The sequence below is a fragment of the Natrix helvetica genome (genome assembly GCF_964273705.1).
Source record: "Natrix helvetica genome assembly, chromosome: 1".
Taxonomy (NCBI): Eukaryota; Metazoa; Chordata; class Lepidosauria; order Squamata; family Natricidae; genus Natrix; species Natrix helvetica.
Window position 1 is genome coordinate 32334112 of NC_138548.1, and position 71856 is coordinate 32405967.

At 37.8% G+C, this 71856-nt stretch overlaps 2 protein-coding genes across 3 annotated transcripts; one reads left to right on the forward strand and one right to left on the reverse strand.

Annotated features, from left to right (window-relative positions):
• Positions 1-14190: 14190 nt before the first annotated feature.
• On the reverse strand, positions 14191-44817 carry LOC309385649 (protein SIX6OS1; the record flags this gene model as incomplete). The annotated part of the gene is made up of 12 exons (XM_081940281.1): positions 44713-44817; positions 32808-32864; positions 30018-30074; positions 29441-29567; positions 27459-27548; positions 26487-26674; positions 25505-25547; positions 24207-24327; positions 18127-18203; positions 16214-16352; positions 14675-14732; positions 14191-14381 (listed from the first exon to the last, which is right to left on the reverse strand). The coding sequence occupies exons 2-12, from the start codon at positions 32854-32856 to the stop codon at positions 14191-14193; spliced, it is 1140 nt and encodes a 379-aa protein (XP_081796407.1). The 5' UTR covers positions 32857-32864; positions 44713-44817.
• Positions 44818-46239: 1422 nt separating this feature from the next.
• Positions 46240-56207, forward strand: SIX6 (SIX homeobox 6; the record flags this gene model as incomplete). 2 transcript variants are annotated; one of them, XM_081968925.1, is made up of 2 exons in its annotated part: positions 46240-46815; positions 55691-56207. In XM_081968925.1, 2 exons carry the CDS (start codon positions 46240-46242, stop codon positions 55859-55861), a joined length of 747 nt encoding a protein of 248 aa, XP_081825051.1. In that variant the 3' UTR covers positions 55862-56207. The 2 variants fall into 2 exon arrangements, with proteins under 2 accessions (XP_081825051.1, XP_081825050.1); XM_081968924.1 differs by having other exon boundaries at positions 46240-46811; positions 55684-56207.
• Positions 56208-71856: the final 15649 nt, after the last annotated feature.

Here is a 71856-nt window from a genome sequence, read left to right on the forward strand (position 1 = left end):
ATGACTGTGTCTTGATTAATCACAACTTTATCACACAAAAGGTATGGCTTTTCTTTTCAGCTGATGACATAATCTTTTTAATTGGTGTCAGGAAGCCTACTTATGAGAGAGCCATGGAAAAACTCCTATAGGTTATAATTTTACTTGGCTGCATTCACAGGGGAGTGAATGAAACAAGCTTTAAGAATGTACTAGAGTCTCATTACATCTCACTTAGTTGTCAACACAAAAGCCCTCGCTCCTCAAGACAGAGGATTAGCAATGGGAAATTCTGTTTGCTATAACTTCACTCCTTGAACTATTAACCTTTTTAGCAAAACTGGCGAAAAATGAATGTCAGCTAAATCTCCCTTGCAGAGACCTAGTTGGGATCAAGAAAGAAGTCATATTTAAGAAGCCATGGTTTATTTATTTATTTTAATTTAAGGAGATCCAGAATGCCAGCAGTCTCTCTAGCTGGGGAATCTATATAGCTATAGTGAATAAATTGTATTTGGAAGACTTGTGTTTGAACAAGCATCTCAATAGCGTTTTTTTGTGTTAATAGAAAAACTATTAAAATATTTTATATATATATATATATATATATATATATATATATATATATATATATATATATATATATATATATATATATATATATATATATATATATATATATATATATATATATATATATATATATATATATATATATATATATATATATATATATATATTCATACCAGGGGTTGTAACACAAATACATACATATATATATATATAGTTTTTCTAGGGCAGTTTATTACTAAAACCTAAAGCTGTGGGTGGGGGGATGGGTTCCAAATAAATACAACAGTGATGAAAGAAAATGAACCCCAAGCATGAAAATAAAGCTATTATTAAAAAAATAGAAAACAAGATAACTAAGAGAAAAGCTGAAAGGCATTTTGATTTGGAATAGTTGTTGGCCCTTTAATGCCTGGGTAAATAGACATGACTTCAACTATGTTCTGGAAGAAGATATAGTAGGATCAGCCCATTCTACAGTTCCCAGGAATTTCTATAACTGGGTCACTGTCTCTAAGAGGCCCTATTTCTGGCCACTGTGTTGTGAACCAAATCCACAAGTGGGATGAGGAATGAGGTTTTCTCAACAGATTTGAATGCATTGGGGGAGAGATTTTAAAGTGCCCAAACCCTGAGTTGTTAAGGAAGTCATAAGCAAATGGCACACTGTAAATTTGTCTTAGTAGGATGAAGGTGCAGCACTTCCAGGAAAGGGTATTATGTGATTCCACTTAGCTGTCCTTTTCATTGAATTGTATTGTACCACTTGTGGCTTACACACCAACTTCAAGGCTATCTCTATGTAAAATGCATTACAGCTATCCAATCAAGGGGACATTAGGACATGGATCACTGAGTTTCAACTTTTCCCAATGAACTTGAACATAGCCCTTGTCATTGAAGTGTCTTTGATGATACATTGACTTCAACCTATACACCTATTCCTTTAGAAAAAGTGCTTTCCCATTCAATCCAGACTAGTTTCCACATTTTCCATGATTGAGAACTTTCCTTCCTTAGTATATCTATTTATATACATTTAGCTTCAGTATGTTGACCTTCATCCAATTCATCATAGTCTCAAGTTGCCTATCTAGCACCTGTACAGACTTCCCTGATTCAGATAGAAAAGAAAGAGAACTCATTGCATCAGCATACTGGTGATATTGCACACCAATGATCTTGATGACAACTTCACTGCTTCATGCTGACACTGAATAGTAGAAAAGGAAGGATAGGTCCACATGTGATTCCATAACACAACTCCATAGAGCCAAACAGAAATTTCCTAATTGTTATTTTTGATAATGATGCTACACAGAGGAATAGAACTATTGGAACACAATGCCTCCTCTTCCTATCCCACTGGACCCTTCCAGCATGATTGCTGCTGAGAAAAGCAGGTGAGTCAATGAAATAGGATGTCTTATGTGTCTCTCCTGTTGAAAGCCTTCATAGGAGGTTAACCATGACTGCTGTCACTGTCCTGTTTGAAGGCTAGGCTCCATTAACTTATTCATAAATTAGTGAAAACAGTAGCTAAGAAAGTCAAGAAAGAGCTAACAGAGAGTCAGAGGGTTGTAAATTAGGCAGTTAATAATTGTAATTGTTTAATTTTTGCAAGCCATAAAATATAATGGTTGAAGAAGGGCAAAACAAAAACACTTGTAGTCTTGAGCTGATGAAGTCCAGAAAAACTAGTCCCAGGGAAAGTCAAAGAGCAGAGTGTAAAATAAGGAGTTGGGAGAATGAAAGAATGTGAAACCAAAACAACACAATAATTTTTGTCTAAGCCAGGAGCAAGGTCTGGCGGATGCTGCTAGCTTTGACCAATTAGAGGAGTTTAAAGCCTTTTCTCTGAGAGGACATACAGATCTCCACTGTCCAATTTTTTAATTGCCATTGTATTTGTGGGCTTGACTTCCACTCAAGGTTAGTATCTGGTAGAATCCGAGTCAACATCCATCTGTTTCAAGTCTAGATCATTAGTCCCAGGAACTGCCTGAATTCCCAATTACGGTCTGATCATCCATTAGATACTTGTCTCCAGCCTTAGAGGAATCTATAACTCTATCCAGGCACGAAGCTAATAGGAAATGGGTCTATATAATTGTCTTCTTCCTTGTGTGTTTATAGCTGGATAACCACTACACTTTCCAGCACCTTGTCAGAAGCTAAATATTTGCAAACTGGGTGGTAGATGTCAAGTATTGATTCTTTGTTGCTTAATGAAGACAAAAATAGAAACTCAAGCAAAGATCTATTGAATTAACTGCTGGTTAGTTTCCACTTGGAAAGCAAAGAAAGGGAAGTTAAATCAGATTTCTGAGGGTTAAGTATTACAACACTAGGTCCTAACCCAGGGGTGGGATTCTATTGGTTTGGACTGGTTCAGATGAACCGGTAGCTCCGACAATCAGCTGGGAGTGAACCAGTTCACGCCGATGATCAGATCCCTCATCCGTGCTATTTTCCTACCTTTATCTTCTCAGCTATTAGGGCAGCAAAGCAGATAGCCATGCGAATCAGCTATGTTACTCCTCCAAAGAAACCTGGAAGTGAAGATTTCTTCATACTGTGTACGCGCATGCAAATCACATGATCACCGAACCAGTTATTAAACTGAGAGGATCCCACCACTGCCCTAACCCCAATATAACCCACCTTGAATTTATGACGAGGGCAGGATGTTCCATTTCCCTTTGAACATTTCTCTATTTGAAGGTGTCCTCAAATTGAACTTTGCTTAAAATTAAAGAAATGTAAGAAGATAGAGTGCAAAGTGCCCTTAAAGTTGAGTATCATCAGGGTAACTAACTAAACAGGAGCACAATTCATCTATTAAATCTTCTCCGGTATTTGTATTTCTATTTTAGAGCAACATTTGCCTGATTTCCCACTATTCAGATACAGTTTAAGTAAATCTTTGTTTTCCTTTGTGGTACCATTTCAAAGATACCTAAGCAGTCCTTTAAGTACTCAAATAAATTAAAGCCAATTGTGTATAGCCTAAAAATGTCCTTAAACTTTTCTCACAGGCATTCTATTTCTTAGAAAGTGTTTATTAAGGGACTTGATTGGACTAGGACATCTGGATTTCAGAGTTCAGTTAAAAGAAGAGCCAGTGAGGGGCTGGCAACTATTTCTACTTCTCTAGCCAAAGTAGCTTGCTCATCTTAGACAGTTCCACTTGTATAAGATCTGGGATACAATCTGTTTCCCTAAGGGAGCAGAATAGTTCAAGTCCTAAGGCTATTATATTCCAGGCTATTGCATTCACACTTAACTTACAACTTAACTTACTTAATATAGCCCTCCAATTTTGAAGCTAATATTTGGGGGTGGGGGAAAGAGGGAACTCATTTTTGTTTCAGAGAAAGGCATTTATAGTGGAAGGGAACAGGGAACATTTTGTTCAACCTAGTATTTATGAAGCTACAGAAGGAACAGCAAATATTCACAGGAGCTGCTTCTCTCAACAGCAACATGAACCAAGACGGCAAGGTCTTTGAAAGAATGAAAAGACAAAGATGGCCACTTGAAGACAGTGGCAAAAGCATGAAGAGGAGGGAAACATGAGTTAGTGTTTTTCAATCCTGGCAACTTTTAAGGTGCATGGGTCAGTGTGACAATTTGAAGTCCGCACATCTTAAAATTGCAAAGCCTGCAAAACGCTACTGCCCAAGGAACTCTGGGAGTTGAAGTCCACCTTTCTTAAAGTTATTAAAGTTGAAAAGCCCTGCCTTGAGCTGTCTTCCAGCCAGTCTCATTGGTACCCAGTCAATAGCCAGCTGAAATGTATTTCTTGGAGGCTCCTGATTCAATAGCGGCAGCAACTGACCAGGGACTCTCTGAACCTTGGTGAAAGGCAAATAAATGGAAAGATGTCCTCTGAGCAGAGTTAATTATGGGTGCCGACTGAAAGGCAAGGTCACAGGAGTCCGCAATCACAAGGATAAAAGAAGAACCAACCTCCGGCTTCGTTGCGGTAGAGGGACATGCAGCAGTCGCCAGTCACCTAGCAACAAGTCTCCTTCCCCTGCTGCGCTGTTTAATTCCTAGATCTCCTCCTCCGGATGTTGGCCTCTTTCCCTGACACAATGCATTATGTTGCTGGCTTGCAGGAAACAGAAATCCACTGTACGTGGCCCTCCCCTCCTATTGACCGCTTGCTCCTTTTCTTTGGAAACCACAAAAGAGCCTCGCACGAAGCTCTGAAAGGGGGAAAGAAAAGCACGCCAGAGAAAACATTTCTTTCTAATTGAGATTGAATGAAAAGGATGTTCTTTTTAAAATTTTGCCTTATTGAGGCCACATTCTCTCCCCTCCTCTCAGCACGCATCGCCCCACACTGAAGCATGTTAAACACTGGAAACACAACTGGACATTTTCACTGCCCATTGCAACATATAACCGCTTACATGTACACACACACACACACACACACGCATACACACATCTTTGCACTCATGCTCTTTTCATTATAGCAGAACTACAGCTGCCTCTACAGCTATTTAAAAACTCTTCTGTGTTTCAAAATATACCTAGGTCATTTGTGGCAGGTTTAAATATAGTCTTGATGTCACTTCAAGTTTTCTCAACCTTTGAACCCAACTCCTCCGGTCCACAGGGCCAAGTAAGCATCCAAGAGTAGCATAAATGTCTCTCAGCTTTCAATGATCTTGCGGACCACATGGAGACTTCTGGGAGGGGCACTCTGGGCAGGGCCAACCAGGGGTGGGATTTGGAGGTTCTCCGAACCGACATTAACATTCTCCCAAATCCAGGCGAACCTGTAGCAGTCTACCTCTGCCCCCTCTTATGACAAATATCCACATGAGCATTCTAACAGGAAATGAACTATTAAATGTATACGAAAAAGTTATTTAACTTGTCTAGGTTTTTAGCAGCCATCCAAGTGAAAATGACCATGATTGGGAATGAACAAGAACATTGGGCATTATCTAACAAATGAAATTCAATGGTGAAAAAAGCAAGGTTCTACATTTAGGCAAGAAAAACAAAAAGCACAGGTACAGTATAGATGGTACTTTGCTCAATAGTAGTAACTGTGAGAGGGATCTCGGAGTCCTAGTGGAGAACCATTTAAATATGAGCCAGCAGTGTGCAGCAGATGCCAAAAAAGCCAACACAGTTCTAGGCTGCATAAATAGAGGGATAGAATCAATACACCAAAGTGTTAATACCATTTTATAATGCCTTGGTAAGGCCACACTTGGCATACTGCATCCAATTTTAGTCGCCATGATGTAAGAGAGATGTAGAGACTCTAGAAAGAGTGCAGAGAAGAGCAACAAAGATGATTAGGGGACTGGAAGCTAAAACATATGAAGAACAGTTGCAGGAACTGGGTATGTCTAGTTTAATGAAAAGAAGGACTAGGGGAGATATGATAGCAGTGTTCCAATATCTCAGGGGTTGCCACAAAGAAAAGGGAGTCAAACTATTTTCCAAGGCACCTGAGGGTAGGTGAAGCAATGGTTGGAAACTAATCAAGTAGTTGAGAAGGAGAAATTTCCTGACAGTTAGAACAATTCGTAATGTAATTTCCTTCAGAAGTTGTGAATGCTCCAACACTGGAAGTTTTTAAGACGATGTTGGATATCCATTTGTCTGAAGTGGTGTAGGGTTTCCTTCCTAAGCAGGGGTTTGGACTAGAAGACCTTCAAGGTCCCTTCCAACTCTGTTATTCTATTCTATTCTATTCTATCTTCATTACCAAGCAATTGTTGCTATACCTGTTGTTATTAGGTTGATCTCCATTATATTTAAACTTAGTCACATATTTTCCCTGCATTCCTTAAACTTCGTTCATTAGAGGTTGCAAATCATGTACATACTTAGTCATCAGAATATTATAACTTAAAGCAGATCATTGATATGTTTCTTCTAATTGTATTATGTATTTATCTGTCTAGCAGAAAGCTGATTATTAAGAGATATACAGTACATGAGGAGACAAAAGCCTCATTTCTGTCTAAATTACATATTGAAGGCCAGAGAGAGCAGGAACAGAGATGCATTTAACTATGTAAAAAAGAGACTAGGTAGCAAACAAAGAGAACAGCTTTAATGGTTAAAGCAGCTCATAGGACCACAGAGGCAAAGTAATTCTCAACAATATATGATGCTAAACATTGCCAACAAGAACCCTCATATCCATGAAACATGATCCATTCAGGTAACCAAATGGTGCTAAAAGGCCTTCTGTTGTGTGTGTTTTTTAAAACTAAATCACAGCTGCTCAAAATTCTATAGCAGTGATGGGGAACCTTTTCGGCACCGAGTGCCCAAACTGGAATGCGTGTGTGTGTATATGCATGCAGGCACCAGAGTGCTGGAAACCCAAAGACCGGCTGACCAGTGCGCATGCGTGTGCTGGCCACCTGGTCTTTAGGTTTCCAGGTGCACACATGTACGCCAGCCAGCTGGTCTTTGCACGCGCTGGAGCACTGAAAACCCGAAGATCAGCTGGCCAGTGTGCGTGTCCACAGAGAGGGCTCTGTATGCCACCTCTGGCATGTGTTCCATAGGTTCACCATCAAGGTTCTATAGCCTCTAACTAACTATCATGTTTCCCCAAAATTATGACATGTCCTGATAATAAGACCATGCCATATTTTTCCTGTGGGCAAAAATATACGCCCTCCCCCAATAATAAGCCCCTAGACAACCCCCCCTCCAGCCAGGCAGAGCGCCACTCACCAACGTAGCGATATCCCGAAGGCGCAAAGCTGCAGGAGCGGGGGGAGGGGGCAAAGGCGCTCACATTGTTTGATGCCTTTGAGATACCACTAGGTTGGTGGGTGGCCCTGTGCCCAGCTGGAGTGGTAGGTTGCCGTGTTGCTGCTCTCACGGCTACACCCCTTTCCAGCCAGACAGAGTGCCACTCACCGACCCAGTAATATCCCAAAAGCACTAAGCCGTGTGGCGCTCTGCCCGGCTGGAAAGAGAGGTTGCACGAGCACTTGTTCTGCCTCCAGCTCGTGTGCCTCCCTGCCTCACCATGCCCAACTCTCCCTACAGGGCTGGGCCGGGCTGCCGCCATTGCCCCACTGCCACCGCCATGCTCCAAGCCTAACTGGCTCCAAACTCTGGAGATCCACTGCCGAGTCTGTGGCAGCGGGGTGGCAGCGGCAGTGGGGCAATCCAGCCCTGTAGGGAGAGTTGGGCATGGTGAGGCAGGGAGGCATGCGAGCTGAAGGCGGAACAGGTGCTCGCGCAACCTCTCTTTCCAGCCAGGCAGAGCGCCACGTGGCTTAGCCTTTGGGATATTACTGGGTTGGTGAGTGGCGCTCTGCCCGGCTGGAAAGGGGTGTTGCCAGGCAGCTGCTCATGAGTATGGTCACCTCATGGCGGCTTTGTTGCACTGCTGCAACAGCGCAACACAGCCGTTTGCCCCTGAGGCTGTGCCCGGCTCTTCGGGCGCCCGCTTGCAAGAGAGCAGCCACCCGGCAACCCCAAACCAATAAGCCCCCATCCCGATAATAAGGCCCAAGCAAAATTTGAGGGGGTCAAAAGAAAATAAGACCCTGTCATTTTCGGGGAAACACAATATTATACCTAAATCATACATAAATTCCACAACACATGGAGAAAGTGAACTTAATGCAAACTTGTAAGAATTATACAGGCAGTAGTACATCTTTCGCTTCTGCTGAAAAGTGTTGAAGATGCTTTTAAAGTATACATCCTAATGGCCTGACATCACCAGCCACATGATGTGTTATATTCAATGAAATACATACTGTAGGTGTTCTGTCCAATCATATTTATATTCTAATTTGCACAGGTCTATAAAGAGAGATTATAATTCCACTTTTCTTTGCCTCCAGCGCTATCTATAAAGCAATATGTAATTCAGTATAAGATGTCCTGATCTTTGTTTTGAAAGGGGCCCCTAAAATATTCTTATACACCAATATTTGAGGAAAAGGCCATCACAGCATGGAAGAAATTCTCTTGTTATCTCTTGCTCTTATAAAATATGTTTGATTGGCCATGGTTTTTGTCAGAGTGGTAAAATAGGAAACACCATTGATTGAAATATGCTCCATGGGTTTCTTCTGAAAGCTGCAAGGCACAGCTATTCTCTGATTGCACTTTCATTTCTTTGGTTTAAGGTTAATGGTAAGGTTAAAAAGAAACTAAAGATCCCAGCAGATAGATCACTGGGGCATAAGAAGGTGGCTAATCACTAAGAATCACCTAGAATGATGAAGGGGAGGGAGTTCTGCCAATGTGTCTGCAAGAAGGTTTCTGCTTCACCCTGCACAGTGATTGCCAGCCAATTTTGGTTTAAAAACAAGAATGTCAGTCTTTTAAAACATAAATATTATCATGAAAATAAATAAAACTGACCTGTGAATTGAGAAAGTGCATGAGGACAGATCAAAATAGTTCCCTTCTGTTTATTTTACTTATTTGTTCTGCCTGGTGTTAACCAGGAGACAGAAAGTGGGAGAGGTAATGTGTGTGTATGTCCACATAGATATACATGCAACCCTTGACTTACAACCATTGTTTAGTGACTATTCAAAGTTACAACAGGACTGAAAAAGTGACATGACTATTTTTCATGCTTATGACCATTGTAGCATTCCCATAGTCGCAAGATCAGTTTGGATGCTTGACAACTGGTTCATATTTATGATGGTTGCAGTGTCTTGGGGTTGTGTGATCACCTTTTGCGACCTTCTGACAAGCAAGTCAATGGGGAAGCCAGATTCACTTTACAACTGTGTTACCAACCTAAAAATTGCAGTGATTCACTTAACAATTCTTAAGTCAGCCCTACCTCCTGCCAAGCGTTATTCCACTGAAAAGTTAGTGGGGAAGAGGAAGGGTGTGAGACAATATTGTAAGGAGCTCTGCCAATGGATTTGGCAAAATAACAGGGATGGAACTAACCTCACTTCGAAGAATGGGAAGAATGTTCCATGAGGCAGGATCAATGGCAAAGAAGGCCCATCTCCTGGGTCCTGTCAAGTGTAGATCCTTAGCATGCCTTCTCTACAAGATCTGATGGGATGGGCAGATATAATCAAGGAGAACTTGAAGGGCTTCAAAAGTTAAAACCAGAACCTTGAATTTGGGCCAGGAAGCAAAGTGGCAACCAATGCAACTCATGGAGCAGAGGTGTAACATGTGCTGTTCTAGAAGCATAAATAACTGCTCCTGCATTCTTCATCAATCACCCTCATTGGAACTGATCCTGGAAAAGGAGGCAAACCAACATCAAATCCAATCCTCTAAGCCAACCCAGAAGGATATCATGTTTGATGGTACTGAAAGCTGCAAAGAGGGCAAGTGGGATAAGGATGGATGCAGAAGCCCATCCAAAAGTGAACCCATACCCGGGCCTGAATTCCAAATGAAAGGAATCCAGATAATCTACTTCTTCCAAAGTCTTCTGATGCTGCTTTTCAATCCCCTTCTCAACCATTTTCCCTGAAAGGGGAAGGTTAGATACTGGATGAAAAATGTCCAGTATACTGAAGTTCAGCAATGATTTCTTGAGGAGATAAGGGAATGACCTCGCCCTCAAGCAAGAATTAACCACTTCTAGAACCCATTTCATTTGTTTGATTTACTTTTGTTGAAGGCAAACATCTCCACTCTGATTACTGTGTATACTATCAAAGGAATGCTCCCAGGTTGTGGTTGTAGCCCTCTGAAGCCATTTCGAAGCCTGCCATACTTTCTATTATTCTAGTACGCATTTTCTATTGTGGGAAAATGGGAGGGGAGAATGTACAGAGTTAGATGCTATGTAGCCATAACAAAATTATTTCTAGAAAGCCAAGGTCATCTTTTGTCTCTGTACCTGACCAGAACTGGATAGGTGGAAGCTGCCAGCATGGCAGTGGAAGATTGGACCATGTGATGGATTTGTGGGTGTGGGGGCAAGATCTTGAACTTTCAACTGGGTGGGAAAACCGGGAAGCCTTCAGATTCAGGTTTTCCCAGATGTGCCAACATGGCTCTCTTAATAAATTGTAACTTTGAGGATTCCTTTGCCTCAGACTCTGATTTAATTTTGGATGCTATTTGGAACCCTGACATTGGTATTAACACTTCACATGACCTTGATTCTATAAGGCTTAAAAATTCTTCAGAAATTAAGCCCTTTTGTAAAGGGCAAAGTATATTTGAGGAAGTAAAAATGATATAAACAATAAAAAATTACCTTTCCAAAGGTGAATTGTTGGGAATACTTAAAAAAGAGCATCAACTTCATACTAAATCAACAAAGATAATCGGAGTATTATGCCAAAAGCCATTTCCTGGCAAAATGCTAATGTAAGAATACAGAGTGATATGTCTGGAAGCAGAACTGCTCTCTGAAGACAACCTGGGTGTGAGTCAGAGAACATTAGACTGAATGCTATTCACCAGGAACAGAGATTTGATAACATGTGACTTGTGTCAACTCTGGAGATGTCAAGAGATATACCCTAAAAGAAGCTAAGATGGGGAAAAAAACCTAAATGAGCCATTCAGCCTTGAAGGCAAGCAGCTGGCAACATCTTTAAAAAAAGGAAATCCAGGTGTGCCCTCTGAAGTTCCATCTTTACTAATATCAAAAGAGAGGAAAATATGAATGCACATCAACACATAGATGGTATCTGTAAAGTTATAACTAGGTCCCCCTCATTATCCATGAGGCCTGGCTGTTATTTGCTGATGATTAGTGGAAGTATGTGGATGGATGAGCTGACAGAATATTGATTTTGTGTCAGAAATAATACCTGTGATGAGAGTGGAGAAGCAATTGAACCAACTGCACAGCCAGATTTTAGATTTCTGGGTATAAATTTTAGAGACCATATTCTACTGTGATAGTCATGTTCAGACAAGGTTATCTATTTGACATCATAATAAATAATAAACTGTAAAGCCTTATTTATTTATTTTCTTTCCACTGCTTTTTTTCTTTAAGTGGCTCTCATGCTAATTAAAATTTGGTAGAAAATCTAGAGTCATTGTTAGTGGCACTATCAAACTGGATTTCAGCAGATTCCAAAAGGTCAGGAAGAACTACAACTCTGTAACCAGAATGCATTCTTTGCTAGTAGAAAAAGTGAAAAGAATTCATCTAAGATTGATTATATATTTGAAATAAACAGAAATTTTAATAGAAGTTGTAATTTCAATGTTCATTCATGGAGTTTTGACATTTGTGGTAGTCTTCTAAATAAAATACATTGTGAATGCATATTTGTACTTTTTATAGCAACAGTATAGAAGGGGTTGTTTTTGCTTTCATGATTTACAGCTCTTTTATTTCCTGGATGTCTTTCATTCAAGTTCTAAACAATCTTGATGCGGCTTCAGTTTCCAACTCCAGATAAGGTCACACTGGGGCTGTCACTTACTCAGTGTAGTCTCACAGATTTGGTTTATATATACTTTACTCTGTCACATATTGAATATCTAGAAATATGAAAGTGGAAATCCCTGAGAAAGCTTTTTTCCCTTAGGGATGTGAAAAATATTTTGACCTAGAAATGGCCCTTTTCCTGTGGCTTGCGATAGGGATTTTTTTCAAACTGGTGGGAGTGGAATATTGAAAGGAAAGAAGAAATTATAAGCACAGGACTAAACGAAGAAAACTGATAGCAGATGCTTAAATACCAAATCTTCCTGACAAGTCTTTTTTTTAAATCTTCACTATGGGGAACATAGAGTTTACATGGCTGGATGAGTGGGTTACTTGTGTCTTTTGCTGTGCTTTGCAGACTGGCAATGGAAACACATTGCTAATGCTGTTGAACGTGTAATCCTGTAAAGATTACTGCTACAATGTTGGGTTGCTTAGGTTATTAAGATTTGGTTGCAAATGCACTTTGCACAGTATTATGTCTAGTTAATGCTTATCTTTCAGCAGCATTTAAAAATCAAAATTGTGGATGGTTTCTAGAGCTTTGCTGTCTACCTGATTTTGGGAAGCAAGTGGTCAGAAAAAATTGGTCCAGAAGATTTTTTGTAAAGTTAAATCATTAAGAAAACATAATAGGAATGAAAGTATGATTTGTGTTTGTCACTTTGGTATGAAATTGCAGCCAGTTATTTATCTTCAGACAACCATTAGGAACTAATGCCAGTGCTAAAAGTTAGGAGCAGACATTAAATACGTCATCAAAAAAGCACAACAAAGAATGTTCTTCCTGCGCCAACTCAGAAAGCTCAAACTGCCCAAGGAGCTGCTGATTTAGTTCTACAGAGGAATTATTGAGTCTGTCATCTGCACCTCTATAACTGTCTGATTTGGCTCTGCAACCAAACAAGACAGACCCAGACTTCAACAGATAATTAGAAGTACAGAAAAAACAATTGCTACAAACCTGCCTTCCATCGAGGACCTGTACACTGTACGAGTCAAAGAGAGGGCTGTGAAAATATTTACAGATTCCTCACATCCTGGACATAAATTGTTTCAAATTGTACCCTCAAAATGACGCCATAGGACACTGTACATCAGGACCACTAGACGCAAGGACAGTTTTTCCCACATATCATCACTCTGCTAAACAACTAATTCCCACAACACCGTCAAACTATCTAAAAAGGCAGTATTACCATCATTATTCTCATCTTCCCTATTTCCTATCTCCTTATGACTATAACTTTGTTGCTTATCACTATTATTGTATGTACCTCAAGAGCTTACACACCGGAAACAAATTCCTTATGTGTCTAGTCACACTTGGCCAATAAAGAATTCTATTCTATTCTATTCTATTCTATTCTATTCTATCCTAATCACAATGACCCCAAAATCTGAAAATGTCATTATGGTATATAAGCACAACGCATTTTCACATCACCCATTTTCACTAGCATTGTAAAATTACATGCCAGTGCATAAGGGGCAGAGTTTTTATTGCAATATTCCAATACGGATTTTGTGTTTTATTTCGCCTCTCCCTCTAACACCTTTGTTTGGAAGATAAGCTAATTAAAATAAATGAAGTATTAAAGAAATATGTTTATTTCTTTATTCAGTAATCTGTTGGCTAATTGGATCATATTTTGTTGTCTTGAAAATAGACCAGTTCATAGAAGTGATTTTAATGCCCTTTCTTTCGGATGTAAAGAAATGTGAAGTTTTAATATGGTGATGTAAACTTTATTTCAACTTAAATTGTTTTATACTATAACATTTTCTAAGAATTCATGTTTTAAAATGTTGAAAACAATATTTTGCTTGTATGTAAAATATATAACAATGTGACAATATAATCTCATATATAGCAATAGAAGAAAGGGAAACAACTTTGCCATTATTAACTATAAAAACTTTACCAAAACTGCTTTTATATTTCTGGTGTCATTACAGAAACAAACAGTACATTATTTTGTCAACATCAGCAAACCTGTTGAAAAGGCTAGTGTATAAATTTAGATTAGAAGCTTGCCTAGTATGCCATACAATAAAATGCATTACACACTTAAACAAATAGAATACATCCCTTTAACTTTTAACAAAGAGCTATTTAAAAACTGAAAAGTAATCTAACGAATAGAGGTCACCATAGATAAAAATATTTACATTCTCTTTTTTCTATTATTTTTTCTTGTTTTATGTAGAACATTACAACACAGCTAAGGATAAATTCAGAAAAGTGAAAATGGCTTTCTGTTTTCTGAGGCAGATTGAAAACCTTTTAGAGTGGATTGCTCAGATGATCCAAAAGCAAAGGGAAAATTAAAGCCTTCTTTCCCATCTTGAAAAACCTGAGCAGAAGGAAGTGTTGGAAATGCAAATGTAAATGAATCTTCATTATCCATTTTCCCAAAGAAATCTCCTTGAACAGAATAATACTCTGAATTAACATTTGATACAGTATATATCAATAACATATTAATATTGATTATAAGCCATTATTAAAACAAAAAGCAAAAGAGTATTCCAATTACAATACATTAGACTCTCCAGAAATATTATAAATTGGGGGGAGATGGCATTAGCTCCTGGATGGAGCTCTTTTTAAAATATTTTTGTTTAAAAGGTATAGTCTGGCTCTCAATATAAATGCTTTTCAGTAATTTATGAATAAACAATAGGTAATCACAATATATTTCTACCATGAAAACTTACCAATATCTTTGTGTGGAGAAATTGGATTTATATTTCCAGCAGAACAGCTTTCACCTGGCTAAAAGACCAAGTGAATTCATTAGAAAATGGCACATTAGATATATGTCTGACAAATAGGATAAGAAATGAGATAAGAGCATAGTCAGTGCTAAACTTGCCATTGGTGCTCTCAATAATACCAAAGAAGAACTCATTAGCTTTATTCATCGGGGGGGGGGGGGACGACGATGCATGGGGGAGGGTCACAGCATCAGTCAGAGAATCTCTGTAACAGAACTTATCATTTTTAAACGTGTTTAATACCTCTCTAACAAATTAAAGACAATCAGCACAGCTTGTGGAAGCAAATCCGTAGTTAATTATGTGGGGTTATTTTGTCTGACCTGAATTATTCAGCTTAATTAGTGGCCCCATACTCTAATTTCTTTCTAAGCATGTTCTATGCACCAGGAATAATTATTTACATTTCCATCCTATCCCTTGTTTTCTTATGTTTTTCCTAAACTATTGATTGCTTGCTTGCTTGATCAATCAATTCCATCAAATTACTGTTGACTCTTAATAACCACATATATAGACTTTCTCCATGACAAACTGCCCCTCACCTGATCCTGATCAATAGTGCACTCTAGAGAAGGCTATTCAGATGTTTTAGGGATTTTTGACTTCTTTACCAGGACTCCAGATCACAAAAGTGGCATTCAAATACCAGAGCCAGGTTGCTTCTTCCCCATAGAAACTCCCTCATTTTGCTCATAAAATTCATTGTTATATTGTAGGTAGCTGGACATGAGGCGATGATGGAGGTTTTTAGTGGTATCTTCAGGAAATATTCTCTTAACATGTAGCAGTGTCTTCTTGAATTCTGCTGATAAATTGATTAGTTTTGATGTATTCTCCTTGATTTTTGGTGAAGAATGAGACCACATCAAAACCAATTAATCTATCATCAGAACTGAGTTTACAGAGTTTCACAACAAAGTGAGTTGAATCCTTGCAACTGCACATTGAACAGAACAGAATAACAGGATATAAATAAAGTCAAATGAAAGACATAAACATAGCATAAAACGATAATGCTAACTAATCAAATATAAAAATGATAATGTACCATCCAATAAGGAGCATTGTAAAATGGTGACCTTAACTGGGGCAGGAGGGAACTGCAGTGGCAAGAGCGAAGCCAGGTCATGGTCTGTGTGCATCAACCAGGCCTTTTGCTCTCGTTTCCTTGGCACAGGGCTGTCAAACTCGTGGCCGGTAGGCAGGACACTTCACGCGCTGGCCATGCTCATGCCCAGTTTAGTGAAAGGGAATAAAGTCCCGATACATCATGCGATGCCAACGTGACACCGCAAGTTTGACACCCCTGCTTTAGCACCTCTTTGTTGGCTTTCTTCCATATAATTCTAGGTGTTGATCATGATTATTCTTCTTTCTTTTATACAAGAAATTGGGATTTCAATCTGAATCCTGTCAATTCTAGTCGAAAACTTTAACCAAAACACCAGTGAATAGGTTAATCACCCTAAAAAATACCTGATCTAATGAGCTCTCACTTCCAAATGCAGAAAAATCAAAAAAATTAAATCCAGGTGACTGTGCCTTTGAGTTAAACCCAGCAAGAAAAGAAAAAGCAGGTGACTTGGACAGCAATCCTTCACTTTCTGGTGGAAATCTAGTACAATGAAAAAGAAGAAGATATGAATATTAAGTGGAAGTTAACAATCAGAAAGATCCTGAAGAAAGGCAAAGCTTGATGCAGTAATAAACTTTGAATTAACAATGCTTACAGTTCAAATGAAGTTCTCATCTCACAAGAGTCAGGGGTTTTTGGAAAAATGTTAGTGTCTGGAGTTATTAGCCCTGGAGCTGATACAGCATCTGCATCTCTTGTTGAAGAATAACATCCAGATTTAGTAGAAATTTCTGTCTGAAAGTTGAAAGATTTAAATTTATTTATTTATTTTATAAATGTATGTATTCAATTTATATGCCGCCCATCTCACCATCCAAAGCTTATCCAAATTTGTAAAATTAGTACATAAATGATCGAATAAGAACTAAAGTGCTTCTTCAGAGAGAAATCTACATAGATTTAAAGCTGTTAGTCTCCTGTGCAGGTATGTTACATGAAGATCATTTTTCTCAACCAACTGCTTTCCAAAAAAGTACAATGCAAGGAATTTAAAGTAGCAAACATCAAATCAATTAACATTAGCATATATCTGGTTTTCAAAATTATTGAAAATCATTTAATAGAATAATGTAACAAAAAGTTAAACTAACTTGAGCTATAACTGCAGAATCCACTGATATTTTTTCATTTTGTTTGTAGTCAGCCTTTTTTCCTACCACATAAAATTATATTTTATAAAAATCAAGATGGTGTAACATTGGTGATTATACTGGTACATTATTGAAGAAGAGAAACATTTGCTGCTATATTCCAGTCATATAAATGTACATCAGATTTTAGCATCAATGTCAGAAAGATTGTAAGACATAGGGAGCAGAATACCAAACACTCAATCGCTAGATTTATTTCCCTGAAATTGTGGACCCATTTGGCACCTAGAAAGGGTTTCCCAAACAGACAATAAAAAATGAATGTATGAACTGAGAGGGTGAGAGGTGAAATACTTCAATGGCCAACTTAAGATGTTGGGGATCTGATGTAGGGTATAACAAGGTGAAGAGCCAAGCATTGTAGAATTGAGAAGGAAAAAAAAGAAGACCTCACTTTACTCAAAGAAGCCATTCATACTTAATTCATTTCTTGCCTCACTCCAATATGTGCAGTGTCACAACTCACCAATGCAGTATAATGGTAAAGATGCTGGATTGGAGTCACTATGATTCAGGCTCATTTTATCATGGCATTAAGTGGGTAACTCTGTGCCAATCAATCTCTCAATCCAATCTCTCATGAAAGGTTGTTAAGGTAATTAAATGAAGGGTGATCCCTAAGTATGTTACCTAATAGCTAAACAATCTAGATATCTGGCCATAGGCTTAGCCACTCTTGTAAGTGCTCTTAGATAATTTAATTTTATTCATAATTTTACTGATCATTCATATTATGCATTTTTAGAATGATTCACCATTCTGCTTTTGTATTTTGAAACACATTTTATATCCTTAAAAAAAATTGCATTAATGCCGTATTAAGATTAAATAACAGCTATAATGAGTCTCCCAATCTTTCTAAATGGTATGGAATGAAAACTATTTTGTCTCTTATCAAATAGTAAATGGCAATATATATAATGCATATTTTAGTAAATTTTTACCTTTTGTATTTTCAAAGTTAAAGCACTGTTTAGTAAGTGTGTTCTTCTGATTAGCTAATAATCTGAAACAATTCAGAAAATAATTAATTTACATAAGCAAAATTATATATTTTCATAAACTATATATTATTAATGAAGATAGGATGACTGAAAAATTACCTATTTGATATTTCCTTGGGATCATTTGTTATAGATGAATCTGTTCCTACAATATTGGTTTCTGAATTATCATATTTCTAAAACAAAACAATATGTATTTCAAATTAAGAGTATAAAAGTCTGATAGAAGACCCATTTATTCTCCTACAGCACTAAAAATAATACTCAGGTAACTCTTATTCCTCCCTACTACTACATTCCTTACCTTTTTGTTGAAGGGAAAATTGTTGTAGTTAAATCCCTGTATTTTTAATTGTTTGCTTTTATTTATTTTATTTTTAGCATGTCTTAAAGAATTGAACCTTGGGTACTTGGACCCAACATATCTTTTAAGTAAGTTTCCTGTTTTTCTTTTAAATTTGTGTACCATACTGTACCGTACTTAAAAGGAAACAAAATGCATTCGATCTAAAGGATCTCATACAGTAGATAGCTCTGCCCATACTGACCTTGTGTCAACTTAGACAAAAAGAATCCCAATAGAAGGAAAACAGAATTATTTTTTCAAAATTAACTTTAGATGCACCACATTATTTTTAAATACATTTTATTGTGCTGAATTAATAAATAATAATAATAATAAATTTGGATTTATTAGCCGCTCCCTTTCCGGGCAGGACTCGGGGCGGCGTACACTAAGACATATATAAACATACATATATACACAAACATACATGCACGGAGGAGTTAATAGATTAAAACATTTAGACAAATTAAAACCCTTAACATGCCCCGTTTAATAAAAACCCAATATACAATAAAAATGTAAAATTTAAAAAAGACAGTCAGGAGGAATATGAAAAAATTACGGTTGAGCCAGGCCGGATAGTTGAAAGAGGTGGGTCTTCAACTGTACACGGAAGGAGCGGAGATCGGAAATAATCCTGATGTCACGGGGGAGGTCATTCCACAGGGCTGGGCCCATCACAGAGAAGGCTCTGCTCCTGGATGTCGCCCCCCGACACTGTTTGGCGGACGGCACCCGGAGAAGTCCCTCTCTGTGTGAGCGAATTGGTCGTAGGGATGTGTGGGGCAGGATGCGATCCTGCATGTAACTAGGTCCTATGCCATGAAGTGCTTTAAAGATCATAATCAAGACCTTGAAACGCACTCGGTAATGGATGCATATTACTCATTTTGCTTTTTGTTTGCATACCTGATTGCATACCTGATTTTCATTTTCCATATGGTTGAAATATATACTAGTCACTGTTGAATGTCCTGCCAGATCCTCTTTCTTTTCTGCACCTATATTATATAAGATTATGAGTTCTATATTATTAAGTTGATTCTCACGTAGGAATAATATAAAATTGACATCAAAAGGGTAATTATATAGTAGCAGTCAACTTATAGTAAAAAAAAGATTACAATATTTGAGTAAAGGTTTTTGCTATTTGCACCCACCATAACACAAAATTGTTCTGGCAACACCTTTTTGGCCATATTTTGGTGGGTTTTTTTTAGCTGAAGCAATATTAACATGGTGTTTTCCCCTTATTCCAACATGGCTCAACAAACCTGTTAACATGTTAGGAGAGAAGGTGTCTGCAATGACTCAAGGCAGAGGCTGGAGCAGTAGGACATCAATCAATCAACAAGCAGAATAGAGCTGGAAGTTTTCTAGTCCAGTCCTTTGCTCAAGCAGGAGACCCTATACTATTTCAGACAAATGACTGTCCAGTCACTTCTTAAAAACCTCCAGTGATGAAGCACCCACAACTTCTGAAGACAAGCTGTTCCACTGGTTAATTGTCTTCACTGTTAGGAAGTTTCTCCATAATTCCAGGTTGCTTTCTCCTTGATTAGTTTCCATCCATTGTTTCTTATCCTGCCCTGTGGTGCTTTGGAAAATAAATTGACCCCCTCCTCTTTGTGGCAGCCTCTCAAGTACTGGAATACTGCTATCATGTCCCCCCCCAGTCCTTCTTTTCTCTAGACTAAATCCTGCAACCAATTCTCCAAACCCAAGTTCTGCAACCATTCTTCATATGTTTTAGTCTCCAGGTCTTTAATCATATTAGTTGCTCTTTTTGCACCTTTTCCTAACTCTCCACATTTTGTGTAATGTGACCAAAACTGGATGCAGTATTCCAAATGTGGTCTTACTAAGGCTTTACAAAGTGGTGCTAATACTTCATGTGATTTTGATTCTATGCCTCTTTATACAACCAAGGATTGTATTAGCTTTTTTGACTGCTGCTGCACACTGCTGACTCATGCTTAGGTGATCACCCACTAGGACTAAAAAATCCGCTCTCACAGTTACTATTTATGAGCCAGGTTTTGCCTAATCTGCACTTGTACCCTTTGGTTTTTCCTGCCCAGGTGTAAAACCTTGACTTTCTCCACATTAAATTTTATTTTGTGGGATAGGGCCCATTGTTCAAGTCTGTCAAGAACTTTTTGGATCATGAGCTTGTCTTCTGGGGTTTTGGCTATTCCTGCCAGCTTAGTGTCATCTGTAAATTTGACGAGATCCCCTTCTATTCCATCATCTAAATCATTTATGAAGATATTGAAGAGTACTGGGCGTAAGATGGAACCCCATTGTGGTACCCCACTTCCCTCCAAGTAGATGTAGTACCATTAAGGACTACTTGTTGTATACGGTTTGTCAGCCAATGAATCAGCTATAGGGATTACAAACGTTGTGCTGTTACACATTTGTGCTGACCTTCTGCAAACATCCAGCTAGTATAGGTACTAGAAAAAGAGAGCACTAAGGGTAGTTCAATGTTGCCCAGAACAACAGAACAATATGGACATAATCTGGACAGCATTCTACTAGAATTATTCAGATGAAAGAAATCAGGGCATGAACAGGCAGCTATGCAATCTCAGCAATGAAGAACAGATGGATTCTATGAATATTCATCAAATAAAAATTACAAATGTTGATGGCTATACTGATAAAATATTTTAAGAAACATTTTGTATCAATTTAGATTTTGGAAGTACAACCATCTTGTCCATGTTCAGTTTGAGATGGTGATGACATATCAGTTTAAAAACCTATGCCAGGCTCTTGGAAAGGTATGCCCACAAAGGATGTGACATTTATTTCTCATAAGAGGAGAAATTGGGCAAAACAGAGCTCTATGTGCTCAGAGCACGGCTTTATCTCTCTCCCTTGAAGAGGAACGATGACACATTACCATAGGAAACAGAATCAGTTGTATTTGACTAACTAGTTCCAGTATGACTGATATAGAAACATCTATACTTCCTGCAAGAAATATATCAATTATGGAGGGAAATACCTTAATATATTCTATAATATTCATATATATATATATAAATATTTAAAGACCCAGGTAAGTGATATCACAGGTTGTATATATGCTGTGGGGAAAATGGTACATATATAGCAATATCCAGCACTATCCATAGATGGAATATCCAACATTCTATCTATGTTGGTATATGCATTTACTTCCCAGAGTCCCAGAGACTGTAAAAGTAGACCTTGACTTACAACCGTTCATTTAGTAACGGTTCAGAGTTACAATGGCACTGAAAAAGTGACTTAATCATTTTCACACTTATGACCATTGCAGCATCCTCATGATCATGTGATCAAAATTTGGGCACTTGGTAACCAACATGTATTTGTGACAGTTGCACTGTCTCGGGTCAGAAGCCTTGAAACTTTCCCATCTGGCTTCTGACAAGCGAAGACAAAGGGAGAAACCACACTTCACTTAATGACTGCATGATTCACCTACAACTGCAGTGCTTCATTTAACAACTGTGGTTAAAAGGTCACAAAAATGGGACAAACTCACTATACAATTGCCTTGCTTAGCAATGGAAATTTTGAGCTCAACTGTAGTAGTAAGTCTAGGACTACCTGTACTGTTTCTTGTTCTGATGCTGCTTTTAGAAATCAATTGAAATATACTGCAAGTACTTTATCAATGCTTTTTTGGCAAAAGGTTTTGTTTCCTTCTATAATTTTTTTTCGTATTTGATACTATTTTAAGGTAGTTTCCCCAACTATACTTAGCACGATTATTTTCTATAAAACTCTGTTTGTAGACAGCTGAGTATGCAGATACAGATTATGAATTGGAGAAGTACATCAGTAGCATATTTCTTTTCATTCATCTCAAAATCTTAGAGCTAAATCTCTTAATATTTTGTTACCTGTGTCTGTGATCTGAGATAGTGGTTTCACAGTTGGCACACTTTGAACTAATTTCTGAAAAATGCTAGATAGATTAAATGGTTTATATGTTTGTTCTTTCCTGTTCAATAAATGTTGACTCTCTTTGAACAAGCTGAAAGAAAAATTTAAATCAATGAAAGAAACATGGAATACCTGAGACACATATTTTATTTTACTTTACTTTGAAATAAATGCTAAGGACATACAAAAATGCTCAATCTTATCTAATCTCCTCACTGGATAATGTCTATTGAGCTTGCTTAATAGAAATATGAAAAGCATGGGAAAATACCAAATTGTTACAAAATTATTGACCTACCTTTGATTAAAACTGTTAACACAAAATTTTCTTTTTGAAAACAAGTACATTATTATAGAATATAATTGGTTTTAATTTAGTATTAATATCTCTGTGAGGCAGATGGGCAGTTTCTAAATTTGACTCATAAATAAATAAAAGATAAACAATGTACCACAACATTTGTTCTGTCTTCACAATTTTTTTCTTTTTCATTTGGTTTTATTTTTGGCTTGTTGTTCTTTTTAGCTTTAGTTTGTTGAAGTTTTTCCTCTAATTCTTTTTTTTTTTTTTTTGTTCAATGAAATGGCAAAATTATACATAAATGTAATGTTTTATAGCTAAATAATATTAAGATGCTATTATTTGAAGGATTATTTGTTTACTTTTAACAGTTTTTCTTCAAGTATTATCTACTTTTTTCCAATGCTTTAAAGTGGGAACAGAAGAGGGAACATAAAATATACATTAGAGATACTAGATAAAATACTAGTGTGGAAATGTCCTTTGACTATTGGAGAAAACATATGGAAAACCACATTGCTTCTTTGAGGATTCATGTTACTTACTTTTGGTTCCTAGAGTGAATTCATGTTATCTAGGAGCTGGATTTGCTTTTTAAATTGAGGTATTTTCTTGTCTAGAGAGATTCTATAGTTACTTAGACTATATAAGGAATCATTCTTCATTTCCCCCAAATTGATCTAGAAGCCAACACCAACTTCTTAGAAAAGTCACATCTTTTACTAGGATCACACAATTGTCCTATTATATTTTTAGGCAATGTAAGATGATTCCATTCCAACTCTAAGGTAATCACTGCAAGGGAATCTTCAGATTAGGAAAGTATAGTATAAACCTTTCTGCACTAGCCAGCTTATGTGTAAATATTATATTGAAAATCTGCATTTAAATCTGTTAGAACAGAAATCGCTCTGTAAAATAGTAAGTAAAGCAGATACAATTTGTAATACTCTATGAATTTGTAAGGGGGAAAACTTCTGGACAAGAAAGGTTTCAGGATTCAGTAACCTCTTTATGACTCATGTTTCAGTGTGATATATTTGATTTTAAAATGCCACCTTCCATCAAAGCCCTTCTTTCTTTCTTGATTTTTTGCTTTTTCTTCTATCATATTAGAATCCTCTTCCATCTGTTCAGTATCCTTTTGATCTTCTGTAACATTGTCTAGATGCTAAAAGACAAAATTCATTTTTTGTACAAATTTTTAATGTGTGTATTTTTTATCCCATCTTTATTATGTTTACAAATAACTTAAGATAGCAAACATAATCTTCCACCTCCTATTTTCCTCAAAAAACAACCTTCTGGGGTGAGTCACCCAACTAATCTGAAGTCATTTATTTCTGTCTAACTTTCCATGCATACATGCACAAACCACATAATCTTTGACTTTTCTGCTAGTAGAATGTATTTCTTATAAATAAATTTCTTTTCTCTTATAGTTATAAATATAGTTATTCATTAATCACTGCTTAGATTAGATTCCCAGTTTCAGAAATACTTCATACACTGCAATCTCTAATAATACTTTCCCACTGTGATCTGATGTAGTGACATGTTCACATAGACTGCAACATAAATACTTACCTCTTTGAAGTAGTTGATTTTCTTTTCTAGCTCTTTTGCAGTTTTGACAAGTTCTGCTGATTGCTGTTTGAGAATTGTTGCATGAGTAAGAGTTTCCTTTGTGTTCTGCCGCAGAGAAGCACTTTCATATGTTAAGGAATCAATCGAACACACAATTTAACATTCAAATAAAAAGCTAAAAAGGACCACAATTCTGCTCATAGTTATGAAGAGCTCATTTTCATTTAAATATCTGAAATCAATGAATTGATTCTCCATAATTTGAATAATTTTATTCTCCATCCAAATTTACCCAGTTTGTTATTAACATGTTGATGAATCATTTATTAGCCTCCCAAAAGTATACAATATAAGTACACATTCAAATCTATATTTAAAAAATGGCTAACTTGTAACTTACATGAAACAGCATGTTAATTTCATATAGCATTTTAATTATGTGAAGTTGACTTCTAACAATTGGTCCTAGTATTTTAAATTAAATTGAGAATTAGGCTACAGTGCAGTCTAGTGGCCATGCTATAATTTGTATATTAAATGATCAAAAGTTTAGAAAACATTGCATAAACATTTGAAAAGATGAAGCTCTACTAGCTTCTATAAATCTGGGACCAAGGTAATGATGTTAATGGGAATGTTAATTCCATTTCAAATAAAACACTAAAGAAGATTGCATTAATGTACTGAATGAATTTACACTGGTATTATATTGATAGAATGGTATCCAGGAATAAAGCAAATTTTTCTACTTTTGTGTAATCCCTCTTCAAATCTCCAAATTGGTTCACTGGACTAGGGGAGCTATTGAAACAAAACTAGGCAGATATATAGGGGGAGAGATAAAGAAGAGTGAGGGTATACGTCCATTTTTAGAGATAGGCTCTGTCTCTAAAGGGGTAGAGGCTCTATCTCTAAAGGGGTAGCCAAATTTCCATTACATGCTATCCTCAAAATTTAAGATGCACTATGATGTATGGAAGGATAACAATTTACATTTAGTAGTTCTAAAAATATTATATAACTAATTCTTGTGATAGTCTTCTATTTAACTAAGAACAGTCATTTTAAACCAATTTTAAACTAGCATTTCCTATTTCCCTATATGGTATCTTGATTACAATTTACGTATCCTGAATATATGAGCATTATCCATAATTTCTTCTTGTCATTCTAATTTAGTTAGCTTCTTAAATTGCAAAATACATTATTGCTACATGTGCTTTTCAATTGATGTAACAGCTAAATTCTATCATGATAGAATCAATAGGGGGCGGGGGTGGGAAGAGTTGAATGGATACATATGTGTTGCCCATGAAGAAAGTGATTGGAAAGGACCAGGTCCTGGAAAAAAGGTGGTAATCAATTAATCTCTTAACTGTTCTGCAACTTATTAAACAGAAAAGAAGGAAAACAGTCCAAGTGGTTTGATTCTATTGTTGTAGTACAAAACATTATTATTATTAATAGTAATAGTAGTAGTAGTAGTTAATATACCCGTTTATTATTTTGCTCACATAGCAATGAGTGGGTGAGGGTTATTGCTATTGCTATTAGGAGCCACAATTCCTTCCTACTACAAATCATTCAGAATGTTACCACCACTAATCTACTTTCTATGAATTTGTGTCATAATAGTAACACAATATTCATGATATTCAGGTATACATCTTTTCAATCACTGTTGTCCCATCTTCTCTTATTAAGATAATCTTTTCTTTGAACACATTCAGTATATGAATTTTGCTAATTCCTTCCAACAGACATTAAACCTAGATTTTATGGTCTCAGAACAATTCTACCTCATACCAATCTTGTCCAGTTTATGGATATCCTCTTTCCTTTTTTTGGCATATTAGTTTTGGGAGATGTGCATAGATACATTTATACATACTTACAAACCTCATGATAATTTTGGGAAAATGTTCAAAAACATTAGAAACCCGAATCAACAGTTCTAGAAAATTGTTTATGAACTGAATATATAGAAATAAAGTATATGAGAAATTAATTATTCCATGTATGAAATACAGTATTAATCTAAATAAGAAGTACTGCATTCTAGTTAAAAAAAAGCAAACAAATACATTAACCATAATATGACAGATTTCAGGATAATGTAATCTTTATCAATAGCTTCTAATTTCAGGGGGAAATGCCAATTTCAATACACCTATAAGGGGAAAATATTCTGAAACAATAATTATACTTTTACGTTTATTTTAACTCATAATTTAAAGACTCTGCATAAATGAAATTAAAATTATTAAAAGTATATTTTACTGTGAAGATCTATCAGTTCAGCTTCTTTCTGCTTAAATAATTTAGAATGTTGTTGAACTTGATCTTGAATTTCTTCATATTCTTTTTTTTCACGATAATATTCTTGGGCAATTGTAGTTTCTAAATATTTTGCTTGGTGCTGCCTGAAAACTTCTTGATATTGATTCATATAATCCTGGTACATTTTTCTTTTAAAACAAGAAAATAGTCATTTTTCATTGGTGAATAATTATATTTTGAAAAGATTATCATATTTTACAATATACACTCTACTCAACTGATGTTTGCAACCATATTTACACCATATGCTATTATTTAATTGACTGTGAATATTTCTGACAATTTGTATTTATTACTAATATATATTATCACTATTAATCATACGTGACATCCTAATTGTAACTGCCCATGAAAATATAATTTATATTTTTCTCAACTGCAATTTTCACTTCTATTTAGTAATGAATAGAATTAATAAAAGTATCAATATTTCATCAAATTATTCATAATATAACCATCTCTAAGCATTTAACAAAATATGGCTGGCAAGCTGGATATAAAATAGATCAAGTTTAAATGCTTAAATATGTGGACATTGCTCTTCAGCACTCATATTCTGAAAAGGCAGATTATGTATCATGAATACAGTCTGCCAAAAGACTGTATTCCTATTGCCAAAAGATGTAAGTCTATAATTTCAATGTTCTTTTTCCATAATGTGGGTTTGTAAATCCCTTTCCTTCTTAAAATAATATTTTAATTCTGTCATTCATTGGTTCAGTCTTACATATTCAGTCTTTCAACACTGTAGTGTTGTACATATATTTAATTAATTTTATTTGTCTTAATTTAATAAAAATATGTTTCCATCTGAGTTTTGTAAATTTGATTTCAAAACCCTATACTATTCTGGTTAATGAACATAACACAGATATTTAAGTCGTAGTATGAAAAGTTCACGTCTTTGCATACTTGTCTTTTTCTGTTGCTTCTTGATGATTCTGAAGTTCTTTCTGTAAATATTCTTCATGTTTTTTCAAAATAACATACGTTGGTTTCCAGCTAGATCAGTAAGTTTAAAATAACAACAATTATCTATTTGTTGAGTCAGCATAATTTAAGAATTGTCCAAAGTAACAAAGCTATAATATAATTATGTCTGAACTATTTCTAGTGTCTTAACATCTTTTTTATACTTGGTCACCGCAATATAAAAAAGATGTTGAGATTCTGGAACCAGTGCAGTGAAGAGTAACAAGGATGATTAGTGGCTGGAGGTTAAAACATATGAAGTATGGTTGCAGGAATTGAGTATGTCTAGTCCAGTGAAAAGAAAGAATAGACTAGCAGTGTTCCAAATGTTTAAGGGGCTGCCACAGAGAAGGGAGCAATCTATTTTCCAAAGCACCAGAAGGCAAGACAAGAAACAATGAATGGAAAGTAATCAAACAAAGAAGCAAACTAGGACTAAGGAGAAATTTCTTAATGGTAAGGTGACCAACCGTCCTCCTTTAGGGAGGACAGTCCTTCTTTTGTAAGTTCTGTCCTCCCTCGAAAAGTGTCCTCCTACATGTCCTCCTTTTTGATATTTGAAGGCTAATCTGTTGCGTGTTATGTGACGTATTTTATTAAACAGTTTTTAATGGTGTTTTTTTTACTTCATCACAAGTATATTGAACAGATATTGAATCTTGTGTTGAATTTTTATCTAAAGAAATGCTAGACATTAAAATAGACGACAATTGTCTCTGAAGAAATTAGAAGACTGAATGTATATTTAAATTCTGAAAAATTAATACAATGGGAAAATCAACATGTTGAAATTGATAAAAGATGGGTGGATATTGTCAGCCATTTAAAAAATGAACATATTCCATGTGAACATTTATTTATACTTGTTCAATCTACGTTGTGCTGCCCTGGAACTAATGCAGCAGTTGAAAGAGTTTTTTTCAATTGCCAATGGTTTTTGGACAAGTGAGAAATCGAGATTGAATGTTGATACTCTAGCTGCAGCACTTGCCGTAAAATTCAATATGAAGGATATTTCTTGTTCAGATATTTCCAATATATTGTTAGAAGATGATACATTGACAAAAAATATTAATTCAATGGAAAAGTACTCATTTAAATAATAATTAACAGGCATGTAAGCATAATTACAATATAAAATGTTACAAATGTTTTTATTATGCATATATCATATTTTAGTGTATTATTATTGCAATGAATAAAATATTTCTTTTATTTACGATATGTTTTTTCCAATTTATTTGTCCTCCTTTTCATTGTAAAAAAGTTGGTCACCTTATTAATGGTGAGAACAATTAACCAGTAGAATGCTTTGCCTTCAGAAGTTGTGGGTGCCCCATTGTGGAGGCTTTTAAGAAGAGACTGGGCAGACACTTGTCTGAAATAGTATAGGGTCTCCTGATCAAGCAGGGAGTTGGACTAGATGACCTCCAAGGTCCCTTCCAATTCTTTTATTCTATATTCTAGTGTGATGCATCTTTGAATGATGTTAAATGTTATCAGTTTACTATTTTCCCTTTATAGTTTTAACTGCTGGTGTCCTAATTATGCCTCCAATATTACAAACATCCTTCAAAGGAAAATTGTTCAAGCCCTTTGATGATTTGAGTTACATTACTCTGCATATTTTCAGCTCCTGTGCAATCTGGAAGCAATTTTAAGGAGTGCAAAAAATACGACATCATTACATAAATGTCATGACTTACCTATTTGTAACATATGCTGTGACATAATAGCATAATTGCATTATTTTGTGATGAAGTCATTGATCACATGGTATCATTTTGACATCCTGTGTTATTATAGAATTCTTATTATTATTTTTAGTAATTTTGAGAATTCTTCCAGTGAAGAGAAGAATAAAGTAAAAAGGGGTAAAAAAGGTTTATAAAAATAAATATAAGTATATGCAATATACTTACATGTTACAGTTCTCTTTATTGGTCTTATTTTGTCTGCATAAGCTAAGAATTGCTTCTTCACTTTTATTTATTTCTTCACGTAGGTGGCAGATTTCACTTTTTTCCCCCAAAATGTTTGCAGTATATACTGAAAATAAATTTTTGTATGTCTCTATGTCAATTTAAGATTGAAAGAAAAACTTCATGGATAGCATAGACATAACCATCTGTTCCTAACCACAGTGACACCAAAATGTCAAAATTTAAAGATAAAATATCTCTACTGTTTCATATTTGTATTATGATATCAAATGCAGATGTTTAAGGGAGAAAATTGTAAAGGAGAAAATAAATAAAGTGATACTATATCTAAGATATTGGGGGGGGGGGCAGAAATAAAACTGATATGGAAAAAATAGTAAGAATATGAAATATTCTATAATATGAAATATGTACTACCGGTACTCATAAATATGAAATATTCAAAATGATACTCAATCTGCAAAAGTAAAAGTAAAAATAAATCCTTGAATTGAACCATGTGCTTTTTTTACTATAATATTACATCCTTTTTTATATATTCATAAAATATACTCACGCTGTATCTGTTGTTTTTCATATTCCTTGGAGTAAGATGCTTGTTCAAGCTGAAAAACTGAACAAGATATATGCATGTTTTGTATTGATATAAATCAAATTTAAATGTAAAAAAGAAATATGCATTTTCAATCATAGTTGCCCCCGAGGATTTGGACCCGTGGGCGACTGCGAGCCACCTCATGTTTACTGGACCCGTGTCCCTCCTGGCTTGTACTGGCATCCTGGGAGGTTACACGAGGCTGGCTCCTGGGTCTGGTGAACGCTTCACTTGAGGAGGGGTCCTTGCCGGCCGCCTTGAAAGAGGCGGTGGTGAGGCCCCTGCTCAAGAGGCCTTCCCTGGATCCGGAGGAGCTGGCTAATTACCGTCCTGTCTCCAACCTTCCCTTTTTAGCGAAGGTTGTAGAGAGTGTGGTGGCGCAACAGTTCCCACGTCACCTGGAGGAAGCAGACTATCTAGACCCGCGCCAGTCCGGCTTTCGACCCGGTCACAGCACGGAGACGGCCTTGGTCGTGTTGGTAGATGATCTCTGGAGGGCCAGAGATAGGGGTTGTTCCTCTATCCTGGTCCTATTAGATCTATCAGCGGCTTTCGATACCATCGACCATGGTATCTTATTGCGCCGGCTGGAAGAGGTGGGCGTAGGGGGCACCGTTTTGCGGTGGTTCCGCTCCTACCTCTCCGACCGGATGCAGTGTGTGTTGGCAGGGGAGCAGAGATCGACCCTGAGGCCACTCACCTGTGGGGTGCCGCAGGGTTCGGTCCTCTCGCCCCTCCTGTTCAACACATACATGAAGCCGCTGGGTGAGATCATCCGTGGTTTTGGGGTTGGATACCATCTGTACGCTGATGACACGCAGCTGTACATTTCCACCCCAAACCACCCCAACGAGGCCGTCGAAATGTTGTCCCGGTGTTTGGAAGCCATCCGGGCCTGGATGGGGGACAATAGACTTAAACTCAACCCCTCCAAGACTGAGTGGCTGTGGCTACCGGCGCCCCGGTTCAACCAGTGGATGCCATCGCTGGCCATAGGGGGCGAATTACTGCCCCCCGTGGAACGGGCGCGCAATTTGGGCGTCCTCCTTGATGCCCAGCTGTCGATGGATGACCATGTGACAGCCATGGCGAGGGGGGCGTTCCAGCAGGTTCGCCTGGTGCGCCAATTGCGCCCCCTATTGGATCGGGACGCCCTACGCACAGTCACTCATGCGCTGGTGACGTCTCGCCTGGACTACTGCAATGCTCTCTACATGGGGCTCCCCTTGAGATGCACCCGAAGACTACAGCTAGTTCAGAATGCGGCCGCGCGGGCTATCATGGGAGGAACAAGATACTCCCATATAACACCACTCCTGCGCGAGCTGCACTGGCTGCCTGTGGTTTTTCGGGTGCGTTTCAAGGTGTTGGTTACTATCTTTAAAGTGCTCCATGGCATGGGACCTAGTTACCTGCGGGATCGCATCTCACCTCACACATCTCTACGACCTATCCGCTCTCACAGGGAGGGACTCCTCCAGGTGCCATCCGCCAAGCAGTGCCAACGGGTAGCGCCTAGGAGTAGAGCCTTCTCTGTGATGGGCCCAACCCTCTGGAATGACCTCCCCCCCCCCGATATTAGAACTATTAACGACCTCCGCTCCTTCCGACAGAAGCTTAAGACCCACCTGTTCCAATTAGCTGGCTTAGCCGATTTATAGCTCCATCTTCCACCTCCTGGCAAACATTTTATTGTGGAATTTTTAAGGGAATTTTAATCTTATTTGTATTTTAATTAAATATGGTACAGTATATTTTCTACCTCCTCTGTCTATGTCTATGTCTATGTTTATGTATATGTATTCTATTTTGATATGTATATGGTTTTTAATAATGACTGTACACCGCCCCGAGTCCTGCTTAGGAAAGGGCGCGGTTTAGAAATAAAAGCTTGATTGATTGATTGAGTTGGTCAATTTTATTGCTATTCTACATGAATTTAAGTAGTTGAACCATAGTATGCAATGTTCCCTATTTATTCCAGCTCTAATTCTGTATTTCCAAGTTACTTTTACTATTACAGTTTACAATTGTTTTTCTTGTTTTTAGTGCCTCCTTGTAACTATTCATTTAAATAACCCAGAAGGTAAAATAAAAGAAATGGGAATAGGAAAGCAAAATGAAAATGAGAAGTAATAGAAGAGTTCAGGTTGTCCCAAAGGTCCTTTTTGTCAAGAGGAACTGGACTTTCTAGTTTTTCTTTGAAGACATTTCGCTTCTCATCAAAGAAGCTGAAGTTACTGCAGCTAAAGTGGATGCCCCAGCTAAAGAGTCTTGGAGAAGCAGAGAAATTAAATAAAATTACATAATCTAAAACTGAAGAAGCTTTTTGGATGAGAAGTGAAATGTGTTCAAAGAAAATCCAGAAAGTCCCGTTGCTTCTTGAAAAAAGCATCTTTGGGACAACCATGACCTGGATGACTGAGAATTTCCATAGACAGAAGAGTTCAGGGCTAACAGATCTGACCTGCAAATATCTAAATGATCTTTAGTTATAACTCTGTTCTGCTCTAAACAACCTCACTTCATATATAATTTCTTAAACCATTGTCTGTACCAATAAATACTTTAATGAGACTAACTAGTCTATCTAGTTAGAAATATCTAACTAGAAATATCCTCTCATAAAGAGATTTCTATAAGAGCCATCTGTGAAATTAATTCAGATAATCCAAAATTTTTGACTAACTGAAATAAAAAGTTAGGAATTTCTTTTAGTGACTAGTTTTAGGATGAAACTTTCTAACATACCAAGTTGTAGCAGCAGTTTGTCCAGATTGCTTAAGAGACTATCAGCCATTTTGCAATCTAATTTTAAAAGCAGGAAAAGAAAATTATAAATTCACAATTGCAGAGAATCACCGAAATAATAATTTTTTCATTGTTTGTTCATTTATTCTGCTTCCTGTATTCAAACTTCATTAGTAATTGTTACCATCCTTATTCCCAATGTAAACTTTTATGAGTATGAGATGAGGGGGTAATTGATAAAACACTGGCAAAGGTGCAAAAGAGAAATACAGATGCTGGAAAGCTGAAATTTAGATGTAACAGGCAGGTTCCACACTTCCAAGAGGAAAGTACTAACAAATTTTGGAGTACCTAGGAAACCCCAACTTTTTGTCAATGTATTAAATCATTTTCTTAAGATAATAGAAGATTTATGATATAAGCAACATCTGGATGAGCTCAGGGGAAAGTAAGCTGATATGTAGACGTGCAATGTTTTGACTTATGAAAATATTCATCATACTCTGAGTGAAGTCTTTGAAATGTAAGTATTGCTAATGTTACTAAAATTGTATAAATGAATAGACTGTTAGTACTGTATTGGATTTAGTTGGCTTGTTGAACTTGGTAAGTACAATCTGCGTATGATTTTCTTCCCTGCTGTACAGATGTTTTCTGTAGTATTAAGAGACATCAATAATGACCCCATTTTTTGAAGGAAGCACTTATACTTTCTGCAAGCAGACACATCAAAAAAGAATAATGCACTTGGTTTTATTTGGTTAAACCTGTCAAGGAGGCAAAAAAAAAAAACAAATAGGAAAAGCAAACTAAACTTTAAAACATCTTTTTAAAAAGTCATGATAGATAACTTGAACAAATATGGACACATATCTTATTTTCAAATCATAACTTTACTAAATTTTCATAAAATTTTGATGGTAGTTAGTATTCACTAGGGATTATCTACAGTAAGAGGCGTACTGAACACTCCTGTTCCTGCCTTCAGTGATAAATAAGGGAGAAGAAGTTGGTCCTGAATATCTAGTGTTACCTATGAATAGAACACTTGAAATCTTACAAATTTTGTTCTGACAGAACTCAGAAGCCAAGGCAAACCATTTTGAGTTTTCTTCATGTACCACATTTTGAGAAAGGCAGTATCATTCCCAGTTGGAAATAACACTTTTTTCCTGTTCTGTCCACATTCCTAATCTGGATCTTCCTCTAACAATCCTACAAAACTGATCACTCTTAGCCTCCATGCGGGTGGGGCAGTAAAATCAGTGCCTCAAGTTGTGGATGACAATTCTTTTCACAAACAGGGTCACTTCTGCTGTATCACTTCACATTTAGTCTATGAATGTCTGGCTAGTATGAGGTGCCTTTGGTGAGTGCCCTTCTGTCCCTTTGCTCTTCTAAGCATAGTGCTGAGCAAAAGGATGCCTCATCCTTTGCTGCTGCCTGGATGTGTTTAGTCCCCACTCATAGGTCTGTATGCCAAATATCCTCTGAAATGTTGCCCTCCTAGAATTTTTTTGTTTAAAGGTTCACAAACCAACTGGATTGTACCCTTTCTTTTATCATATCTCTTCACTATCCACCTAGCCATCTTTTTTTTAATTCATCAGTCTTTCCTTTTGGGAAAAAGTTTCAACATCATTTAAGCTTATTTATTTTGAACCAGTTCTTTTGACAATAATATGATCTAAGGGTCTCAGCAACTAGATTTATCTGCACATCTTGAGAAAAACTAAAAGCTGTGCTTGTTGGTTTCTGCATACTGTGACACAGCAGTAAATTATAGTAATTATTTTTCTGACTAATAGTATTTTTTGTATAGACAAGACTGTGCTCCAAGGTCTGTATCTTTTTTACTGATAGATTGTTATTTGTCTGCATATCTTATTTTTTATACATGAGCTTAATATACTGATATTTTCCCTGTTAACAACATGACTCGAGATATGGTCTCATTTCTCCTCCAACTTTGTTTTCAATTATCCAAGTAAATTAATGGAGAATTGAAAAAGGGAAAACATTTGTACACATACTAATCTATTCAAACATTATTTGAGGGGGAGATGGTGCTGCAGTAGCTTTTTTTTTTACTTCAGTTCTAATATCTTACAAACTTCCCTCCCCATAATAAATAATTTATAAGTAAATAATTTATTTTAAATTATAAATAAAAATAAATGTTCTGCCAGAATTTTAAAAAGCTGATGTGAGAAGCAATTTTGCAGCTTTAAAATAGCTTCAACCATCGCACTTCCACAAATGCAAGCTTCTGTTTGCCATTTTCCTCAACCAGACCCCTCAACTGCTTTTCTCCAGCCTCTTCCTCTCCCCCAAGGGTTTTAGCTGTAGTTGGGAAAGCAAGTATTTAAGGAAGGAGTATTGGAAACACTGAGGGCTGCAATCAGAAAGAAATCCATATATTTTGGGGATAAGTAATTTTCCCCTCACTTCAATCCCTGAAGACTTTGAAGTCAGCTTTTGAAGACAACAGTCAGGGGTCCTCAGGATCAGATGTAGCAACAGTTCTGTGATTGGCTGCTGGGCCTTTGACTTTGTCCAATAAGATTCAGTAACTGCTGTGACAGGAAGGGAAGAGGGAGGAGCCTTTTGAAAAAGCAATTGGGTTGAGGGCAAGAAAACCAGTTAGAGCATTCCTTATTATTCACATTTCCTAAAGTTTCCTAAACCAATGGATCTACTGTGGATTTCAGAATAGCAATAGAAATAGCATTTAGACTTATATATCGCTTACATTGTTGTTTCCCAATATCATCTACATTCCTAATTAGTTTGAGTTAGGTGGTCACACTCCAGTTCCTTCTCCTGCTTGAGCAGGGGGTTGGACTAGAAGACCTCCAAGGTCTCTTCCAACTCATTCTATTCTAATTCTAATTCCTTCTCTCAGGAGCTGCTTTTTGCTGTTATAGACCATTGCTCTGAACTAGCATCATACTGGCTCCTTTCCTCCTAATTTTTAGAAAGTCTGTTGATATGTGGCAGTTCCATTAGATCCCAGCGATTGGGATCTTAAAACTGCTCCCTCTGGTGAAGATTTTTTTTAATGATCCTTTGATTATGAAATGCCTAACTATTTGCTTGCTTCTTTTGCTATGGATATGTTCTATTATTATTATTTATATCACTTTGTTTCATTGTTTGTTTTATATATGGATTTATGAAGTTGGGCATTATTCTTCACTCAGAGTCAGCTTTAGTTGAATGGCTTAAAAGCCTTTTTTCAAAAAAAAATACTGTACCTTAATAATTTTCTACAAAGGTAAAATATAAAAGATAAATAAGAATTTCTTAAAAAGAGAAAACATAGGTGAAGGGAGAGTGCAGAAGAATAAAAACAAACAAATGGAATAAAGACAGAATAGCTTCCAAATTTCTTCCATAGTTACAAATATTACAAAATTAATATTTTAATCTAAAATTTGGTAATACCCAAGATTTCTATAATCATAAACATGTCTAATTGTCAAATCCCAAAATTAATATAGCTTTTCTTTTGGTTACTAGTAAAATGTCCACAAGTGTTTTCCACTTAGGAACCTAGGTAGAAGCTTAGAAGCATTGTAAATAAATAAAATGGCACTTGAGACAATGAAAGTACACTGAATTGCCTTGTTTCTCCAACACATTTTCCCTAATGCAGAACTTTCAAAGAAAAGCAATCAAGATACTCCATCTGCTGGAGAATTTGTGCAGCATATCAGGAAGGAAATGCATTGATAGCCAATACATAAGGAGCTTCCGTTATGTTCTATAAGTATTATAAACATTTTGTTTGTTTGTTTGTAACATTTATCTTACCACAGGGTAACTCTGGATAGCTGACAATAAAAAAAGTTAAAAACTATACAAGAGCTAAAGCATATATATCAAATACTCTGAAGAGCCAAATACTTGCCCCAATTAAAATATGGGGAGGGCAGGAACAGGATGGAGGGGAGGAGGATCTGTTTTTAATCTATCAATCACCTCCACTATTGGAGCCCATTCTATTTATATTAGTAAAATACAATTACAATTACTAAGAAGACCAAAACTAAAGATTGCAAACACTTTTCGATAATAACATGATTAGAAAATTATTTTATGCCAAACCATTGCATATGGGAAAGGCAGTATAGATTCATTACCAAAATGGCCGTTTCCTTCAGGGTTTTTGGTTACACATTATATTATATTATTGTTTACAGTTACTGTAAAGGGAGTGAAAGCTGCTCAGAATCCTGTTGGATTGGAGCAGCATATAAATCTCAATAAATGAATATTTTTATAAAGAACCAAATGAAATGCAATATAGACTGTTTGATTGTTGGACTGGGAAAAATGAAACCAAATGAAAGATGAGATAGCTCAGGGTAACTTTAAAAAGGATTACAAGTGTATTTGGCTTGTACCACAGCGCCACATTCCATTAGCAGGGCCTATTTGTAAATTTATATAATTGGAATGTAAACCTAACAAAGCCAGCTCAAACTGTTTTATTGTCTTAAGATAGCGTATCACATAAACTAATAGAGCAAATCTGAAAAAGCATGCTGTTTATCATACATGAACCCTTCATTGTTGTGCAGAATTGTTGTTATTGCATGTACACTTGATTAGTTTTTATAGTGAAAGTTGTACACAATTATAAGAGAACCCAAGTTGTTATATGCTTTTTGGTTGGTTCATAATTATTTTGTTATTTCAGGCCATCTCAGATTGCTTATGCAATTAAATTGGAACAAACACAGATATTTCAGAAACTATAATCCATATTTACTCAGACTTTGTATATAGAATTAGATTGCATATCCAAGTGATAAACCATTATTCTCTGAAACTAAAATAGCATGTACTCCTTTAATTGATATTTGATTTATTGGTCTCTTTCTACTATAATATTTTGCTTTTTTAATGGTTATTATTTGGTTTATTTTATATTATTGGATGATACTTTTTATTTGGTTTTTTATTGCCAGAGCCTTTGTAAATAAACAGCATAAAAATAATGTGTGTGTGTGTGTGTGTGTGTGTGTTGCTGTTACCCTGACAATATCAGAGTCAAGCAGAATCAGTCAAGCAGAAAGACAGACAATTACCTTCCAAGGTCACATATGAATTACAAATAATATACAGGAAATTAATTGTGGAACTGCTTATGACAATAGCAATGTTGTGTTATTAACCAAGAACATCAACTAATTGGTCAATCATAAATTGCTTTGAATTGATAAATATTGATTGCACTGATTAAATAATGATTATCAAAATTATGAATTGGTCTGTTCATAGATAGTCCATGGATCATCCATGTTTCACGTTATTTTGATTACAAATTTGAGGGTCAGTTTATCTATGAATGGGCTTATCTGTTGAGTATAAACTGGATACATATATTGGATACATATATTTTTAAAATATATACTACAATAGTGCATATATTCAAGGATAAGCCAAACTCAATCTTTTTGGCGTTTTTCAAAATTATATTTCTCAAAACAGACCTAGAAAATCCATTCTGGTTATTGGGAGACTTTGTTAAAAATTGTATCTATATATTGATAGAGTTCCACATCTCAAAGAAAGGACAAGGAAAATTAAATTAATCAAGAATATTTCATAAAATACAAGAAAAAAATAAGTATTGTTTTATTGAAGAAAAGGAAATGCCAAGAATATGCTGATTATTAAACCATTACTTTAATACCATTCTTAAAATCTGAAGAATGACTTTGCAGTTACATAAAACTATCATCTTTGCAGTACTCTAAGCTCAATACAGCAAAGCTAAAGCTCTTCACAATATGAAAAATTACATATTTAAAAAATAAAATTCAACATGACATTGAGATGTTTAATGTCTTTTCAAAATCATATTAACATACAGTATATATTGAGACCAAAACCACAGTATAACAGAACAAAACCAAATGATGTCAGTTAAATAATACTTTCATTGCTAATACAAAAAGTTTAAACATTCTTTGGATCCAAATAATATTGTTTGATGAATTAGTTTTATTTTTGAAATATCTTTCATATTTTTAATACCTGGGCTCATTGACCCTCCAAAATTGGATATTCCAATTATTCCTTCCACAGATCAGCTCAAATATATAGATAATACTGAACATATTTCACTTTTTTATACATTAAAAAACTGACTTCTATTAAAGGATAGCATCTCTCTCAGAAATTAAAATTACAAGTATCCAAGAGACTGCTAAATGTAGGCTAAACTGTTTAGTAAATACATGTTTCAGTTGTAATATTGTACATATTGCTAAGCATAAGTATATATTACTAAGGCAATTTAAGGAATAAATCTTTATTTAGCCCAGGCCTTCCTACAGAACATCTTTTCTATTTCAGATTTGAGTTATATCACAATAGCAGCCTCACATGTGATTCAAGATCACATCATATCCATTTATGTATTAATACCAAATTTACTTGAAGTCTTTCAACATTTCTTCTAGGATGCAACACAGTTGATCCATTACCATTGCTTTGACAACCTTTCAGAAAAGGAGAGGTTGAAGAGTAGCCATGAGTTACCTAGGACTTCAAGATCCAAAATTGGCCTCCTAAAAAGGGGTACACCACCACCACCCATTCCAGTTTGCTGGCAGTTGCCTCTCATGCAGGGAGAGAGGCAACAAACTCATATTCATGCAATGCAGTCTCTTTAAGCCCACCATTTCTTTGAAATACAATGTCACCTCATTTTTTTTAGTTCTTCCCACCATGATCTATCCCAGTGGTGGGCAACCTTTTTTTTCAACTGAGCCAAATCTCGCCAAAACCACGATTGAAATTTACTTTGAGAGCCACATTTTTAAAACCGAAAATACATAGGATGGTACACTGTTTTTAGTTTCAATAAGTTTTTATTGAGAATATTCTGCATGCAAGTATCCACATAGGTTGGGAGGATACAAATAACACAACTAATAAAACAAAAACTTTAGAACGATATTATTTATCGATAACGTTAAATTCCGTAAAATTTGCCTTACAATGTAGAGAAAATTACATCCTGACATTGACTGACAAAGTCACAACCACTAATGTGAACATTGGCCTTGCATTTCCTTGGATAGTTTGAGTAAGTCAGGTTTGTATGTCGTTGTTTTTAATTTCATCTCTCCCACTTTCTTTCTTTTTTTCTTTTTCTTTCTCTCTCTCTCTCTGGCTCTTTGTCTCTCTCTCCCTCCCTCCCCCATCTCTGTCACTCTGTGTGTGTGTGTCTGTCTGTCTGTCTCTCACTCACTCTCTGTGTGTGTCTGTCTGTCTCTGTCTCTCCCTCTGTCTCTCTCCCCTCCCTTCCTCTCTCTCTGTCACTCTGTGTATGTGGGTGTGTCCGTCTCTCACTCATTCACTTAATCACTCACTCTGTGTGTGTCTCTCTCTCTGTCTGTCTATCTTTCTCTCCCTCCCTCCCCCTCTCTGTCTCTCTCTGTCTCTGTGTGTGTGTGTGTCTGTCTGTCAGTCTCTCTCTGATTCCCTCCCTCACTCCCTCTCTCTGTTCCTCTCTCTGTCTGTCTGTCTCACTCACACACACACACACACACACACTGTGGTCACCTTGTTGAGTGTTCCAATCACATTTGAAACACTCAACAACTGTCCTGCATTTATGGTATTTTGCAGCATTCTGCAGTCATAGGACCAAAATTGGTTGTCACTCGCCTGGGCTTTTGCAGAAGCTTCCCTCCGAAGCCCGAGAGGAGGGAGGGGAGCGGGCACCCGGCACACAGAAGAGCCGCATTAAAGGGTGTAAAGAGCCGCATGTGGCTCCCGAGCCGCGGGTTGCCCACCACTGATCTATCCTATACCGATGGCAAATACAACTAGATAGTGCCAGTCTTGTTTTTTGTTCTGTCAATGCCTACTTGTTTGTATTACTTCTTCATTCATGGAAAATGAGGATGATCATGAATTGCTGACTGAAACATATTTGCAAGGCATTGTGTAGAAAGGTAATACAACAGGTACAAGCTTGCATTCACCAAACATCCCAATAAATGTCCGCTGAAGATCCTATGGATCATTTATCTGCTTCGTTTAATAAATGTATAAGAAAAAGATCTTCCAGTACCAGAAACAGTTAAAGAAAAAAGTAGCTGCCAATCCAGAAACTGATTTAAAGATGATATATGTATATGTATGCACACACATGCTTGAGGGAGAGGTATGTCCATACAGTAACCAGATATGAGGGGTGCCATCACACCAGTTTTAGTCAAATTTGGTATGTTATATTGAAACAGGCAACTTTATTACACTGTATTAAGCAAATACTTAATGCAGCCACTAGGGTCTATTTAACCTAGGTAAGGGTAAGGTCCTTGGTGCTCTTTGAGCTTGGTTGATTTCTTGCAGATATTTCATTACCAAATTAGGTAACATCATCAGTGCTAGTAGAGAATGAGATCTTCCCTGGAAAGGCGCTAAAATATAAAATGAGGGGAAATGTGAATAAATTTGCTCTGAAAAGAAATACTAGGTAGTTAAATTGGAACATTTTGAGCAGGAAGTGAAAGTCTTTCTGTCAATTCACTGCCTCTTTGGTTGCTTTTATAATGATTGTAAAAAAAAATGGGCACTAAACAGCCAGTTCCCAAAAATTAATCAGTCATTTTCCCCAGATTATAGAATAGGATTCAAGATTCCTGGCTCAAGGTGAGATCCATTCATTTTAACAAGAGACATTTAGAATAGAATAGAGTAGAATAGAATAGAATAGAATAGAATAGAATAGAATAACAGCGTTGGAAGGGACCTTAGAGGTCTTCTAGTTCAACCCCCTGCCTAAGAATGAGTTTATTTCATATTAATTAATGTACTGAAATCCTTATATGGTAGTTGTTCACATGCCTACTCGTGTGCAGTATATTAGAAAGAACTTATTCCTAGATAAGTATGTACACAGCTGCATCCTTAGGCTGACATACAGTAAATATGATCAAGGTTTTATATCATCACTTGTCTTAATCTATGCAATGATAACTTTGCCACTGTTTTCTGAATGACCAATGTTTATAGATAATTATCTATACCTCCAATTGTTTTGTTTCTTCTTAATCTGTTCCTTGGTGTTCAGAGATAGATTACGTATTTTGATAGCGAACATTCAGTACATTTGATGATGCCCACCAAAACTTATGCCAAAACTTTATGAATAAGATGTACCAAGGTTTTGTTTCTGCTACAACAGACTAACACGATTGAAGTGATATAGTGTAAAGTTACACACAAACTGCCACAGGGGGCTTTATTCCTAATCTGAAACTCATATACTTCAAAGTCCAGTTTATTGTGTGTGTTTTTTTTTATGTGCAGTTGCTCCCTGGATAAATATATAGTAAGTAAGGTTTATCTAGTTCAATGGATCTTGTCCCAAAAGTGAGAGTAAATAAATAAATAAATTGTACTGGTATCACTTCTGCTGAGGTATCTCTCAGTGCATTTCAGATTGAAATTAATAAAAATCTCCAGAGTAATATACCTTTTCAAAGTGGGAATTCTAATGGAAGAAAGAACTTACAATAGGCATCATATTTTTCATGCCTCCCCTTTTTTATTCTTCCTAAAAATCACCAATATCTAATCCATTCAAAATAAAACACATGAATTAGTTATTTGCATCTCTTAATTAAATTAACCCCCAAGAATTGCAATCCTATGAACATTTATGGGAGTGGCAAAAGGCCATTAAAATGTTTCGTTTCCTCCTATTTCTTGTCCATCCAATTTTGAATATTCCATGGATGCCATGAGTTCATTATTTAAAAAAAAAAAAAAAAGTTTTATAAATTTTTTTAAGGCTGCAGCCCAATGGAACCAGAACCTAGGAATAAGCCTTCTTGCTGTGAGTTTGAGGTTTACCACAGAATCAATAAACATGGCCAGGACTGACGTCTCTGTTTGTTTTAAATCCAAATACATCTGTTTAAAACGAATCGGATCAGTGGGTCTGGCGCTTCTGCCTCCAAGAAGACTTTTCCAAAGTATGGGTTAATTCCCCAATATGCACCCTTTCGTTCTTGACTTTTGCTCTAGCTCTCCTTTATGAAAATGAGCGATACTGAAAGGCTTGCCATCCCGCTAGTTGCAAGCCTCGCATAAACGATGACAATGGCTCAGAGGGCTTTTTCCCTCCCGCAAGTGAACGGGGTAGATCTGTGAAAATAATATCAGGCTTATCCGTCAGAATGAACGTCGGCGCATAGTCAGGCGTGCAGTAATCTGACCCGACACCTCCAAACTATCTGCGCTATGTATCCGCCGCCTGATTTGCCAGATCTTCCCGAGAAAAAGTCGCCGTGTGCTTGATACTGAAGAAAAAGCGGCGGAAGAACCTCCCTCCAGCTTCAAATTTCTCTCTCTCCGGATAGAGATCGCTGCTCGCGTCTCAAGCTGGAGGTTTTTTTTCCCCCTTCACTGCAAAAGGAACGCGCCGAATGATCTGCACGGGGGTTGTTTATAATTCGCGTTTCTAAGGCCTCCCAACTCATCCACGTTGCGGAAAGAAATCTCCCCAAGTCTCCCGTTAAGGGAACATCTCTTTTGAGAATTGCCCCCCCCCCACCACTAAGGATTAATAATAACCAAGGCAACGTTGGAAGAAAAGTGTTGCTTAAAGGTACTGCCTTGAGTTGCTTACTATTCAATTCATTTCCAAGTATTAAGAGGTGGGTGTTATAGTTTTTGACCGCCGTTCTTTAATGTTCTGGGCAGGGAAAAGAGGTGTCTTGGATTTGCCTTTCAGAAGAGCCTTCCTACAACCTAAGGACGCTCGGACGTGCTGAAATACAAATCCCACGGTCCCCGCCAACTTGTCCGTTAATCAGAGGATGCAACCATCATCAATCTAGAGAGTACCAGCTTGGGGGAGGGTGTTTTAGAATAAATCATTGGACAGTTTTCCTGCATTGTCTTCCTTCTCCTAAAGTTGCGGCTCACATCCCTCTAGAGAACGAAAACACCGAATACGAAATGATCATTATTTTTCTTTCTAAACTCACCTTCCCTAAGCATGATAGGAAATGTGGTTTTTGTTGTTGTTCATTTCAAGCGAGGGTCTGTACCTAAATACTAAATTGTAGAGGGAGGAATTAATTTTTATCACTAAAAACTGCTCAATACCGTAAAAGGCTCTTTGGAAGTTGCTTCTCCTGACCTACAAATGACTTCTCACGTCTTTCCCGGATTTTTCTGAGTGTTTATTCGAGGCTGCTGGAGCGCAAAGATGAGATCTGAAATGGTGGGGCTGGCGGTTGGGTGCAAATGAAGGAAGCAAATGAATGGGGAGGGAAGGAAAATATGCTAGCGGGATCCTGGATGCCCGACGAAGAGAAAGAGCCGATGGCTTCCAAATATTTTTTCGCAGTTTTAAAAATAGATTTTAATGGTTGAATCCAGTCAGAATCAGAAACCCTCAACTCGGGTCGGGGCTGGGGAGTTGAATTTCAATCTCCTGGACGGCTTCTATCTTCCTCACCCTTGGAAGTAAATCTCAGTGTCGATGAGAACTCTCAGGCATCGAGGCAAAGGTGTCTGAAGGTTGAAACGTCGTAACTGGACAAATTTTTGTTAGCTTCATCGATCAGAAATTTACACAACGCACATTTACACATTTAATGCGGTAAACCAGGATACCGATTTAATAACCATTTTCTGTGTTCCCACTGCAAATCGAAGTATAAGTTAACCAAATGACTGGGTTTATACACTATGCTTTCACCACAAAAACCTAAATATCCTAAATAAACCAAGTTTAATATATTCACATATAGCGAGTAGACTTTTACTTAACTTGTAACTCATGTTCTATGATATGAAGACAGTACATTCATTGAATTTTAGGACTAACTTTGGTTCAGCAAGAATTAGATTCGGTTACATTGATGCCTTCCATAACTGTAATTTTTTTAAAAGAAACACTCTTGACTGAGGACCCTGTTGTAGGCTAAACGCAGGTGTCTCTGTGTGTGTGCGTTCATTCATTACCTCCCCAGTATCAGGAGGCAAAACGACCCTCTAATATTCCAGCGATCCGCCAGAGGTTTCCCCGTCCATTCCACGCCTGTTCATTCAGAACCAGGCGTTAGAATCAATGCCACATACTCCCCAGTTCAGTATGAATGGGATTCCAGACCGAAAGGAAAGCTGAAAATGAAGAGAAAGAGTTTCATTGGCAGAACTTTCAGGATGTGTGTTTGTGTGCCCACTATGTTTGGAAACGGACCTGGGCACCGTTACACAGCCCTTGCTTTGGCATGCAGGAGTTTCAAATTCAGGTCCTGCCAATTTCCAGGTGCAAGTATAAAGTGGTAGATTATGAAAAAGTACTCCCCCCCCCCCCGCAGGGTAGGTACCCTGGAGAATGCTACTGAGCTAGAGGTCTCCTATACTGTTACACCCTTGTTGCGGGCAAGTTAACTGGCTGGGGTGCCTGGTCCTCTCTTGTTCTCACCTCTTCTCCTAGGGGATCTGTAGTAGAAATCGCGGCTAACCCTGTTCTGGTCCGCACCTCCTCTTTCCGGACTATTTCTTCCTGTCCGCATGCCAACGCCCCGCTCGTTTTGCTCAGCCCGCAGACCCTTCTCCTTGTCCTTCGGTTCGACCTTGCACCCCGCGATCTTTTCTTGCCCCAATTCTCCCCCCCCCTCCCCAGCTGAGTGTTCTCGACCGCTGGGAGAAAGAGAAGGAACGAACGAGCCCAAGACCATCCTTTTCTCTCCAGCTCGGGCGGGGCTCCCATGTTGGCTTGTTTTACAGGCGTTGATTGGCAGAAGGTTGACAGTGATGGGCAGGCGCCCTTTCCATGGAAACGGAGGGGCAGCCAATCTGGCGAGGCCAATCGCAGCAAATAAGAAGCAGAAAAGGCGACGGCGGCGAAGAATGTGCGGTGTGGGGGTGTCGTTGGTTGGGGGCATCTGGGGGCTTTCCCCCTCCCTCCTCTTTCGCTTCTTCCCCTTCTCCTCCTCCTCACACACATTATCCTCCTCCCTCCCTCCCAAACTTCAGGCCACCGCCGGAGCGCGGGCCATTCTGCTTCCCAGCGCCCAAGCGCAGCACGCGTGCGGCGGCGGCGGCGGCTGCAGCTACTGCTGTTAAAGGTTCTCCAAACGACCGTCTGAAGCGCGGCGGGGAGGGCAGAGCAGAATTAAAAATAAACATTAAACAAGCAAGGCGAGAGCGGCATTTGAGTCCTCAGCTTGGAGAGCCCCGTCGCCGCCGCCTTGCTGGTGCAGGAGAAGAAGAACGAAGCATCGGCTCAGCTCCGCCGCAGCTCCAGTTCAAGGGGACAAGAGGCGGGCGCCCAAGTCCAGGAGCCCGGCATTGAGGGCCCGAAGCTCTCGAGTAGCCTGAGCCGCGGCGGACGAGAGGCGACTCGGCCCAGGAGCCCGCCCACCCGCCCGTCTCCATGTTTCAGCTGCCGATCCTCAACTTCAGTCCGCAGCAAGTGGCCGGGGTGTGCGAGACCCTGGAGGAGAGCGGCGACGTGGAGCGCCTGGGGCGCTTCCTGTGGTCGCTGCCGGTGGCGCCGGCAGCGTGCGAGGCGCTCAACCGGAACGAGTCGGTGCTCCGCGCGCGCGCCATCGTGGCCTTCCACGGCGGCAACTACCGCGAGCTCTACCACATTCTGGAAAGCCACAAGTTCCCCAAGGAGTCGCACGCCAAGCTCCAGGCCCTCTGGCTCGAGGCGCACTACCAGGAGGCCGAGAAGCTCCGCGGCCGGCCCCTGGGCCCCGTCGACAAGTACCGCGTGCGCAAGAAGTTCCCGTTGCCCCGCACCATCTGGGACGGCGAGCAGAAGACGCACTGCTTCAAGGAGCGCACCCGGCACCTGCTCCGCGAATGGTACCTGCAGGACCCTTACCCCAACCCCAGCAAAAAGCGCGAGCTGGCCCAGGCCACGGGACTCACAGCCACGCAAGTGGGCAACTGGTTCAAGAACCGGCGCCAAAGGGACCGGGCCGCCGCCGCCAAGAACAGGTCAGTGGGTAGCTGAGAGCCGGGACGCAGGAGGAAGGCCAACGGGGAAGGGAGGGTAGCTCAGCAGTGCCCAGGCTTTCTGTGCTGGCCGATTCACACAACAGCCGCGTTCTAAACCTGGGTCAGCCGTGCGATTGTTGAATGTCAAGGAACACGCCATACCCTGAGAAAGAAATCTGATTGTGTCCTCACTTGATGGACTGCTTGGCACTGCTCGTGAAATCCATTGAATCTAAGCCTTTTCCAGCCTCATTTTAGGCTAGTCTCTCCTGTGATGGAGACCCCAGTGAGACCAGCCAAAACGATTTGATTTGCAAATATGATCAGTTTTCTATTTACATGTTCGGTGAGGGTTTCTGGTTTCTGTGAATCCTGCTCCAGAATACACATGTTTTGGAACCCGGGTGTAATCCTAAGGATATTTATCTGGAGGAAAGATCATACTCCTAAATCTTAATCAGAGTTCAGAGGAATATTCTGCACCCTTGTGATATTACTATGATTACCTAGCAAACTCAGTCAGTCAGATGTTTGGACTGGATTTTGCATTTTTGACCACCTATTCAGTCCTTCTTCAGGATTAGGGATAGGCAGATTTGTTGTTTAAATTATTACTGTTGTTATTTGCCAAAGGTCCTACAGGAACAGGAAGCGAGGAGATGGATTAGGCTCCCTTCTATCATGCTCATAACATAAATTGATGTCTGTTTTGTTGGTGTTGAAGCTTAACTTTTACGATATAGCTGTCAACACGGAATCAGAAAGTTTGACTTTTCAAGAATAGTTCCAGTTCAAGGAAATATGGTCGGTTGTAGCTTCTGGTATTTTTATTTTACAGTCTTTTTTTTTTTTTTGAGAATCGCAAAGGCAAATGTGTTTGACAATCACAATTTTTCACTGTTGACATATATGCAGGAGTAACCATTCTAGCTGCATGCAATTCATTTATTTTTGAAGTAAATTTTATTAATTTTAAATGTCATTTTATTTCCTACTGTATTTAATTTAAGGAAGAATTTTAAAAAGATTTTTCAGATGTAAATATTCCCCAACAGGGAGACATGAGTTACAGGTTAACATATTGCTATTTGCTTACTTTTAACATTTAAATATCAACTATCCATGAGATGAATATAAAAAACCTGAGAATTAATGAAATTCTAAGTATATAATGGTAGTTATTTTTATATATAATGTTTTAAGGCAATGATTTGACATAGTAGAATTCCATTCTGAAACATCTTTTAGCAGCAGGTGAAGAGATGCAGTTAAAAAAATGCAAAACAATTTTTCAAATTAATTGAAAATTCAAAGAAATTATGGCAATGGTGTAACATACAGTTTTAAATCCAATGAAACAAAACATTTTCAATTATAATTTTTATAGTTATAATTTTCTTTGACATTTTTCATTTCTACTATTTATCCAAAATATACTTTGAACAAAAGTAAAAACTGAAATGTAAAACATATATGGGATTCCAACTTAACTTGACTTTATTAAAATGTGGCTTACTTAGGTTTAGGGTACAATTTTGCATTTTGTTAGACAAATCAAGCCTTATGACCTACCATGTATATTCAACTGCAGCAAAACTGACTACCAACAGAAATAAAAATGATTATATTGTATGTTTTAAAGCTTTTTATTTAAACGGCTTCAGTATAAGGCGTACACCTTTCTTGTGAAGCCAAATTATTATCCTTTGTTCCGTTTCTGTGAAGATAGGTTGCCACTAGGTTATGCCCTTTTGAAGAATATTAACTATAATGGTTTGTAGAATGTAGGGGAGAATTTATGTGGCTATATGATAAAATACTTTAAGACATGCATGCCTTCATAGGAATAAATAAGGAATAAACCAAGAAGGAAAAAAATGTGCTTTAAATGAAAGCCTTGCTCTAGTAGAAGAGAATTTCTCATCCATTTAGACATGTTAATTAGCACAAATGACCTCTATTTTTCAGTAGGCAAACAATGGATCCCCATTCATGACTCTGTTGTGTCAAAGTGCAGGAATGTAAAACAATTTGGTCCTATTGACTTCCACAATACTCAACTTAAATCCATGAGACATGATACGCAGCTAGGGGCTATACTAAAATACTACTTTTTCCTAAAAGATATTTCCTTTTAATCAGAAGTTTACTTGTGCAATATGAATTTTTCCAGCATTCCTCCTTGGAATCAGGTTTAAGTGGAATCTGACATGTAAGTGATCACCAGGACAAAATATATGAGAAAATTAATTTGGCATAATACCATCATTTAAATATGAATTCTCATTAAGATGATTAATAAGAATTAGCTTATTAATTCGTAAAAGAACTGGCTAACCAAATATCCTTGAGTTTAGCATTTCCCAAAGTGCAGTTTTAAGTAGCAGGTACATGATTTCCTTAAATCTTCTAAGACCACAAACTGTGAGTGAAGCAAAACTATAATGAAGGCTTAGATATTTGATGTGGTTAGGATACAGTTAGGACAGAAATGAGGACAGACAAAGAATACAGCATGCATTAGTTAGGTAATCATTTCCATAATTTGTCCTCACCTGTAATTAAAATAAAATATTTTCTGTTCTGTATATTTGAAAGTAAAACTAAAATGGGTTATTTTCAGTCTGCTGAAAATATGTTCAGAAAATAGCCTTTCTTTTTCTATGTGTGTTCAGATTTTATAAGTATAATGAATATAAATAAATGTTATGTAAAATAAGAGGGAGTATAACAATAAGAGTTTAGAAGGATTATTTGTACAATTGATGGGCAAGATCATTTCATAGGAAGAGGTAACTAAAAGACAGTATTTTCACATTAGAAAAAATGTCTTCTTAAACTCATATACACCCACATCCCAGTTCTATTTTCATCTAAATAGTTGGAACTGAACTGGGAAGATAAACAATAGTTTGAATAAAGAATGAAAAACATAATGACTTCAGATAAGATGATAAGATGTATTTTTATTTATCCTTAGTATAATCCAGAATAGATTTGGAAAATGTAATTTCAGGAATAAATTACTCAATCAAATTTTATTTGTGGTATTCTAATATTATTTGACAGTATAAATGTGGATATTGTTTTCACTCTCATTGCCTACTTCTGCGAGATTCGTATTGTTATCTTCTTTGTTCTAAAAACAGTAGTCAGGCATAACAGCAATCAGAGCTTGATAAAAGTGTGAGAATGAGGTATATTTTTTAAAAGGTGTTTCACATTTTTTGAGTAGCATACCTATTCCTCAGACATATCTGTAACTTGAAATTTTGTTAATACTGAATTTAAATCTGGAGTAACTGTTACTTAGAAAAGGAAAAGAAGGCATATATATTTATATATGTTCTTGTGGGACATGTGTAGCAATTATAATTGGCATAACAAAAAATATCATATTGTAACAGGTCTCAAAATGTATTTTTCATATTTCTTCATATATCTTATAATAAACCTTCTAGATATTCTAGATATTATTGACTTTCTAGTAAAACCATATAATTATATTCATATATAACCATAGCCATATAATTTATTCATATAATTATATAATGAAAAAAGAAGAGGTTGTAAAACAAAGCATTTCTAGTAAAACCATTTCTATAAAGCGAGAAATGCCTTCTAAAAAGAAACAGCCAAGATATTGTGACACTGCTATAAATACCAGTACAATGCAACAACCATAACTTATATCATTTGAAGATATAATATAAATATTTGGAGAGAATAATCTAATTCTTAGAATAGCATAGCAGAGATTGTAAAATGGTTAGATGGGTGAAGTATTTGAAAATTAGGTGGGGAGAGAAAATTTAATTCTTTATCTGTGATGTGTTTTAACACATATATAGAGATCTACATTCCCTGATATCTCCATTGATCCACATCTCTTAAAATGATAAATAAGTATTCCTCCCATCAATTTCTCATATCCAGATAAATCTCACTTACAAAGTAGACAACAGGGTAAGGCATAGAGAGCGGATAGACTGTTGAAGTTTATTGTTGATGGACAATTTAATCTGGGGCGGATTTGAGGGTTATGTTTGCCTTCTTAATTATCTGCATATGGCACCTGGACCACAAATTGAGAGCGAGCATGGTATAGTAGTTAAAAGATTGGAAAAAGATTGGGGACACCCACCCAGGTTCTACTTCACCCTCAACCAAAAAGGCTCTCTAGATGAATAACTTCGGGCTAATTGTTCTTTCTCTACTATCTCAGAGAACTATTGTGGGGAAAGAAATAAGAGAAGGAAGATAGAAGTATGCTGCCTCAATCTCCTGAATGAAAGACAGAAGGCAGAATATAAATAAATATATAGTGTCGTTTAAACACACAGTTGTGTCAACCATATTCTCTCTTCGATGTCCTCTAAGTTACAATAGCTTCTTATTTAGGACATTGTACCATCACTGGTATTGAAATAAATTCAGCTATTATTCCAATCATCTACATAGTGGAGGTGTACTGTCTTCTCTCTTGCCTTCAATGGCAAATTAATTTGATCCAGTCTTGTGGGTAAATAATAAATAGGGAGGGAGGAGAGAGGGTAGTTAATAGATTTCTATGCTCAGCAATTTATTTGTAATAGACAAGAGCTATACGTAGCCAGAGAAACCTACAAAAATATTCTCTGTATTATTTATGCCCTTCCTCTGATTCTCAGACCTATCCAAACTCTAAATGAAGAAATTCTATTTTGCTATCTTGGCCACAGATATATTTATTTTTCATTTAATGATTCATTTTTGGTCTATTCAAAACGTCCTCTAGAAGGAGAGAAATAAGAGTTTAGTATCACCTAAGACACTTCCTTATATAAGGAATATGGTCTCTCTTGTTTTGAAGTTAAGAGATTAAGTAGATGTTAATTAGGGTAGAGATTAAAAGTGAGAAGGCAGAGAAAGTGAACGTTGAGAATACACAGAACTGTATTGTGTAAGAGAAACTGGTTTGGGGAAAATGTGGCAGAATATAAAGATATGTTGTGATGCAAAGATAAGTTGATACCTTGGTGAGATTGTTTTGCTAATGAGGTCTGTAAGGGGCATTAAGCACTATAAGAAACTGTATGTAGATGGGATTCCAATAATGACTAGCAAGTATTAGAAGTGTAGAAAAAACTCACTTCCCAAAACAAACATCCAAGGAGCTTAGTTGGAAACACTATTTACTATGGGCCACTCCCCATCATTGAGTTAAAGTGCTATCCATCCACCCTTGAGTTGGCATTTAACAACATCAGAATAACAACTACTGACCCTGACGTCAATCCCTATTGTACTTTATTGTATCTGTTCCTAGGCGCTGCCAAATGATGCTGTCCTGATTTGAGGGTGCCAGTCATAATAGGATTAGTGACTGGAATGTTTTGCTTTGGTCCACTTTCAGCATGTCATCAGCCAGTGGGAGAACCATCCATCATTTAGGGAACTATAGCAAAAAACCATTCAGTATTGTCCAACTCTTGGTGACTTTATAGGCAATTGCTTTCCATGCTATCCTGTCAAGCACAGCTTCTTTCAGTTTTTGAATGTTCATCTTTTTTATCATAGCAAAGATATATAGTGGCTTATTTCGGGATTCTGGATTCTTTTCTCCCCGTCCGTCCCCCCCCAACCAGTCATCTCATTTGATCATCAATCCAGTAAAATAAAATGAAGGATATGGGGAAACACCAGTGTGATATTAGTTGCAGAAGGAAGAAACCAGATCCTGATATAATTGTTCAACTGGCTGGGTCTGATAGAGAAAAATAATTAAAACCAACTAGCTGCTGGGCAACCAAGAGTGGACAGAGGAGGAATTAAAGTGGGCAGATACAGGGAAACTGCAAATTAGGCAAACAAAACCCATTTCAACATCCTTCATTCTTCTCTGGAGGGAGGAAATGCAGGGATGCTGCATCTTAAAGATACATTTCAGGGTATTAACTGTACTAAAATTGAGTTCATATAAATGAGGCATTCTTATTCCTGGATTAAAATAGTAGAACTCTGCTCTTCCTTATTTTTGAGGGTGCCAGGAGACAAGTTAACTGTCAGAAATATGGAGGGAACTGACAGGTATGGGATCCTAGAAGACAAAGTGATGGTGGAGACTGAGAGTTGGGAGAGAAATGACTAGTAAAGGCTGATTAGTGACCTAGGTCAAGCCCGATAGCTGTGCCTCCCAATGCTTACAGTGCACATCTTCACCTCCACAAAACATTATCTTTGTCTTCAATGATCCCAAACCATTACAGGTTTAGCACAACTTAACCGTGGTGGCATAATGTTGGCTTAAGAGGGAAAACGCTGCATGTACTACTAATGAAAATGTAAGACTTCCTGCTGATGAGGTTAATGTCATGAACCTAAAGGAGAACAACTGGTGTTGTCAAGCTATGATTATGCCATTGTAAGTGCATCTGGGATTAAGGCCAAAAACAAATTAGGTGATTCATTAAAACATTTTATTTGGTCTTCAATCTGTTTTCCTTGACCTGGACTTTATATTACCTCAGAGTGTGAGTATGCCTGTGGGGGTGGGGGACGGCCAGGCATTTAAGCCACTATTGACTCCCGATTACTGTCTGGACAAGTCCCCTGCAGTTTTCTTAGCAAGGTTTTTCAGAAATGTTTTTCAATGCCGGTTTCCTGGGGCTGAGAGACATGACTGACCCAAGATCACTTTGCACCTAAAAAGGGATTAGAACTCAGTCTCCTGATTTCTAGCCTGATGCCTTATTCACTACATCAAACTGACTCTCCTACTTATTATCAGGTATATTTTCAGACTATCCCTAAAAAATCATGTCGCAAATATATACTAAGAGCAATTGGGAATACTTTGTGAAAGATTTCCAAAGTGTGATCAGGAATTAAGATGTTTTAAAAAAGGTTTTGTTATGAAATATGGCTGTTACGTTAATACACAAAGTTGATTTATACTGGCTGCTTGCTGCCATGATGAGAAATGCTAGTATAAAACAACTTTGTATATTGTCATCATAGCCTCATTCCATAACAAAACCTTTTTTTCTTATTTAGGGAATAAGATAGAAATGTTGACACTTTTCAAAGTTTATTTTTAATCAAACATCAAAATATTTCTTATATTTTTTTAAAATTCCTGAAATTTGATGTAATTTTACAATGTTTTACTTTACTAAGATGAATATTGTTTTATGTAGCAATAGCACTTAGACATATATATTTCTTCATAATTCTTTATAGCACTCTCTAAGCAGTTTACAGAGACAACATTTGGGTCCTCGTTTTACAGGACCTAACAATCTGAGTCCTTATTTTATAGACCTTGGAAGGGTGGAATGCAGTGTTGACCTTGAGCTGGTCAGGATCGAACTCCTGGCAGTTGGCAGAATTGGCCTGCAATACTGCATTCTAACCACTGAGCCACCATAGCTGGAATTGTTATTTGGACTGCAATTGATTTCAAAAGGAATCAATATTTAAAATTCATAAATGGTTGCAATATTTGTAGTAAATTAATGATTAAAGCTTCATATTGAACAGAAAGAGACAAAAGGGAAAGGCGTCAAAATGTAGTTGTGTAGGAATCTTAATATTTTACACTATCTTTATGTTTATTCCAAAATCATATTGTGTTCAATAGATCAGCGTCTAAGATAGATATAACATGCCAGCTTTTATACATGTGCTCAGACTTAGTAACCTGAGGGCCATAGATATCTCCCATCCACTGGCCATGCTCCTTGCCCCATCTGACATGATTATTTTTTAGGGACTAAAAAAAGGGGGAAGCACATACATTTCCTAATCAAAAGGCTTCCAGGATGATTATCTCCAGGGCTAGTTGCTGAAAGGACCAAAATATATCATATTCGTCTTTATTTCACTATGCCAAAAACCACTGTGTAAATAGCAGTTCCAAGCCAGGCTTATCCCACCAATAATTAATCAGACTTAGATCTAATTAATAGTCAGATAGGGACCATAGGAAATCTGAGGAGTAGGATCAATCAATACTTTTAAAAAAGAAATCTCCAAAGCAGTGGCAAACTATTTTCTCAATGTTGCCAAGAAAGCTAAACTGATGGGTACTGGGAGTCATTGAGACTGACTGTTTGACAATAAAAATATACATTTTGTGTATAACCTCTATATGTGAGACAAAGAATTCAGGGAAGGTATTGCACCTTTGTGCTCGAAATAAGTTTCTGCAGCCTCTTCTCTGTAGCTGTGCCATGTTTGGGATTATATTGTGACTTTCATTAAGAGGGGAGATGCTGTGGAGGCTTGTCCTAAGATTGGAGGTGTGGTTGTTATGATTTTGTAGAAACCTTGAAGGCAGAATGATGCTAAGTAGGCTAAATGGTGCAGATGCTCAGACAGCCGTGGGTGAGGGAAGGGGAGAATTTGGGTGAGGGGGCAATGCAGAAAGGGAGCTGCTCTTTGGACTTTTCAACATGGAGGGATTGTCATCAAAATTATATCTGAGTACTGAAATGAGCAGACAAGATCAATATGTTTCATTCAACACACAGTGATTAGTGAAGACATAATGGCGGAGGACAAAACAATATCGGAGTCTTTCTCACTCAATCCATGCTGTTGATTTCAAGGAGAAACAACAATGGAGGGAAACAATAACGTTGACATGGTTTGAGTCCAATATATTCCAATTTGGGGGTGGGTGGGTGTCTTTATTCGGCCCCGAATCCGAATACCGGCGCAGAATTCCGCGGCCCGGAAGAGGGGCAGAACCAGTACTGGGGAGCGGGATTCGTAAGGCAGAAGCAGGGAAAGGCCGGGCGGCCTAAAAGCCAGGCGGACAGCGGGCTGCCCTTGGTGGCGACGGCCGCTTGAGTCACGACCGTTTCTCTTCTCCTTTCCCCCCTCGCAGGCTCCAGCAACAGGGACTCTCCTCGCAGGGTGCGGGGCGGTCGCTGCCGTCGGAGGAAGAGAGCGCCGGCGAACCGCCGCTCGGCGCCGCCGCCAGCCCCGCCGCCAGCCTCTCCAGTAAAGCCGCCGCTTCCTCGGCCATCTCCATCACCTCCAGTGATAGCGAATGCGATCTGTGAGCAGCAGAAGGAAGGCCTCGCCGAACTTGCGTGGAGTAGAGGGCGGAGTCCGCGGACAACGAGGGGGGGACGGGACCTGGCGAGGACGCAGCGGTACCCCGAGGGTGGCCCTCGAGACGTTATACGGCCGGCCTTCTGGCTCGCCGCCTTCAGCCCTTTGCCTTGTCCGCACTCCGGGGTCTCTGCGCCTGAGAAACTCCCGGCAAAAGGACACAGCCCGACCAGGCCCTGCTGAAAGAAAGACTCCGAAGCCTTCAATTCTTCCAGCAGGAGCCATTGGAAGGTGTGGAGTCAAACATCAGGCCTAGAAAGAGTGACACCTGCCTCGCCTACTGCCATCTTTTAATTTCCCTCTGGAGTATCCGATTGCAAAGACAGTGGTTTTTGTTTATTTTGTTTTTAGTTTGGTTTATATATATATATATATATATTATAAATATAAATATTTTATATAATGTTTATTGAGTTATTTAAATTGCTCCGTTGGTAGATTGTCTTATTTGGTGACCATAATCATTATTAATATTATTGTTATAATTGGGCGGTGCCTATGTGAATAGCTACTGTATTTCATTTCCTCCATTTGTGGAGCATGTGCAGGATCTGGTATTGTATGGAGAAAGAAAGGCAGTCAGAAAACGGAAGGAACAAATGAAACCAGTATAATAATATATTCGGTGAGCAAAATAAATTCTGCTATTCCCTTCATTGTGTTAAAAAATTCTTAATCTTGGAAAGAACAGGTATTGAGATACCTGGGTAAGTAAACATGTGAGAAAGGCAGCTAAGAACAATACCTGGCAAGGGGATTTGCAAAACAGTGGGCTGCATTTCAATTTACTTTACTCATGATTAATTGTCTCATTGGGGCCATTTAATTAATTCTATTATGGAGTCATTCAGTGCAAAATTATATACTAACTATAGGGACTGGCTTTGCAGAAAAACAGCCATCCTAGAATGTGGACCAGTTCATTCACTTGTTCTGTTGAGCACACAGCAGTAGATAGTAGGTCTTTTTCTCATTTAAGCAACATTGTTCACTTCAGTTTGGTGGCTTATGATTTGAAGTTCATTTATAAAGAAAAGTATTGCTCCGTGCTCATTACTGAGTCCTCCCTGCCACTGCCCAGGATTTTATGATTTAGGGATAAAATGATTTTACCAGCCAGATTGAACCAGAGATAAAGGAAGGGAAGAAAAAAGAGGGGACAGAAATGCATTTACATTAAAAAAAACAAAGCTAAGTAAATCTTTTAGCATCCTGGACAGAGGCTACAATCCATTTTAGCACATTACTTGCAATAAGCCCCCTTAAGTCAATAGGATATTCAACTTCTAAGTAATCATGCCTAGGTTTGGACTATATATCTTTTTTGTTTGCAGAAAGGAAAGGGGTAGATGTAATGATAGTCTTTTCACTTTCAGATTCCTAAATCCCAATTATATGAAGTAGTCATTAAGAGCAGGGTTACAAAATTAATCCTTCTAAATACTATAAAATATAATCCCTTATCTTTTCAGTATGGAAAACGATATAGAATTGCAGCTGTACTTCATTTTCTATAATAACTTTATAATAACATGGCTATTGACAAAAAATATAATCTGGCCAATATGAGGACCCAGGAATTATCTGTTAATATTTCAGGATTTAATAGATATAAACCTGAAAAATGCATGGACCACTTTAAAAATATGCTGTAAAAACATGGTATATAATTTACTGTATATCCCTATCTACTTAGCAGAATTAATACTACATTGTATTTCATGCCTCATTAGTTTTTCTGTGTACTAACTGCATAAGATCAGTCCAGAGAAGGGTACAATCCTATGACAGTGGGATCCTAGATATATGTACTCAAGAAAAGGAAATGCAACTCACCCTGAAATAGGTAAGTGTAGGATTGCATCATTATTTGTGTCTTTGAACTATTGTAACTTCCTTCCATGTAAGGGTACACAAAATAGGGCTGTACCATCAGATACAAAGCATCAATCTTTAAAATCAAGCTTTTAGTTTCATTCAAAGATAAAGCATGTTGCTGCCCCCATTGCCCACCCCACAAATTATTCTCGCTAATGTTAAAAAGTGATGCTGGTTTTATTGCATTTCTATTCTGTTACTTTTCCTATCCACCTTGGAATTAAAATTTCATTTAGGTGGAACCTGAGTGTCTCCACCCAGGCTATGTTCTGATGCTGTGGTTCTTTATTGGAACAAGGGGCTGATTCTATAACCCATACCAGAGTCTTTTATTAAAAAAGCACATTTGTGAGTGGTTAGATATTTACCTAAGTTCATGACTCCATTGAGGAAAAAACTCCTCCATATTTTTTTTTAATCTGCTGTGGGTCAGACTGAGAGGGGCAGTAAGGTGGGACTTTGGAAATCCTTGCCTGGCTTGTTGGGTGAATCCCCCCACATGTCTAACAGGCCCAGATTTGATGGAAGAAAGCAAAAGGCCTTTAGCAGAAGCACCAACTAAGCTGCTTTAGTGTGTGGGGGGTTTCTCCTTCCCCAGCCAAAGGGATTTTATACCATTACAGAGTTTGAGCACTGATCTTTAAATCACTTGAGCTGTGCTGTTTCAGTCTTGTTTTTCTGGGTTGTTGTTTGGGTTTTTTTTCCCTCTTTTTAAATAAGCTGATTTCTTTTTGCTGGGAAAAGACAGGGAAGAAATGATAGGCAGGGTACAGAGTCTGGTCTTTTAGAGATGTTACTGCAAAGCTATTACTTAGAAGGCAGTGTTGTATAGTCTAATATTCCCACACTTGGAAATAAACTCCATTATTATTCAGACGTTTCAATTCTGTTTCTGGGGACTGAATTGCAGTATTACTCATATTCTACTACTGCCAGTAAAAGGCTACAGGCCAGCTAAAACGGTGTAGGCTGGTTGCCCATATATCAGTCAAAACATCTCTTTTCTTTTTAATTTAAAGAAAACAGAAGGAAGCAAGCTGGGATACCCCCTCCGAGAACTGATTACTAGGGGGGTGAGTTGTATTGGGTGCAACCATGTTCATCTTTGACTAAATAGCAGGTAGCGTTACCTTGCATACCTTGCTGTCCAGATAAGCTGCAGCATCCTGTATATAAAGGAACATTTTAAGTTCTCTGTCTGGAATGAATCTTCAGAATCTCTTGTCTTAAAATCATATCTTATGCAAGGCAATATTGAAATATCTGTTGGGAGTGGATGGGAAAAATGCTGAGGAATCTACTTAGTGACACCTAGTAATAAAAATAATTTGTAATACATTAAAGAATGCAATATATCATATCATTTCATCCATTTATTATAATACAAACTTTAAATTATTTATTTATCTTAAGTTAAGGCAGGTTTATTCCCTTAAAAGATCTCTTACTGAACATTTCATCCAACTCTCTAATGGCCAATGAAAGAAAGATCTAATGTTTCAGAATATAAACCAATATAAACAAAATATAAAACTGGGGTTCTCTTTTAGGCATTACTTCTGTCTATGTTGCTGAATCATTCTACTATTCAAAGAGCAGAATCTAGTTGTAATTCAACTTAATTTATTGTAATGCGAAAGTAATTTCTTTCTTTTGGTATACAATTCAGTTAGTATGTAATCCAGTTTGTTCTAATTCTGATCCAAAGCTGATAAATAAGAATGATCCTGTGAAATACATATATAATTCTGAATAGGATAATAATTCCTTTGCTTGCCTTTTAATACATGCAGAATAATGCACTGTCCAACCTAGCTGATCCTTTTGGTAAACTAATTGCTAAATGTAAAATCAACACACTCTCTGGGAAAATCTCATTGTGAGTGGCAAGATCCCTAGCAGATTTTGGATTCTAGCCAAGTGGCTTTGGCATTAAGGTGAGTGTAGACTATTGTATTGATCTCTGCCTTTTCTACTTAAAGAATTCCTACTGAATCTGGGTTTGAAGATCAAGAACAGAGTATTTCTCACAAACATTGGAAGCAAGATACTGCCAAAACTTTCCTCTTTCCACTGTTCATAGCAGAGAAGGCAGTTTTGTCAACATTCTTTGTTATACAGTCAAAAGCAAGGAGTTGGAATCAGAGACACCAAAGTGCATATTAAACCTGCCTCAAAATGTTGCAGCATGGAACACTTTTGTTTGGCATCCTGTGACCTTCTCTAGAACACCCTATAACAATCCCATCCCTCCTCTTTTTCAGGCTTCACTTCCCCAACATCAGTCAGCATGTTTACCATCCCTAAGGTGCATCTTCCTGATTTAAGGTTCCTCATCCTAATAATTTGTTTATACAGCTGCCCTTGCTCCAACTTTTAAATGGCTCCCCTTTGTTTACAGTGGACACTGTTTGACTACACTAGAAATCCCATTGGTAACTCCTTGACTGATCTCAAAACAGCTAAGCAGGTGAAAGTTTCCTTATCCATGCTTGGATAAGAAAACACCAGGAAACTCCATTTTGTTTTATATTTTATATATAAATGATATATAATTTTGTAATTTCATATTGTATGCTAAACAAGGGAGCTGAAAAGATATTCCAGAAGATGGCAGTAGGAACTCACTTCCATGTTATGAAAAATACATATCCATTAAGGTATCAGATATTGGGGCATTACTACTTACAGTGGATGCAGAGGTAATTCTTTGCATAGCCCTTTACTAATACTTTCCCTGTCCATGTGCATTTCAACAATAGTGGGACTGCAATTCTCAGAGTGTTTACCCCATGCTAGCTAATTGTTCAGTGAGCTGCAGTCTTGGGATCTTTGGAAGAGACCAGGTTGGAAAAGCTACTCTGTTGCTTGGTATAAGAGAAGATTTTAAAGAACCATTTGCTTCATCTGGAGGTAAGAAGTTGAAATGTACAATAACGAGGAGGTCAAAGACTGTTGCTGCTCTCACTGAAGGACTGGACTATTAGGGGTGGACCTGCCCACTCTTTACCGATATTCCCCCACCTGGTGTTTAAGGGGATAAATAAATATCCTTGCTGCTGAAGAATGTCACATCTGTGAAGAGGTGTGTATGTGGCGGGGGCTTTGTTTCCCTCATTCTTTGAATGGGGCACACTCTTGTCTGGGTTAAAATGATGGAGCACATTGACTTGATTTGAAATGGATTGCCATGATCAATATATGATACTAAAATTAGCATGAAAGGATGAAATAGTCCATTCGGGCAGCCTAAAAGCACCTGAATGCTCATGCATCAAATTGCACAGGAAAATGCTCAGAGACCTTCCTTGAGCAGAAAGAAGACGGGAATTTGTTATTTACATTAAACAAAGCAAGGTTTGCCAAAAGTCTGCCTTGGCCTGTCTCTCTTTAGCCAAACAAAGAGGAAAATATTGTATCAAAAGTAACCTGAATAGGGAGGGAGGAGAAGTGAAACAGCTTTTCCCCTCTATTCAACCAGTTGAATACTTCCGTTTCTTTTGAGAAGGAGAGCAAGCTCTAGCCATGCCTGAATGGGAAAGTCTTGTAAGCTGGTAGGGAGGCTGTCAAACAACTCAGGGTAATAAGCACTAATGAGAGGGTTTGCAGTTCTCCCTGGGACAAAAGGGGCCTGGGAGGGTTCTATCAGGACTGAATAGCCAGTACGTTTTGGGAAGAGATGGAAGGAAGGGGGGGGGGGGTGTGAGTTAGCTGTCAATGGATAGATTTTGCAGGGAGCAAAGGGGGGGGGGGAAAGGGAGACAGGAGTCTTGGCTTGGTGCAGCTGTGCACAGAAGCTGTTCCCCTTAACAGGCAGCCTCTTAGCCCCTTTTACCTCCTGCAGGGCAGGGCTAAAGCAGACAAAAGCAAGCTTGGGACCACCAGATAAACAAAAGGGGAAATAAATTTGGGTTAAATACACACACACATGACACACATATGCACACAGCAGTGATCCTCAACGCAGTTAAGCAGAGACATGCAAAGGGAAAGTCAAATGAGTTCTATAGATTTAAACCAAGGTAGATTAATTTAGGATCCGAGGACTGGATAATGCTCGTATTAGAAAGCAGAGGGATGTCCAGAATACAAATACTCATTTCTTTTTTTTCTTATTGTTTTGCTGCTGTCACAAATTGATTCCGAAGATGGTCCCAGAGAAGTGGTTGAGCCTGGACCAAAGATTCAGAAATTGAATCCCTCCTTGTTTTGTTGGAATTATTTGGGGCCAATGACAATTGCTCAAGCCATTCTACCTCTCATGGTCATTATTGCAACCATCCCAGGAAGTAGGTCACATAGAAGGAAAGGCAGATAGGTCAAGGGTTTTCCTTTGGATTCTAAAAGCTACAATTTGTGTTTGTTTATTTGTCCTTCAAGAGCTGCAGATGGCATGGCTGGTCACCTGGTGTTAGCACTAGAGTGACCAGGTCTGAAATTTTAGACTATTTTTATTTTGGTGTGGAATTTAGGAAAACATACAAAATAGCTACAATATGTTTAAGCCAAAAATTGCAATTCAGAATACAGAAAAGGCCATTTTGATTCCAGTGTTTATGGTATGATCCGGGAAAGGCTGGGAAATTGCAAATGTACTCTGGGAGCAATAGATAGGATTAACTAAAATGCTTGAATTCTAATGGATGAAATACAGCGTTATTGCCATAGAAATGAAAAGAAAGTCTAATTGGGTTTTTTTTAAGTTGAAAAATATCAAACCAATTTCAGTACCAATATACTGGGTGAACTACAATATCATTAAAAGCCTTCCCTACTCTCGAATAGTTTTATAACCGCTTATAATGGAGTAAATGCACATCCTGCTTATTCTGGCTTGAAATGAGCTCTAAATATATCTTAATTTCAAAACTGGTACTCTATGTTACATTGTGTAGCTTGTATATGCTCCTTTCTGTACTATTGGATGGAGACTAACCGTGGAAAAGAGAGTGAGGTGCCTATCTACTGGTTATATATTAAAATATTTTTATTTGCCTTTTAGGATAACTTAAACATTCCCATGCAATTGAAAAGTTAACATGGATTTTTGTTCTTGTTGGAAAATTGTCCAGGGCTGGGGCTGGGGATAGAGAATATGGCACAGCTGAAAATAGTAACAACTATCACAAATGTTTCTTAACACAAAAACATCAATATTAAAAAAAAACCTAATTGGTTTTTGGTTAAGAGGGCTAGGTACGTCTAGTCTAACAAAGAGAAGAATTAGGGTTATATGATAGCTGTCTTCCATTTCTTGAGGGGCTGCCACAGAGATGTGAGCATCAACCTGTTCTCCAAAGCACCTGAGGGTTGGACAAGAAGCAATGGGTGAAAGTTTGTTAAAGATAGATCTAACCTGCAACTAAGGAGAAAGTTAATGACAATGAAAACAATTAAACAATGAACAGCTTGTCTCCTGGATTTGTGGGTGCAGGATTGTTCTAGGTTTTCAAGAAAAGATTGAACAGCGATTTGTTTGGGATTATATAAGGCCGTGATGGCGAACCTCTCTGTGGGCACACGCGCCATCGCCAGCTGCTCTTCCAGATTCCGTCATGTGCATGCGCACTGGCCAGCTGCTCTCTTCTAGGTTCCGGTACACATACCCGCACGTGTGCTCCAGTTCCGGCACTCAATACCGTAAAGGTTAACCACTCATATAAGGTCTCCTGCCGTGGGCAGAGGTTTGGACCATTCTACCATTTTTCTCCATTACACCAACTCATGTGTTTTGCAAAAGTATAGTAACAGCATAGTAATCATGATAAAAATTCAAAATGCAACCTCCATCAGATATACCATATTTTTGGAGTATAAGATGCACCAGAGTATAAGACGCACCAAGATTTTGAAGAGGCAAATTAAAAAAAAAGTTTTTGTACTCTGCAGACCTCCCAAAAATGGCCCGTTTTTCACAAAAACGGGCCCATTGGTTTTTTTCAAAAAAAGGAGATGAATAGCCTTTAGGAGGCTTGTAGAGTGCTCCTGGGGGGTGAGGTCCCCCAAAATGAACAAAAATAGCCACTTTTTTGCAAAATTGGGCCCATTTTTGTCAAAAAAGGACACAAATAGCCTTTAGGAGGCTTATAGAGTGCTCCTGGGGGGTGGGGGTGCGGCAAAATTGAGCAAAAAACGGCCTGTTTTTTGCTCCTTTCTGCCCTCCCCAGCCCCCAGGAGCTCTCTGAAGGCCTCCTACAGGCGCTGCATGGCCATTTTGGTGAAGAGGGCGGGGTTTCAGGAGGTAAAAAAATGCTGTATTCTGTATAAGACGCACCCAGGTTTTCAGACTTCTTTTTGAGGGGAAAAAGGTGTGTCTTATAGTCTGAAAAATACGGTAACTAAGAAAATTTTCAAGAAGGTTACACTTCAGAAGGGTACTCCATGTTGCATGAACAGTCTAATATGAAGTAAACATTTGAAATGGCTCATTTTTAAGGTTTCTCCTTTCCCAACCCAATCGCATTCTTTTTAAAAGTCATTATAATAACTGCTACACTGTTATCAATTTGCTGACCATTGGTAATTTGTATCAATTACAAATAGGTAATTTATTCAGAAAACTAATTCAGCAGGTGTATCCAATCTGGGCCTGATTATCTATGCCTAGTGAGATCTCTGTACTAAATTATTCCATGATGCCTTGTTTTGTTGGCTCTATAACATTCACAGGAGTCTTCTCTCACACCAAAGTTCAAAAGCATCAATACCCTTTCTACCCTGTTTCTTCAAAACTCTTAACTTTCAGTTCTGGCTTCAAACATTTGCTTGCATAGAGTGCTATTGTTGCCTACACAATTCTGATCATTATCGCTATAGATGCATCATGGCTTCCCTACAATGTAGTCAAACTTACTTCAATGACAACCATCTGCTATTTAAATCACCTGTTTCATTAGGCCTAAAGGGGCTCCCTGTGCCATCCAGCAACCCAATTTGCATCATCCCTGAGAGACATGTTTTTCTGTTGTAAGTGGCTACCGCGTCTGCTTGCACCAACAGATCATCCCCTAGAGAGTGTTCTGACCTAGGCTTCTCCAAAAAGCACGAGGCAGATTCCTGGTTCCAACAAAACCCTTTCATTAAACAAATCTGAACTGCTCTCATTCACATTCAGCAAAGGCCTGGTAAACGGTCTTTCAAAGGTGAATTTATGACCAAAGACCTTATCTAGCTTGGAAAGCTGCCACATAAATATTTTCCAAACGCAGTGTTGTGCAAGGAAAGACTTTGGCACAGTCTCTGAGATTCATGGACAGATCTTCACACTCCTGAAACAAATGAATGAACTAATGAATTGTTTCCTGCAAAAGCCCACTCCCCTTTCGCTCCTCTTTTATTTTTTATGGGAGGGGCCATTCACCATCCACCTGTGGTTTTACTCCAAGGTTGACTCTGAATTCTCAGCTGTTCTTTTCTTCTGGCAGCTCGCGCATGCGCACACTGGGAACAGGCTCCAGCTGTTCCTCTGCCTCACTGCTGCCTAGCTCCAAAGGCACTTGAGAACTGCCAGATGCCTTGGCCCCATCTCTGCCTCTGATGCAGAGCCTTTTTCCGAGCCTTCCCCAGCCTCCATGTTCCTTGACTGACAACCACAATTGAGCCCAAAATTTATGTTGCTAAATGAGACAGTTGTTAAGTGAATGCCCCATTTTACAATACACTGTTATTAAGTGAATTACTGCAGTGGTTAAGTTAGTAACCCGATTATTAAGTGAATCTGGCTTCCCCATTGACTTTGCTTGTCAGAAGGTCACACGAACCCAGGACATTGTCACCATCATAAATATGGATCACTTGCCAAGCATTCAAATGTTGACCATGTGACCATGGCAGTGCTGTAACATTCATAAGTATGAAAAATGGTCATAAATCTTTTTTTTCAGGGCCATTGTAACTTTGAATGGCCACTAAACAAATGGCTGTACGTTGAGGACTAGCTGCATTGGGTGAACTGACCAATTCTAGTTTGGTTTTAAAATCTTTTTTAAAAATCCCATCAACAAACTTGTCTGTCAGTTAGATGTCCAGAAATGAAATGAAAACCTTGAATATGGTCAACGCACAGCAGCATTAAATATAGGACAGCCTGTAGCTATATCAAAATCACATATAAACAGGCTCATTTTAAAAGGATATTACAAAGAACCCCTGTTACGTCAGCCTCTACATGCTGCTGTAGAGAATTTGGCCGCCGCATGTTGTAATGTGTATGTGACTTTCTGAGAGCTGGAAACAGAAATCAACTGTACGACCTGAATGTTTTGATAGAAAAGGTGAGATAAGCTTACTCTTTATCATGCTCACACAAATTAGAACGTGGCTAGCTGTTCTGACTGCACCTGACCCACATAGAGATCTTCATTCATTATTCACTAGAACCTTATTAAACTGACCCACCAGCAAGACAGCTGGCAGTATATTAATGAAGGCCAGTGAGAAGGCTCTCTGGAGAAGGCTCTAATGCTGGGAAAGGTGGAAGGAAAGAGATGAAGTGGGTGACCAGCACAGACCCAATTACTGTGGCAATGGGGGCACGGTTGGAAGGCCTAAAAGACCAGGTTAGGGAGAGAGAGTCATAGAGAAAAATAGATCAATGTGATTGTCAGGAATCAATGTTGAATTGATGGCACACAATCAATCGAGAATCACTAGTTATTTATTTAGGAAAATTATACAGTTAACCATGAATTACGAACTTGAAATTATCTACACAGTTCCGAAATGATTTGGTTGGTACTCTCCATACTACCTCCTATATCTAAAAACTATGGGTAACTAGATTTTTATTTATTTATTTGTTTGTTTGTTTATTTGTTTGTTTGTTTGTTTTAAACACAAATAATACAAACAGTACATATACAACTGAATAAAAAAGGAAAAAAAAAGGGAAAACACATATCACAGTGCACCCTCCATCCCCTGGAGACCTTTGACCCCCCCTTATATTTCTTAGATATACAATATTTCCCAATTGTGCCCTTATACCCTCCAAAGCAGCATATATTCTTGAGTAAGTTTATTCCCTTTGCCTTCCACCAACACCGATTTTATAAAATCCCCCCATATTTCATTCTAATTATTTACTTTAATCATCCCTTTTTAAAGTTTAATTTATGTTGTTAATTCATCATTTGTTGCCATACTCCACATTTCAATATACCACTCATTTATTTGAATATCCCAATTTCATCCCCAATATTTAGCCATCACTAATCTAGCTGCCATTATCAAATTTACAATCAATTCCTTTTTTGTTTCATTTATATCCCGTTTTTCCACCAGCAACAATAATGCAATCCTCAGTGACATCTCTAGATTTACATTCAACAGTGCTCTAATTTCTCTAAACACCATGTTCCATATTTTTGTGCGCTATCACAATCCCACCACATATGTTTATATGTTCCAACCTCTTTCTTGCACCTCCAACAAATATTTGTATATTTACCATTTATTTGATTTAATTTACGTGATGTTAGGTACCACCTCCATATCACTTTATACCCATTTTCCTTAACTCTAACTGGCATATTCTTATATACTCTTCTGTTCCAAATATTTTTCCAATCATTATCATTTATTTCTTCCAAATCTGATTTCCAAATTAATTTTAAACCTTTTGCCTGCTCTTCTAATTCAGTTAATATTCTATATATTTTCCCTATTCTTCCTTTCCTTATATATTCTTCATTCATCTCACATTCTTTTACAATCATTTCAAATTTTGTTAACTGTCTTATCTTTCTTCTTGAATTTTTCTTCCACTTTTATCCATTTCTCTAATTGTATTGAATCTGGTAACTAGATTTAGATTGTTCTGCAGTTCCATAGCCACAGCTTTGTGTTGTAGAGGTGCTGTAGTTTGTTCCAACTGAATTGGCAACAAGATTTTTAACTGAAGTCCATTTGTCAGCAATTTGTCAAAAGTAAGGCTTAATCACAATTATTGCCAAAGTCCTTTGGGTGCATTGAAGTTTTCACGCATGCATATTTGATACATTTACTAATTATATTGTTGACTTTTTACTGTTTTATTAATGGTTTTTTTTCTCTGTTTGCTCTTTTTGTTTCCACTTTGGAAATATTTTATTGTCATTTAAGGTATTTTAATCATATGATAATGTATATTTGTACACAATAATTTTATATACAATGATACAGAGTATACAGTAAATATGTATATAGCTGGAAATGCATCAGGTTTAAGTTATGGCTAAGATCCAGATCGCTATTCTTTGATAGCTGATTACCAGCTATTTTAAAACAGATGAAAGGAAAAACTTTATATGTTACAGTTATGGAATTCATTGCTATCTTCCATGTGCAGGCTGGTGATAGCTACCAAATTTGCATAATTTAAGAGAGATTTATGAAAAGGGAAAAATCTATGTGTTATTGGGGCAGGAGGCAGGCAGACAATGACATTGGGGAAATGCTATTGCTCTCCTATCCTGCTGGGGGGGTGGGGTGGATAAATTATTCAGATAGATAAGCCTTTCCTGACTTGGGTACCCTCCAGATGGGAGGACTCAAGCAACCCAGAATTTTTCAATCATCATGGCTGTGGCAGAAAATTCTGCGGAAGCCTGAAATATACTTTTAGTCTGATCCAATAAGCTATTCTTTTCTGATCTTTCAAAATCTATGTATACAAATTTTATTTATTGTGTTTGCCTTTCATTCATATGATGGGCAATCTTTCTGGCCACAAGGCTGTATCATTTGCCTGGGCAGGTCCCAACAGCTGCACCTGTGCACCGTACATAAATACTGTAAAAACTACTCTGGTTTGCTTCTGTGCGTGCTGCGCGTGCGCTTGATGTGCACTGTGCGGGCATGCACAGTGCAATTAAAATTGACAAGATGGCAGCGCCTATGGCGCCGCCTGGAGAACCAGTTCAGGGGCGTGGCTGGCCTGGGTTGCTGCCGGTTCCAGAGACCCAGGCCCCCAAATCACTACCGGTTCAATCGAACCGGTCTGAACCAGTAGGAACCCACCACTGCAATATCAGAAATATGTTCCCTAGGCAAGTGGTGGAAAGTTGAGGTTTTTTGCTTGTTTTCCAGTGATTGTAGCATGTCAAACCTGTACGGAAAGTCTGTCTTAGCTGAGATAGATATAATGCAGAAATGATTGTAGATCCCTTACTGGGTCAAACCATTAAAAAGGACTTTCCTATTACAGGTATGCTACTGAAGAAAAATATTTTCCCTTAATAGCTCACCCAGGATTTCAAACAGCCAGGTTCCCTTCAGCTAAGATAGGTGTATAGAGACACCTTTAAAAATAATGAAATAACACCCGAAGATCTTTGTTATTCAGATTTTCCTTGCTGTTCATTGTTACCTCTCATATTGCTTTTCTAGCTGAGGTTAGCACCAGGTCAAGCCTGACTAAAGGTTTCCAGAACTCACGTATTGATGGATGGACCAAACTATATTATCGTCTCTAGTAAGAGAGGGCCAGCACCCCAGCTCTGATATGGATAATATAAAGCAACCAAATGGAAAAGAGTAAGGGTGGTGGAGGATAAGGGATCCCCTTCCACTAGCAGCTTTAAAAAAGAGAAATAAGTGTCCTGCCATTTATTGGGCTCCTACTTTATACCAGGTTTGATTCCAAAACTGGAACAACCAGATAGAAATACCGGTAGCTCCTGAGTCCAGTGGTGCAGTCAAGGCATTTCTGATTAAACTTAATAGCCATTTAGATTTATTTCCCCCATCCCATGGGCCTGCAGAAGTATAGAATACCCAAGTGAGAGAGATGGCAACTGCATAAAATATGTTTAGACAGCATTTGGGAATCCCCTTCAGTTACCTTTGTTGAATGGGTCTCCGGATTTCCCCAAGAGAATTTCTGTGTTTTTTCTGCTGGCTTCTGAAAATGGTACATGAAAGTGCACTTGCTAATACGTTTTAGTGGTTAAACGGCTGGACCTGAGCAATCGGAATCCATATTCAAATCCCACCCAGGCTTTAAAATCCCTGAAACACTTGTCTTGAAATTTAGGATACAATCAGCTCCCCTCCCCTCCACTTTACTCAAGTGTGAAGAAAACAAGAGCAAGCTACAACATTTTGTAGTGTGGTTACTCAGTCCACTGACACCTGATTACTGTCTGCAGGAGACCAGATAGCACCATATAACATCTTCCGTTCAAGAGACTCGCAGATGTTGTTGTGCAGTGCATGGTTGACTGGTTCTGACTAGAGAAAAAAGATTTGATGAAAAAAAGATAAAAGCGTATGAAATTGACTATCAGAATTTAAGTCATTTCTCAGATTTTCAAATATATGCAAAACTCTCTCTCTCTCTCCCTTTCTCTTCCCCCCCACTCTCTTCCCCTTCTCTCTCCCTCTCCCTCCCCCCTCTCTCCAGAAACACCTGGAAATTCTAATGGGAATCCACATGTAATCATCAGTGAAAGATGTGATCCAGCCTCCGCTTGAATCACATCCAGTAAAGAATCTTGCCAATTGCTTATCTAATTTGCTCATAATTGCACTTCTAATACACAAGCCTTCAGTTACAGATACACTAAAAATTGACTTACAACTGGTGCTTGCACTTAACTGTTTGAACATGCTTATAGTGTGAGCATCCTGGAGTAATATGATCATCATTTGCAACTTTCTCAGCTGGCTTCCAACAAGCAAACTCAATGGACCAAGCCAGATAGGCAGCATAATTCACTGCAGTGATTCACTGTCATCATTTGCTTAACAACCATGCCAAAAAAAAAAAAAGTATTAAAGATGGGCATGGCGCACTTGACATTTTGTCTAGCTTAGCAATGAAATTCTGGTCCCAGTTGTGATTGTAAGTGGAAGATTATCTGTAGTCTTGTAGTTCCACATGTATTGCTTTGTTACAGAAAGTACTCATTAATGAATGAAGAACTTAAGTAAAATAGGGGAGGATACTGTTTTCAATAATGAGATTAAAATTGTTTTAAGTGCTAGTAAATATTTCTAAGATTGTTTGAATTACTAACGGAAAGCCACATATTTTGTTTCAGGTGGCCAAGATCCTCTGTTAAAACTCAGGATACTTAGAAAATGAACCTGTCTAATAATAGGTAAACGCAACCAAGCTCATTGGAGCTTATTCTTAGAAAATCAAGCACAAAAGTGGATTCAGAAACTTACAAAATCCCTGTAAGCAGTAAGCAGTGGGATACCCCAAGGTTCCATTTCCAATACTCTTCAACATCTGCATAAAGTATCTAAACAAGGGAATAGAAGGGGAACTTATCAAATTTGCAGACGACACTAAGCTGGCAGGAATAGCCAACACCCCGGAAGACAAGATCAGGATCCAAACAGATTTTGATAGACTTGAAAACTGGGCCCTATCTAATGAAATGAAATTCAACATAGATAATAAGGCTTTATAGTTAGGCAAGAAAAACCAACTGAATAGGTACAGGCTAGGCGAAACCTGACTTAATACAGTAACTGTGAGAGGAATATGAGCCAAGTGTTTGCGGTAGCTGTTAGGGATGTAACCCTAGGCTTGGCTTGGCAATGTATATAAGCTATGATTACTTTACTGTTACTTTAAATATTAGAGAGATGTAATTGGCTTGTTACCTCAAGCAGCTATAAGAGGGAGCCAGAATGGTTGTTAGATCTCTCTCTCTCTCTGTTTGTTAGAAGCTGGTCGGTGTAAAGTGAGTTATTGTGGTTTGCAACTGTTAGCTATATTTTGTGTGTTAAACTGAGAATATTGATAACTGAATTACTGAACCATGTATGACTTGGACTGTTAACCTGACTCTGAATACCTCTATATTTCTACATAGTAAACTACTATATTTTTATACTATTCAGTGTCTCTGTATGCTGGTTTGTGCGTGTTATTCCATATCACTCTCATTACGCTTCTCTGCATACTCGCTCTTCTAACGGGGAGCTTAATTACTTAACAGTAGCAGCCGAAAAAGCCAATGCAACCCTAGGCTACATTAATAGACTCAAGACCATGTGAAGCTCTAGTACCACTTCACAAAGCCTTAGTAAGACCAAACTCGAAATACTGCATCCAGTTCTGGTCACCACG